Source organism: Ochotona curzoniae, unplaced genomic scaffold (assembly GCF_017591425.1).
Source record: "Ochotona curzoniae isolate NIBS_2020 unplaced genomic scaffold, NIBS_Ocur_1.0 contig_2321, whole genome shotgun sequence".
Classification (NCBI taxonomy): Eukaryota; Metazoa; Chordata; class Mammalia; order Lagomorpha; family Ochotonidae; genus Ochotona; species Ochotona curzoniae.
Window position 1 is genome coordinate 5,282,833 of NW_024465421.1, and position 69,903 is coordinate 5,352,735.

At 56.8% G+C, this 69,903-nt stretch overlaps 1 protein-coding gene across 1 annotated transcript; it reads right to left on the reverse strand.

The window, feature by feature from the left end:
• Positions 1-333: 333 nt before the first annotated feature.
• Positions 334-56,285, reverse strand: CLIP2 (CAP-Gly domain containing linker protein 2). Its single transcript, XM_040972796.1, has 17 exons — positions 56,152-56,285; positions 41,746-41,936; positions 30,215-30,804; positions 24,594-24,718; positions 22,853-23,066; positions 22,102-22,299; positions 21,537-21,640; positions 20,064-20,124; positions 14,819-14,923; positions 12,267-13,205; positions 10,752-10,809; positions 9,231-9,314; positions 8,424-8,580; positions 6,411-6,570; positions 5,919-6,104; positions 5,716-5,778; positions 334-1,737 (listed from the first exon to the last, which is right to left on the reverse strand). Exons 2-17 carry the CDS (start codon positions 41,867-41,869, stop codon positions 1,726-1,728), a joined length of 3,180 nt encoding a protein of 1,059 aa, XP_040828730.1. The 5' UTR covers positions 41,870-41,936; positions 56,152-56,285; the 3' UTR covers positions 334-1,725.
• Positions 56,286-69,903: the final 13,618 nt, after the last annotated feature.

Consider the following 69,903-nt stretch of genomic DNA (forward strand, 5'->3'; position numbering starts at 1 on the left):
GGGCCCACAGCCCCCTGGTCCCATCTCTCCGCAGAGCTTCCATCTGCCAGGTGTAGAAGTGGGTGCCCTGCACCTGCTCTGGAGAGAACTTGGGAGGAAAGAAATGAACTCACTCCCCAACGGGAAGCACTCTCCTCCAAGGAGGCATTTGTTTTTGCTGTGTGTCAGCAACCCTGGGCAGAGGAGGGCTCAGGGTGCAGGCCTGGCCTTGCTCCTTGGGGGGTCATCCGGTGACCCTCACCATCACCTGTGCTTTTAAAATGTGCAAACTCTGCATTACCCTTCTCCATGCCGAGGCTCTCATTTAGCCCGGATTCAAGGGCAAGGCCAGGCGGCTCTGGCCCATCCTGCCCTGGGAGACCCTCGCAGGACATTCACACCCATATAGGGGTGAGGGGACCCTGCGCTGGGTGGCAACTCCCCTGGGTGGTGGGAAGAGAAGCTGGGAATTCAGGGGTCCTGCCTCAGTCACAAGCTTTATTGTCCTGAAATGGACTCGCCACACTTCAACAATTCCACTGTGTAGGAGGGAGGGGTTGGGGGAGGGGGCTCAGAGGGTGCGAGGCCGAGCTGACCCGGGGGGAGCAGTGTACACCTGCCGTCCGCCCGCCCGGGAGGCTTTCGGCTGTGACAACTGCCTCCTGACTTTGCAGACAGGAGCCGTAGGGCTTGGCTGGATTAGGCCACTGAGCATCATCTCTAGGTTGCTGTTAGTAACACCGCAAGCGACAACTACCGCTAAGCCAATGGGCTGCGTGGGGCACGTGGCAGCGTGTGTCGCCTCGCCTGGGCGCACCTGATGGAGGGGACTGCGGAGGGCGCAGCCGGGGTCCCCCAGGCGCCCGCTCAGGCCTAAGGTGGAAGTAGCCGGGGCACCAGGGGTGCCCTCAGGATGCCGGGGGTGGGGGAGGCAGTTCGATTTCTCAGGCTGGGCCACGCTTCCAGGCCCTTTAGGTTGCCCCCTGGCTCGGGGGTAGTGAGGACCAGTGCTTGAAAAGAGTTGCAAGGGCCCTGGTGGACCGTCAGCACGGAGATGCTGGCATACGCAGGTGTCTCCCACGCGGTTCATGGTGGCTGCACATCCACCCCTGGTCCCTGTGAATGTGTCGCTGTAGTGTGTATGTTGGGGTCACAGTTTGGAGCCATCTGATCCACCCAGGGGCCTACCTCAGCTGGGCCTACCTTGGCCAGGGATCAATCAAGTTGGGGGTAGGGCTGAAGGGAGGGGGTTCCCAAAACTTGCCTAACACTGTGACTCTGGGCCTCGGTGGTCAACCTCTGGCCAGCAGTTTGGAGGTGCTGGTATTGGGGAACAAGAAGAAGGTCATTGTCCCCCAACACCCTGAGCCTGGGGACCTCACTGAAGAAAGCTCAGGATGGCGGTATGGAGTCTTGGGCGGGAAGCGGCTGGAGAACCAGGGGTCCCCGCTCAGGCCCCACAGGAGCTGGCCTTCCTCAGCGCCCCCGTCACACGCAAACTCCGCAAGCTTCTGGGGATGTTCAAGCTGCTGGCCCTGGGCCAGGCTGGGGCTGTGCTGCTGTCCTGGTCCAGCAGGCAGTCCATGGTGGACGGGCAGCGTTGTGTCCACAGGCGGCAAGGACGCTCATGGTACAGTCTGACGTCACCGGAGACAGTTCCTGGCCTCTGCCTGGAGGAGGCGCCACCGGGCAGCCTGGGTGAGGCGCTTGCTATGGACAGGGCCACTCGGCGATGTTCTCCCAGGGTCAGTGCTTGTCCTAGAAAGAGCAGGGGCTGAGTCACCAAGAGTCACCAAAGCTTGGAGGGACAAGGGGGCGCAGACAGCACATACCAAGGCCCTGGGGCAGGTGTGTGTGGGGGGAGCCTGCTGTGTCTGGGGTGGTTGGGTAGGGGAGATGCAAGTGGGAAGAGGTGGTGGAGTGGGGTTCTCCAAGAGCTTGGAGCACCCAGAAATGGAAACTGGAGGGCCCGAGCCTCAATGTTCCCACCTACAAAATGGGCTTGGCACATGCCATGGCACTGGCCCTCCTGGCCCCTCCCCTCCAGGCTTGGTGGTCCCACGCAGGGGAACTGTGTGTGTGTGTGTGTGTGTGTGTGTGTGTGTGTGTGTGTGAGTTGGGAGGAAGAGAAGGGAGCAGATTCACACCTCACTTTTTCCGCAAGCATTTCTGGGAACTCCCTGGAAGAAGTGGCTTTCTAGAACTTCCTGGGCCGGAGGGCTGCCCTCTCATCCTTGCCTGGGCCGGAGGGCTACCCTCTCATCCTTGCCATAAACCCCATGCCGGTTCCGTCCTTGCCAGACACTGTCCTTGTTATAGGGGTGCCGGCCTCAGCAGCAGTGGAGAACTCCCCCAGAATGGTTGTGAGCCAGGCTCTGGCTGCCTGGTGCTTCTCACCTCTGGGAGGTGATGCCTGGGCAGTGAGGGGCTTGGAATATTGTGAGGATTGTGGGGGAGAGGACAGGGCAGGGTACAGCCACCAGGTGCACCCCCCCCCACCCCCAGTAAATCACGCCACCAAGCCAGCGCACCTTCTGGAGTTCCCTAGCTCCGTGAAAGGCAACATCACCAGGGCAGCTGTGTGAAGTGGAGCCTCTATAAGGGCTGCTTAATAAAGCAAAGCCAGAAAATGCTCTGGTTTCAAATATTTTGTGGCTAAAAATACCCCAGAACACAGAGACGGCAAAGGGGACATGAGGGCGGGGCCTGCCAGGTGGATCTCTCATAGACCAACGGCCATCCCTGTGGCACACACATAGACACCGCAGTGGCAGTGTGGAGACCGCACGCGGCACCTGCTCCAGGGGACTGCTGAGGCCAGGCCGATGGACGTGGGGTACCCTTGGAGAGCCATGACCTTGCCGGCGGCGGTGGTGGTGGCAAGACTGACCCCAGACATGGGAGTCTCTTGTGTTTTGACCTGCATTGTGGCTGCACCTGCCGGGCACGTGCAGAACCATGCCCCTCCTGGGGAAGCTGGGCATAGAGTATTTCAGGCCCTGAGATGTGGTTGCACTCAGAAATTTAACACAAGCGCAGCACTATACAGCTTCCAACAAGTTCACGGAGCGATGGAACAAAAAACCCTTCTTTCCAAGGGTGAGCATTTGGCCTGGCCATGAAGACAGAGGTTAGGACATTCACACCCCATTGTCACAATGACTGGGTTTGAGACCCAGCTGTGGCTCCCGTCTCCAGCCTCCTGCTGTTATAGTCCCTGGGAAGCAGCTGTGAGGGCTGCGGGGGTGGAGCCCATGCCTCTCTCCCTGCCCCTGCATCCCTGGCATGGGGGAGATGCCCCGGAATCCCCTGGCTCCCAGCCCACCCTGGCCCAGCCCCGGCCGCTGCAGACATTTGCTGAGTACACCAGCAGGGGGAGCACTCTCTCGTATCAAGTTCATAAAAATCTTTTCAAAATGATGTTTTGGTGTGGAAAAAAAATAATTCTGAAATGCACTATGCATTTCCATTAGCTCTGCAAGGATTTCTCATGTAAACAATCTCTAAATGTTTTCAGACCAACATAAGCTGTGCTTTAATTCCTCTGCTATGAGCTGCCAGGTGCCCTCCTGGACACACACAGCCCTCCACATGGGGGACGAGAGACAAGGCAAATGGAACAGAGCCGTGGGCCAACAACGTACTGTGGGGCAGAAGGTGAAACACGACGTTCCAGATGCTGTTCTTAACACTTCTTCTTATAAGTCTGAAAGTTTTTCGAAGTTAAAGATGTAAACACATACCATACACAGTGTGTGGTTGTGCAATGATACTTGTCATTTGCACAGGGACATCAGCAAGTTCCAAATCCTGAGGGCCAGCCTACCGGATGCCCCTGAGTGGGGACACGCCACCAGGCACGTCCCTGTGTCCAGGTGCCTCATAGGTGCACCTGTGCCGGTACTTCCAGAAGTTAAGTTCATGGCCAACAGCGTGGTCTCTTTCAGGCACAGCCGGGGGCCACTCCCAGCAGCAGGGTTGCCCACAAAAGAGCAGGAAAACCCCAATGCTTGGCGAGCTGGAGACTGCAGGGGGAGGGGGACCCTTGTTCACAGTGTGAGCCATGGGATGAGAAGGCAGAGCACGGCCTGGCTCGGCCTCAGGTGGGAACCCAGGGTCACGAAGCTCCACACGCGTGCCTCCCTCTCTCTCGTCTACCCGGGGACAGCAAGCCAGGGCTCTCATTCTGGGAAGAGGCGTCCCAGCGGGTCTGCAGGTGTGGGATTCTCCGATGAAGAGGCCAACTGCAGGTGTCAACAGGGGAGGGGGTGCTTCCAAACAGGTCATGGGAAAATGGACCTGGGGCCACCTCCACTGAGGTGCAATAGGCTACGCCTCCATCTGTGGCACTGGCATACCATCTGGGCACAGGTTTGTGTCCCGGCTGCTCCACTTCCCATCCAAGTCCCTGCCTGTGGTCTGGGAAAGCAGTGGAAGATGCAGCAGGTGCTTAGGCCCTGTGTCCACGAGGGAAATCCGGATGAAGCTCCTGGCTCCTGGCTTCAGGCTGACCCAGCTCAGGCTGGTGCGGCCCTTTGGGGAGTGAGCCAGAGAATGCAATTTCTGTGTCTCCTTCTCTCTGGAGCTCTGCCTTTCAAGTGAAAATAAATACATCTTTTTAAAGGGGGGGATAAAATACAAATTTTCAAGCAAAAATGTAAAAATCTGTGCATACAAAGTATTCTAAAAGGTCATAGAAATCTATGATGAAGAAACTGGATTTCAACTTTTTGTTTTGCACTAAATCACATTTTTTATTTACAAAAAAAAAAAGTATCTTATTTATTTGAAAAGCAGAGTTATGGAGAGGGAAGGGGGAAGTAGAGAGGACCTTCCATCCGCTGGTTCACTCCCCAAGTGGCTGCAACAGCCAGAGCTGGGCCACTTCACAGCCAGGAGTCAGGTGTGTCATCTGGTCTCCCTTGTGAGTGGCAGGGGCCCAAGCACCTGGGCCATCTTCTGCTGCTTTCCCAGGTGTATCAGCAGGGAGCTGGATCAGAAGTGGAGCAGCCGGGACTCGAACCAGCGCCCACATATGGTACTGGTGTCTTAGGAGGAGGCTTAACTTGCTACACCGCAGCAACAGCCCCTAAACTTTTTTTTTTTTAATGAGTTTATCCATTTAGTTGAAGACGAAGGGGAGAAAGAGCGCCCCCTCATCTGCTGGTTCACTCTTGAAATAGCTCCAAGAGCCAGAGTTGGCACAAGGCTGAGACTGGGAGTCAGGGATTCCATCCGGGTCTCAGGAACCCAGGGAGCTGAGCCATCACGGTGGCTGCCCAGGGCCTGCCTGCACCGGGGATGTGTGTGTGTGGAGGGGATGCAGTGAACACTCAGGAGTCCCTGCCTGGGCTGCCCGGGTCTTAACCCTGGGGCTGAGCACCTGCCCTCCAACTCAGCTCCACAGTTCCCTGGTACTCTATGAAGTCTCCAATCACACACACACACACGCTTAGGAAAGTTCTGGAAACATGTCATTTTAAAGCATTCATCTTGGTTGTCACCCCTGTCTGGGCAGAAAGAGGCTACTGGTGTTCTCATCGTGTGCGCGCGCGCGCGTGTGTGTGTGTGTGTGTGTGTGTGTGTGTGTGTGTGTTTCCTAGAAGCTTCCTCACAGGTACACTTTCTTCTGCAAGCAGGGATGGGCACCGATTCCTAGTGGACCCTGCCTTGTACTGCCCCTCACTTGGTTTCTGTTCTGGGGGTGGGGATCTCCGTGGTTTGGGGCGCCCTCACCTCCTGCTTGTGGGCCTTGTCCTGCTGGTGGATGCCGTTGGCCGAGCTGCCAGTGCCCAGGGTCTGCAAGAGGCACAGAGTGGCTGAGCAGCGGTTCCCAGCTCGCCCACCAGATGGGGATGTCTACCCGCCAAAGCCTCCACCCCATCGCGGCCACTGCGCGGGGCGCGGGGCCAGATGCACCTGCTCCACCCCGAGCTCACCTGGGCCTTGTCCACGCCGCCCCGCGTGGCCTCCACAAGCTTCTCCACCTGTTGCACTTGGTCGAGCGCCTCCCGCAGTGCGTCCTCCGTGCTCATGAGCTGGCGCTGCAGCCGCAGGAGCTCGGGCGCCGAGGATGGGTCGATGAGCGAGTAGCGCCTCTGGTCCGCCAGCGACCGCTCCTTGTCCTGGGAGCAGAGGGAGAGCGGGACGGTGTGTGCGTGTGCACGGACGCCCACGTGCTGAGGGTAGGGGTGGCAGCTCCACGCAGGCAGGAGACACGTAGGGCCTGGTTACCACCTCCTGTCCCCAAAGCCTCCTCCGGGCGAGGGTAGGGGTGATGCAGTCCGTTCTCACCTCCCCAAATCCTTGGGCACCACCCTCATTTCCTGTTAAGCAGTCAGAACCTGTCTCTGAGACTCTTGCTGCCCCAGGGACGCAGGCCCCGGGAGCTCACAGGTCTGGGCGGCCTGTCCGTCCCTGTCCCTACATACCAGGCCGGTGAGCTTCTCGCGCAAGCATCGGATGTCCTCTTTGAGCTTCTGCTCCTTGACTCGCCATTCGGCCTTATGAACCTCCCGGCTCAGGTCCCGCTCCGGCCCTGGTGAGTGGCGGTTGGCTTCCAGCAGCAGCACCCGCAGCTCGTTTAGGCTCCTGCAGCCGGCCAGGGAGGGGCTGCGGTCAGGCCGGCTCCCCAGCATCATGGGCCAGGTGCCATGGGGGTAGGTAGGTATTGGATACCATGCAAGGTGGAAGGCACTGCCCCACAGCCCAGGAGCGGAAGGGATCCGGGCTCAGGCAGTTGGCATTTCCTGGCATGTTTGCAAAGAGAATATATTTATAGAAAGATGGGGCCGGAGTAGTGGCATAGCAGGTAAAGCTACTGGCCTGCAAGGCATGATGCCAGCATCCCATAGGGGCACCAGTTTGAGTCTTGGCTGCTCCACTTCCCAACCATCTCCCTGCCGATGCACTTTAAGTGCCTAGGTGCTTGGGCCCCTGCAGCCATGTAGGAGACCTGGAAGAAGTTCCTGGTTCCTGGCCACCTGGGAGAGTGAACCAGCAGATGCAAGATCTTTCTATCTCTGTTGGCCGACTCTATGAAATCTCCCCTTGGGATAGGAGAGGGCGTGGTGGAGAAGACAGCTTGGAGGAGGCTCGTGGGGCTGTAGCAGGTGCACCTGCCGAGGGCGGGGCCGCCTTCCTGTGTCTGTCTGGCTCCCTCCTGGGCAGGGCCCTGTTCGGCAGGGAAGTGCTGAAGTTAGAGCGACTCTAACACAGAAACATCCGATTGTACGGCACACCCACCGTGGGGGAGGAGTGCACAGGGTGCCGGTGGATCACCGGGACTAGGTGGGGAGACCCAGATGGCCGGTTCCCCCTGGCAGGGACGGTGCTTCCCAGCTGTGGCAGAGGGTTGGGAAGGTGGGGTCAGGGGGAGTGAAGCTTGAGGGCAGCCTGGAACCACAGGGATACAACAGTTTCTCTGACAGCCTCGACTGCTAGCCTGGTCTTTTCACTCTCTTTTTAAAAGATGCATTTACTTTTATTTGAAAGGCAAATTTACAGAGAGAGAGAGAAAGGTTATCTTCCATCTGCTAGTTTACCCCCCAAATAGCTGCAACGGCCAGAATTGGGCTGGTCCAAAGCTGGGAGCCTGGAGCTTCTTCTGGGTCTCCCATGTGGGTGCAGGGGCCCAAGCACTTTAGTCATCCTCCATTGCTTTCCCAGGTGTGTTAGCAGGGAGCTGGATCAGAAGTGGGGGCAACTGGGGCTCCATTTGAATGCTAGAACTGCAGAGGGAGGCACTGGCCCCTAGCCTGGTATTATAAAGTTTCCCAGAGGTCCTAAATAAAATGTTTGCAGGAGGTGGGCTCTTGGCACAGCACATGAGTTTCCGCTTGGGAGACCCACAGCCTGTGCCTGGTTCGATCCCAGCTCTTCTGCTTCCAGTCCAGCTTTCTGCCAACGCACACTTGAGAAGCAGCAGGTGAGGGCTCTGGCACTAGCCTCCTGCCACCCACACTAGAGGCCTGGATGGAGCTGCAGGCTTCCGGCTTCAGCCTGGCTCCACCCTGGCTGCTGCAAGCATGTGGGGGAGTGTGCCAGCAGGTGCAAGATCTCTCTGTGCCTCTCTGACTTTCAAACAAAAATAACAAAAAGTTTTAAAAAGCCTCATCCGCACTTGGGCTGGCTTTAGGATACAGATGAGCCTGCCACCCGTGATGCCAGCATACCATATTGGAGCTCCAGTTCGAGTTCCTGGCTGCTCTACTTCCTATCCAATTCCCTGCTAATGCACTTTAGGAAAGCAGTGGACGATGACCCAACTGCTTGGGACCCTGCACCTACATGGAAGGCCCAGAAGAAGCTCCTGACTTCAGACCAGCCATGTGGGGAGTGAAGCAGCTGATGGAAGATGGATCTGTCTCTTAAGTCTGCCCTTCGTATCCATCATCACGGTGTTAAGGGCTTTGGGAGAACGCCGCGCAGCCCGGCCCACTCACCGCTCTTTCTTGAGCAGCTCCTGGCTGATGAGGACCAGCTGGCCTGAGGCGTCATGCGTCTTCCGGGACACGGCCTCCAGCTCGGCCTCCAGCCGCCGCCTCTCCTTGAGCAGCGCCTCCATCTTCTTCTCTCCCGACTTGCACTTGCTCTCGAGCGCTGAGGAGAGAGAAGGCAGGGATGGCGCTGAGGACACCCCACATCAGAGGTCTTGGGGTACGGGGACTATGTACCACTGGGGAGCTGGGATGATATCTCAGGCAACCAGGGACTCCGGAGGGTGGCACCACAAGGATGCTAGAGCCCCCATGTCCAGCAGGCTGGGGGCGGGCATGTCCCGTCGCTGGAGGATGTGGTGTGTCTGTTGGCTTCTGGACATGTTAGACCACAGCCTTCACCTTGACTGCGCTAGGGCCTGAGGTCACCTGAGTGCCACGGAGGGCCCGTTAGGTTACATGACAGATGGAGACAGAAGAGGAGTTAAGAGCCACTCCCCTACTCTCAAAGCTGGGAAGGAACCAACTCTAGCCCCCACCTGCCTCTCCCCAGGTGCTGTGCTCTGTGGATCTCACTCTGAGATATAGCCTGGGTGAGGGACCAGGCCCTGGGCTTGCCTGGCTGGGGCTGGGGGCAGGGGGGCATGTCAGGCTGTGCAGGTGCAAGGGCGGCACAGAAAAACTGGCTTTCCTCCCCTAGGCGCACTGGGGGAAGGGACAGGGTACCAGGGGCTGGCCCTGTCCCTCCTGGTGGACCCCGCCCACCCTCCTGCCAGGCCCTGCCCACATCTGCCCAGTGGGCAGGAGACTTACCACTTACTTGGGCCTTGAGCGTCTCGGTCTGGGATGTCAAGGCGGTCACCTCTTTGTCCCTCTTGTTTAATTTGTCCTGCAGGTCTGGGGAGGGGAGAGGGACCAATGAGTGAGGGACAGCCCCCCTGCCCCAGGCACCTGCAGGATCCCACACATGGAAGGGGCCAAGTTTGGCCTCCTGGGTTTGGGTGGTTCTGCCCGCCAGCCCCCTCTCCCAGGCACCCGTTTTGAGGAAGCAGAAGGAAGTGGATGGCCCAGGCGGTCTTGGGCCACCTGGCTCCTGACCTGGATAAGTGAACAGGGGAGGGGTCGCTGGAATAAGGGGCTGGGAGTGAGCCAGTGGACACAATGGAAGATTTCTCTGTCAGTCTGCCTCTCAAGTGAATGAAGACACACATACTTTTTTTTTTTAAGTTCATCAAAAAACAGGATGAAAAGACAAGTAGCACAAAAAATTATTTTGAAAAAATAGCCAAAAGACAAATCACCCATGAAGGAAAAAAAAATTTTGTAGTGTCATATATAAAGAGCTTCTAGAAACCAACAACAAGACCGATAACCCAGTCAGGAAACACAGGCAAAGGACACGACTAGACAGGGAAATGGAGAATTACATCCTTGCTTCCGTCACAGCGAGAGCACGTGGAGCTGAAGCCAGCTCAGCCGACAGCTCTACAGAGAGCAATCAGACGCCTCATCAATTACCCTGTCTGGAGGTCAGGAGCTCTCAGCCGGGAGTTCAAAGTGACCAGGGGCCCAGCGTGGTGGTGTAACACGCTAACCCTCCTGTAAGCACCAGTCATTCACAATCTGCTTTGGTCAGCAGGAAACTGACTTTACGTGCAATGGCATTTTCACCCCAAAGAGCATTCTAGATGCAGGAGGGTTTTCAAGGCACATGTTTTCTTTAAAGATTTTTTTTTTTAATTGAAAAACTCAGATTTACAGAGAGGAGAGAGAGATCTTCCACCTGCTTGCTCACTCCACATGTAGCTGCAATGGGCCTCCCACACAGGTGCGGGGTCCCAAGGCTTTGGGCCATCTTTCTCCTGCTTTCCCAGGTCACAAACAGGGAGCTGGATGGGAAGTGGAGCAGCCAGCAGAGACACAAACCAGCGGATTTAGCAACTAGGCTATCACGCTGGGCGCTCGAGGCATACTTTTAAAGAGGTATCACTGAAGGGGTGGGCAGTGCGAGCCCATTTCTAGTATTTCCTGGCTTGTCTGCGTTATAAGACATTTCTGGGAAGGGTACAAAGCGGTCGACGCTGTGCCATCAGCAGGGGGAGCCTGGGGACCAGGCAATGCCTTGTTCTTGCATCGAGCTTAGGAAATGAAGTTCAAGCCAGAGGACACGCGCTCTCAGCGCTCCAGGAAGCCAGCGGTGCCTTCCTCACCTGCAGGAGGAGGAGGAGGGGTTCCCGGTCCTGTGTACACAGCCCAGTCTCAGGCAGGGGTGGGCACAAGATGCACACTACACCCAGAGGGGCACCTGCTAGAAGCAGCCCAGCAGCTACTCACCCTGCACCGTCTCCTTTACCCGTATCTGCTCCTCCGTGAGGTCATTCGACTCGATCATCTGCAAGAAGAGTCCCTGTCAGGGAGTGGCCTGCCCCGCCACACTCTCTCACCCTGGCCGCGGCCCTGCCCAGCCACCCGCGGCTCGCATGCCTCACCCCTACTCAAAGGTGTGTGTGTGTGTGTGTGTGTGTGTGTGGAAGGAGGGGCGACTCAGAGTCCCAACACAGGGTCCCATCTGGAATCTTCTAGAACCAGGGACCCGTTCTCAGCACCTCCTGGAGACGAGGACTTCCAGCCTCAGTTTGCCCTTTGTAAACAAATATGTCTCCCGCACCCCCTGAGGGTCGCGTGTGCAATGCAGACCATGGCCGACTGTAGCGGGGATGTCAGTATTGTCTCACTTCATCTCAGCGAAAAACCCAGAAACCAGGGGGAGAATAAATAAATGAAGTCAGCACGGCCAAGACCACCACACACAGTCAGCCGGGGTCTTGGACCTCACACTCGCCTCTCACACCCCTGGCCCTGATGAGGCTCGGTCAGTTAGGATGACTAAGTAAGCCCTTGAGTCTCACCACCCCTAGCCGCACACTGTAGGAAGATGGGGTACACAGGGAAGGTGGGTTTTAAAGCCTACGGGAGCCCCCCCAAATCTGATTGTTCCTGGACCCCTAACCTCAAAATCTAGGGAAGACACACAGGTCCCACTGGAGATCCCAGTGTGCATGGAAAACCATGAGAAGGGCCTCCCTGAGTCAGCTCCTTCTCCTGCTGGGATGAGGGCTGGGGGCTGGGGGGCGCTTCTCCAGGCTGTCTTCAGGGACCCTGGGAGCCCCACTCCTCTTGCTCCCCGGAGGCACTGGGGGTGGTAGACACCTCCCCCACAGGACAGCAGGGAGCCTCAACTTGCCCATCTGGGAAATAGGAGGTCACAGTCCAGTCCCACACTGCTATCCCTGGAGGGGCTAGGGATGTGGTCAGCTGAGACCACAGGAGGACAGATGCTGGCGAGGTTTGTGGAAGTGCAGCCAGCCATTGGCATCTGACATGGAGGGGATGGAGTAGGGGGAGGTGAGAAAGCAGCCTCTTAACCCCTCCTCCCATATTCTGGGCCATTCCATTGTGACTAAGCCTCAGTGAAGTGGGAAGCGAGTCATCCCATCTCCCCTACTCAGCGCTCTGGCTCCCTGGGCCAGCCCGGAGGCCCTGGGTGCTGGGTGGGGGTTAGAGAGAAGTAAGGGATCAATATCCAAGGAGGCTCAGAAGTTGAGCCTTGGTGAGCTAGCGGGCTGGGCTGCAGTAGTCCACCCACCCCCACCAGGTCGGCACAGACCACCCCCACCCTGGGGTCAGTCATCCACTCATGGTCCCTTCTTACAGGGACAAGGGGCTTCTCTTGCGACCCCAGGTGCCTCTGGCCTGCCATGGGCATGCTCCTGGGGGAGGGGAGAGAAGAGGGGGTGGTCACTGAGTACTCCAGCCACCCCCACCCCCGCAGCAGGACAAGCTGCCTACGTGCGCGTGCTGCTCGGAGCACAGGGCCTCGGCAGCCTGCAGTCTGTTCTCAGCCACCAGCAGCTTCTCGCGCAGCCGCTCGGCCTCTTGCCGGCTCTGCGCCTCCGCCCGCTGCAGCCGCTCGTGGTCCAGCATCTTCTTTTCGGCCAGCGAGATCTGCTCCTTGAGGAATTCGATGGCCTGCGCCTGGCCCCGGTACTCGGCGTCCAGGCGCTCCAGCTCCTGCACGCGCAGCTCGGCGCGCCGCCGCTGCTCCTGCGCCTCCTGCAGCTCCAGCCGCTGCTGTCCGGCCTGCGCCTCCAGCTGTGCCCGCCAGTGCTGCCGCAGCCCCGCCAACTCGGCCTGCGCTTCCCGCAGCTGCTGCCGCAGGCCCTCCTTCTCTTTCACGTGCACGGCCGTCTCCAGGTCGTGCTTGGCCTGCAGGTTGCCCAGCTCCAGCTGGTGCTCCATTTTGATGCCTTCCATCACTGCTTTCAGCTCGCCGATCTCCTTCTGCTGGGCGCCGGGGCCTGAGTGTAAGGTGGCCTTGAGGTCCTCCAGGGACTTCTGGTGGTCGGACGCCAGCGAGTCCAGCTTGGACTTCCAGTTGTCCATGAGGCCCATGTTCTCGCTGGTGGCCTGCTGCACCTTGGCCTTGAGGTCGGCCACCTCCTGCGCGTACTTGTCGTTGGCGGCCCGCAGCTTCTCCACCTCCGCCTGGTAGGCCTTCAGGGCTTTCTCGTACTTGTCCCGCAGCGCCCCGCTCTCCCGCTGCTGCTCCTGGCTGGCCGACAGCAGCCGCTCCCGCAGTAGCCTCTGTGTCTCGGCGGCCTCGGGCTGGTCGGCCGGTGGAGGGCCCGATTGCAGCAGGCACTGCTGGAGCTCCTGGATCTCGCCTCGCCGCAGGTTCAGCTCCTCTTCCAGCTGCAGCACCCGCGACTTCTCGGCCACCGTGGTCAGCTGGAGGAGGAGGGCGGGGGAGGAAGGGGGGAGGGCCAGAGGTCAGTGGGCAGGTAGGGGTGGGAGCGAGGAAGTGTTGGCGGTGGGGAGGGGGGCCACGGGAGGGAAGGGGGCACTTTGGCCACCTGTCCTCAGAGACCCTCACCCCTTCCTGGCTGACTGGTTCCCCCTGTGACTGACCAATGTCCCTCGTACCCCAGGCGGGTTGGGACAAAATGGGCGTTAGTAGACAACATCTCTTTGAGGTTCTTGCGTTCGTTAAGCGAGTATTACAGCAGATCTGAATCCTACAACAAACATTGCACGCATTTAGGGGACTCTGGGTACTACACACTGACGTGTGAGCCGCCACTCGGGGCAGGGTAGTTCTCAGCTAGCATTTCTTTCTGGTGAAAAGAAGCAAATGCTGAGTTTGTGTGTGTGTTTTCTTTTTTAAGCAGCAGAGGCATGGAATGAATTTTTGCATAATTCTGCTATAAAAAAAAAATCCGCAGCAGAACGCACTGGCTCGTGGTGGGGCTGACTGAAGGGGGTGGCTCACAGAGGGTCCGGTCTCCTGTCCGGGACCCATCTGCCAGGTGAAGGCACCAGGGCCGCGGCTCCGTCCTTCCATCCACCTGCTTCTGGTGTTGGTGAACCTGGGTAAACTCAGGTTGAGATGTCTGCGTGCTGGGAGGGCCTACCCCCCTTGGAGGGGATGGGTCAGTTTCAGCACAGGGCCAGCACGCACACACATACTGCGCGCTGTCCCAGTACACGCAGGCATTGGGCCAAGGGCGGGGTGTGCCAACAGATCTTGACCGCAGGGTCACCAAGCAGTAACTGACCCTGCGTAGTACATGTTGTTTCCACCAGTTATGCCATTGTCTGGTCAGTTTCCCCACCAGGAGAGTGGCACCACCCAACTATGTGGCTGTGGGCAATGCACGGTGTATGTGTGTGCAGTTCCAGCCATGTGGCTGTGTGCTGTGCAGTGTGTGTGTGTGTGTGTGTGTGTGTGTGTGTGTGTGTGTGTGTGTGTGTGTGTATGCAGGCCCAGCCGTGGGGCTGTGGGCATTGCCAAGTGCCTGCTGTGTGAACATGCACATTGCATGGTGTGCTGTTTAGAACATGGACGCTGTGTGTACAGAGTCCCATAGGGCCTGGATGCTCAGACCATGCCTTCAAACTCAACTCTATCCTTCCTGGTAGCTCTGCAATGCATTTGTATTCCAACAGCCTGCTGCAGGGTGTGGGCCCACCATGCATCTCATCCCCGGGGGCCACTCCTACTCCCCCCAAATCTGACCACTCCCTCAGCCTCTGTTGCCACACAGAGGTGAACACAGAGCATTCTCAACAACTGGGGCCATGAGCTTGAGGACAAAGCCCCAGAGGACACTGACCTCACTCCCCTCCGCCCCGCCCACCTCTTCCAGAAGTCTCACTTGACCTTGGCCCCTAGTGCCTTCCTAAGTCTGAGCTTCTCTCCCAGAAGGGGTGCAAAAGAACAAAGACAGGAGGCCAGTGGCCGCAGACGGAGAGAGCTGGAGGGGTGTGTTGAGGGGACAGAGAAGCTGGAGGGGGCGTTGAGGGGCCCCGGGCAGTGGTGGGCGGGCAGGTGGGTTCGTTACCCTGTTGTCCGCTAACTCCCTGAGCAGCCGCTCGGCCTGAGCCTTCTCCAGCAGCAGGCTCCGCTCCAGCTCCCCAATGCGCGCATGTTCCAACTGTGTCTGGGTCTGCTCCGCCCATGACAGGACAAAGGGCAGGGGTCAGGGGACAGGGCACAGGGCACAGGGGACAAAGTGGAAGCCGGAGGAAGAAAGAGGAGAGTGGGAGAGAGAGAGGGAAAGAGAAAGAGAGAAAGGAGGCGTCATTGTCTGGAATAAGGCAAGGAGAGCAGGTGGACGGGCCGGAAGTGTTCAGGGCAAGACATGAGGTCTGGGGATGGGCTGCAGGGCCTGGTGCCCACTCCTGGCTGGTCCCTGCTGGGCTGGCAGTGGGCACCCATTCCCTGTCAACCCCCTCTTTCTAGGCAGCTCCTGTCCTTGCCAGCCTGCGAGCTGTGTGAACTCATCCTGGGTGCAGCCAGGCTCTGTGTGGTAGACCCCGGGGCTCAAGCTGCAGAGGAAAGAACAGGCTGCCCCGCTTCAGGCCACCCTGCCCCAATGCCCTCGGACTAGCCTCCTCGGTGGAGGGCTGGGCTGTGCCTCCCGTTGCCCTGCCCCGAGTTTGCCCCCCACCCCCACACCCCACGCAGGGATGCCTGGTGCCCAGAGAGCACAGAGCGCCTCTGTCTGAGCCAGACGACGCCCACTGCTCGGGCTAACAAAGCTGGCATTCTCAGGGTGTCCGGTCTGGCATCTGAATGGCAGCCAACTGGGGAAGGGGCCCAGTACCCTCACCCTGGGCACCCGGAGGAGCCTGGAAATCGAATCCATCCTAGGGAGAAGCAAGAGGCTCCTCGTGACCCTGTAGGAGAGAAGGTTCCAGCAAATCTTTGGGGGTGGCACAGCGAGATGACACCCATGGCTGTCCCTTGTTTTTCCTGGGGGCTGCCTCGGAAAGCAAAGACTGTGGAAACTCAAGTCCCTTAGAAAAAGTCAGAGTGGCATCTGTGAATGGCACACAGCCTTCTGTACACTGTAGGGTTTTTTTTTTCCCCCAACAAATTTGAGAGGTACAGATGTATTTCCATTTGCTGGCGTACTCCCCAGTTGCCTGCAAGGTCAAGTTCTGGGCCAGGGTTGCCCCACAGGAAAGCATTCCAGGTCTCCCAGGAAGCAGCAGGAATCCAAGCACTTGAGCCTCCCAGGGTCTGTGTTAGCAAGAACTGGGGATGGGGGAGCTGCCACTGGAAGGTTAAGCAACAGGAGCATCTCAAGGGTGCCGTTTGAGTCCCCGCTTCTCATCCAGCTCCCTGGTAATGCGTCAATACGTCAGGGAAAGCAGAGCCGGAAAAGGCTCCTGGGCGAGGAAACGCCTCTCCTTGCACAAGGTCAAAGTCACGACCCCCCAGTCCCTCTCCATCACTTCTGGCACTCAGGACTTGCTTAACATACAAATCCAACCGCAGGTGCCTCTGCGAGGGGGTGGTTTGATATTGGGAGGTGGTGGTGGTGATATTGCTTGCACTCTGCCCAGGGTACGCAGAATGGGGAGCCCCACATTCCTACCACGTGACTAGAGGTGACATTCCTAAAACTAGGGTGGAGCAGCCCTTGGGGGTGGGCGGTGTGAGGGTGATCTCAAAACTGAGCCTTGTGTGGGGGGGCAGCATGGGGCATATGACATGCACACAGGAACCAGGTGTCCAAGGAAGAGAGAGAGGGAGGCAGACAGACAGACACGGGGCTCAGACACGCCAGGCAGCGCTGAGGACGGCAAGGCCCGGAATGCAAACCTCCACAGTGAGATCCAGAATTTCAAGTGCCGGACCTTCTACTCTGGGATCAAAATCTCAGGAGGCCACTGCTCCCGGACTGAGCCCCCAGCCCACGCCCAGACACGCAAGATGGGGAAACGGAAAAGAGAGAGTGTTGGGCACACCGAAGTTCTCCCCAGTAAAAACAAAACTGCTCACACGAGCTCCTGGGAACCAGGAGCCAGGATTGGTAATGGCCTGGCCTCCCACGTGGGCTGGGGTCAGTGGGCAGCATGGGCCTGGGCACCTCTCCTGAGTTCTGCCCCGGGTGTTCATCAAGCAGGCATTCCACCGTGCCGGCTCCCCCTTCCAAGGAGGAAAGGTACGTGGCCAGTCTCCACGCCGCCCTTTGTGTTTTCCAATCTTATGGGGACTCACACACATGTCCCGCATCAGAAGAGCTGGGTCCAAGTTCAGTGCACACCCTGGGGGGCAGCAGGGAATGGCTCAAATCCTGGGGTCCCTGTGAGATCTGGATGGAGTTCCTGGCTCCTGGCTCTGGCTCAGCCCAGCCCTCTAATTACAAGCGTTAGCGGAATGAACGAGCAAACAGGAAATCTGTCTCTTTGCCTTTCAGACGAAATCAAACCAACCCATGTTCCCCGGTCCATGACTCAGCGTGCCGCTGATGATGAACTGACAAGTGTCTATAAAAGCTGTGGTCAAAGATTGTATTATGGAATGCCCGGCACGATAGCGTAATGGTTAAGGTCCTTGCCTTGAACGCGCCAGGATCCCATATGGACACCGGTTCTAATCCTGACAGCTCCACTTTCCATCCAGCTCCCTACTTGTGGCCTGGGAAAAGCAGTCGAGGATGGCCCAAAGCCTTGGGACCCTGCACCCGTGTGGGAGACCCAGAAAAAGTTCCTGGCTCCTGGCTTTGGGTAAGTGCACAGCACTGGCCATTGTGGCCACTTGGCATGAATCATTGGATGGAAGATCTTCCTCTCTGTCTCTCCTCTTGTCTGTACATCTGCCTTTCCAATAAAATAAATAAATCTTAAAAAAAAATACAAAAAAAAAAGAAGATTGTATTGTACAGCTTGCTAAGCTGCCACTTGTGACACCAGCACCCCATATCAGAGCGCCAGTTCAAATCCCGGCTGCTCCGTTCCCAATTGAGCTTCCTGTTGATGCTCCAAGGGAAGCAGTGGAGGATGGCCTGAACGTGTGGGGCCCTGCCACCACACAGGAGGCCAGGATGGAGTTGCAGGTCCTTCCTCTGGCCTTCAGCCTGGTCCAAGCTTGGCTGGTGCAGCCGTTTAGGGTTGGACGACATCTCTCTGTGTGTCACTTGTTCCAATTAAAAAAAAAAAAAAAAAAAAGCTTTGGTTCCAAGATGCTTGGAGCCTGAGGGGGCAGGGAATGGGAGTAGAGCCAACACAGATGGGCTGTGAGCTAGTAGCAACTGGATGGTGGCAGCAGCCAGTTCAGCATCCCACTTTCCCTACTTCTGCACAGCTAAAAAAATTTCCAATATTAAAAATTTAAAAAGACATTTTTGAAAAAAGACTATTTTGGCTTCAATGCAGAGAACATGCTAGAATAAAAATGGCAGGGCCTGGCCAGTTATAGCAAAGGGGACAGCTGAAGGGGCTGGGGACAGGGCTGGGCAGGGAGGAGAGGGTGTGGCTTGGCCGTGTGCATGGGCTGCACCCACCCGGAACCCCAGGACAGAGTCGTTTGTGGAACAGGGTCCCGGGGCAGAGGAAGTTGCACCGGGTAAGGGTGGGCCCAGTGTGCAAGGCCACATAGGCAAGTGGCCAGGGGAAAGCCATTGCCCGCTGAGGACCACCAAGGGGTGCCCGTAGGCCTGCCAGAAGCAAGAGAGAGAACGGGATGGGGGGCTCTGGTGCTCATTCCTTGACTTTCAGGATGGGCAAGGATGAATGTGACCACTGGGTTTGTACAATACCCAGTCCCATTCTGACAAGTACGAGCTGCCTGTCACCGTCTGTCCCACCCCTCTCTTCTCCCTCTCAAGGCTGATTGGACCTGAGGTGGACATGGGATCCAAAGCCTGCCATGCCATTGGGTTGCTCGGAACTAATCAGGCTCTCTAAAGAGGATACCAAGCAGGTGTGGGCCCTGGTGACCAGGCAGGGTCGGAGAAGGGAGTTTTTGGGCCAAGAGGCCAGGAGGGAGAGACAGACCAAACCATGGGCCACTCTGCAGCTGGAGCTGGGGAGGGGACTGGCCTCTAGGCAACCACAGCTGCAGTTCCCAAGAGCCCACCTGGGGCGCTGCCCAAGAGAAAACCCAGCCTCACGCAGCCACCTGACCACCCTGGCCTAGTCAGTCAGGGGGCATGCATCAGAACACACTGATGCTGGCCAGGTTGTGTCCCAGTAGGCAGTGAGCCTGGCTCCACAGCGCAGCTCACGCCCTCTGCCGCCCAAGCCAGGGGCTGTCCAGGGACATCTACCATCCACTTTTGCTGGGTGACCCTCTTACAGTGTTAGAACCCAGAAATTCATGCCCAGCTGTGAGTTCCCCATCCCGGTCTGGTTTCACAGGGGAAGGAGCTGGAAATGCAGATTCACAGGTTCCTTTGGAATCAGACACCCTGGCATTGTGGGTTGGAGCCAGCCCTCCAGGGGAGGACCGCTCAAGTTCAAGAGTGTGCAACCTTTTCATTTTACAGAGGCCCAGGGCTGCCCTGCTCCAGGCAGGGCTGGCACTGGGGCTGGGCACGTGGCCCTGAACTGTTCTGACAGCCCCCAGACCTCCTGAAGCTGGCCGCCTCCCTAGCGGGGCAGCAGGTAGGGACCTCAGAAGCCCTCAGTCTCCATGTGGGCTGGGGAGGAGTACTGGGGGAGGTGCAGGTGGGTGTCCCTTAAGCGCTTTGCTAATGATCTGGGCATCCCCAATCCCTCAGGTAAAAACGAAAGGATTGGCCAATGCCCTGCCCCCAGCTCCAGGTCAGTGTGTCCAGGAGTTCTAACAGGGGTGGGGGAGCCCATGGCACTCCCCAGCTGGGTTGGCGGCCAGGAGCGCTGGGCTCAACGGCTGTTGCCTTGCTCCAAACCCGGGTATGTCCCTTTACTGCTTGCAGACTCAGTTTCCCCATCTGTAAACCCTGTGGTTCAACCAGCCAATATCGCACTTGCCATCCCCAAAGAACCAAACGCTCAAACTGCTCCACTTCCAGCAGGGTCGTGAGGCCAGCCACTCTCGGGCCCACTGTGGCATCCTCACAGACTTGGGTCCATCCTGCCCTGCACCTGCCTGCCCATACACCCACCCGGAGTCCCTGGAGTGGAGCCAATCCCAGCTCTGACACCCCAACTGAACTGCTCAAGGCTTGCCCCTCCTCTCTTGCACTCCAGGATGTGACCTTTGACCTTGCCCCATTTCTCTCTCTGGTCATCCTCCCAGCTCCCTCCCAAGGAGTCCCTTTGAATCCCACAGCCATGTGCTAGGGCAGGGGCGGGGCCTTGACCTAAAGTTACCTCCAGGTCTCCCTTGGTGATGGACTCCTCTTCCACGCGGAACTGCAGGTCCTCCACCTTCCTGCGGGGGGGGGGGAGAGGGGAGGAGAGGGGGGCTGACGGGGCGGGGCCCATTGCCAAGTCCATGGTGGCAGAGACAGGCAGGGCCACTGGGCTGCCCAGGTCCCGCCCAGACCACGCAGCAGGGACAGCAGCCCCAAGCTGGACCACAGAAACATCTAGCATGGGACTATTTCACACCACGGGCAGAAAGTGAACATACGATGGTAGACATGGCCCGCCCATTCTCTCTTCCCTGCTATAGGGGCACCAGGGCTGCAGCGGCTACCTACCCTGGGAAGACCAGGGTTGGGGGATTGCAGGGGCATGGGGGGGGGGCAGGTATCTCCTGCTCCTGACACAATGACCCCAAAGGCTCAAGATCCCCCAGACATGGAGGTCCCCAGGGTCCTGTGGTGGGCTTTGGGTGCTGTTCCAGTGCAGAACCCCACTCACAACACACTTTATGAGGCTACTCCAAGGGAGGCCCAGAGAGGGCAAGAGATCTGCCTGGGGTCACACAGCCAGCGTGGGGTGGGGCTGGGACTCACACACAGGCAGCAACTATGTCAGCGTCGGGGCTGTTGCCATGGGAAGCAGATGCGTGGGCCCTGTTGGCTGGCTCCGGCAGATATAAATATACCAGACGTCACGGCAGCCTGGTGGGGAGGGTGGGTGTGCTGGGCTCCAGTGGGTTTGCCATAGGCTTGAGAGGGTGGGGAGGGTGAGGCAGAAGCCTGGGTGGGCCCTGGAGGTGATCAGGATCCTGGGCCAAGACAAACCTCCATCTGCTATTACCAGGTAACCCTGGAATCCGGCAAGCCTGAGTAGCCACCTGCTGTCTGACTGGGCGGAGGTTGGTGGGCAGATGAGTGGTGCCCATGTCCTCAAGGAGGCTCCTCAGGACCCGTTAGGGCCCTCCCATCCCTGCCCCTGGCTGGAGGCTCCCTTGGGAGTGGGGCTCCAGGATCCCCCTTCCAGCCTCGGGCCTTAATGTTCTCCTCTATGACCTGGGCTGGCGGCCTGGCTGAGGGCAGCCAGCACCTGCGTGTGGGGCTGACACTTGGGCACAGGTGTTTCTTGGGGTGTCTGGCTACTGCTTCTCTAGTCCTCAGGGTCCTGACATGTGGAATGGGAGAGCAATTAGCTTCAGGCTGGGAGCCCTGAGTGGCACATTCAGGGGACCAGCCCGGGGCAGGCTCTCTGATTCATGATGGGTGGGTAGGGGTGTGACTGCACACACCCCTGGGTGCTGTCCCCACGTGCTGTCCTGTGAGATGGGGCCCATCACCCCACCTGGCAGATGAAAAGAATCGAGACCCACAGAACTCAAATTTCCAGTCCCAGGGCGAGGCAGGACTAGAACCTGGGGCCTCAGTCCCTCATCACTCCCACGGAGGGGACCCTGGGGGTGGGCATGGGGGGAGGGCATACCTCCTTTCCTCCTCCAGCTGATTGGACAGGTCCACCTTCTCCTTCCGCACACTGTCCACCAGCAGCCGGGCCCGCTGCAGCTTCTCCTCTGCTTCTGCAACATACTGGGCCCCAAGCAAGGGCAGGGCATAGTCAGGGTCAGGGTCAACCTCTTCCTGGGGGCAAGGGTTCCCCTCCCCACAGCCTAGCCTGGGATGTGCAGAAAGCATGATCCAAGATGTGGATGGCTGCACAACACCAGGAGTTTCCATGGCATTGTCATAGCCACACCAGCTAGGACACAGCCCTGGGTGGATGTCAGTGCAGCCAGTAAGACTTAGAAAAAGCTTGCCCCAGAGTGAGCAGGGCAGAGTGCACACATTAGTAGCCCGATTCTGGAAGCCCATGTTCCCTTCCATGCACAGAGAGAGAAAAGTCTGGAAGGAAATGGACAGAGTCCCTTGGGTTCTCTCTTCATTGGAGGTGGACAGGTGCAGCTCACCAACATCATAGCGGTCCTCCCCCACCCTCCATGCCCCAGCCACACTAGGAGACTAGCAGGAGAAGGCGCTCCAGTGGCCCCCACCTGTTCGTGCTGTGCCTTCAGCAGGGCAATCTCCTTCTCCACCTCGCAGATGTGGCTCGTGGCCTTGGCCACCTCAGCCCGCTCCAGATCCCGTTCGGCCAGCAACTGCTCGATATGCTGCTGCTTCTCCTTCAGGGCCTCCTGCAGGGCTGTGGTACCCGAGATCTTGCGGGCATAGCGTGAGGATGTCTCTGTGAGCTGCACAGAATGGGCGAGGACAGGGCAGGGCTCAGAGACCTGGGTGCTGGATAAGGGCAAGCCAGCTCCAGCCAGCCCAGCCTGCACCACAATGACCCTCAACTCCCCAGAGTTCCTGCTTCTCCTCTTGCCTGTGTCATGGACACTCTGGCCATTCACCCAGAGAGAAACATGGTTGAGCTCCAGAGATGACTCCAGATAGAACCCCTGGGGTTCTGCTCAGGCTGGGCTGTTACCTTGGGCCCACCCCCAGGCCAAGTAGAGCTTCGTCTCCTACAATGAGCCTGGACACGGGCCTTCTGCCCACACCCACTGACCAGTCTCCTTTCTTCCTTCACGAAGATTCCCTGAACATCTGCCTGTATTGGCACAGCCCCCCAAAACGGCAATAAATGTAAATGGATCAATTTTCCCTAACAGATGATACATGCTTTTATCTTTAGTTTTTGTTGGAAAGCCCCAAGCTGAGGGACATCTGGAGCCCAGAGCACAGTGAGAGTCAGACTGGAACACTCGGCTCCCACCCACATACCCTGCCCAGCTCTACCCTCACCAGGCCGCTGCGGCTGGGCCGGCCCCCGACAGAAGAGGCCACAGAGCTGACGGAACTGATGGAGGAACTGCTGGGGCTGTGGGTGAGCGCTGAAACGCCCATGGCCATCCGCTTGGTCTTCTTGGCCTTGGCCGGGCTTGTGGATGGGAAGCCGATACGGATGACCTTATGGATGGGTGCAAAGAGACCGAACTTGGGTGGGCACTGGAAGTACCTAGGGGAACAGGAGAGACACCGGCTGCTGCGTGGTAGCCCCACAGTCTGGAGTTGTCCTTTCCCCCTGACCTCTGTGGGGCTCAGCAGAAAGGTACCTCCTTGGGGTCCCCTCATCCTACCCACCCCTCCCAGTGTGTGTGAGGTCCTCCGGACACATAGGTGGGACTCCCCAAAAGGAAAGAGAGGTGAGTGAAGCCCAAAGAGTTTCAAATCCTCAGCAGGTGAATTGCCAATTCCCAGGACTCACACTATGCCAGTCCCTTGCGTGTGGATGTTTATTTCAATGGCCGCCCCCGCTTCGAGCTAGGCACCCTGAAATCCAGGCTCAGAGAGGTTAAGCAACTTGTTCACGGGCACACAGCTACTTTGGTGGCAAAGCTGAGACTGGGGTACCCCAGTCTTCTGGGCTCCAATGCCCTCAATGCTTGGGTCCTACAGATCCTCTGGAGGGCCCCCGCTGGAGCTGCAGCTCTTGAACACACGGTGTGCCCCAGGCCAGCTCTTTGCATGAAGAAGTAAAGGCCAGCAGGCTGGGGCCACTGCTGCCTCTACATCTTAAAATCATGAGTGAGTGCGGAGAACCAGCAATGGGAAACACAGGACAAAATGTCACAGAAACAGGATTGTCTTTGAAAAATCTCTCTGATCAAGCCTGGATTGAGTTCCTGGCTCTTCCTGGCTTGAGCCTGGCTCAGACCTGACCATTGTGGGCGCTTGGGGAGTGAGCCACAGGATGGGGGCTCTGTCCCTCTGCCGCAAATAAAAGTAACTTCAGAATCATGTCTCATTGTGCATACCACACGGAGCATGAGAATCTTTTCTGTTTAGATTTATTTTTATTTTATTTGGAAGGCAGAGTTGACAGAGAGAGGGAGAGAGAGAAAAAGATTTTCAATCCACTGACTCACTCCCTCAAATGAACCACAATGGCAGGAGACAGCTCAGGCTTAAGCCAGGAATGTAGAACTCCGTTAGGTCTCCCATGTGCGTAGCAGGGGCCCAAGCACTTGAGCCAACATTTGCTGCCCTCCCAGATACGTTAGCAAGGAGCTAGATTGGAAACACAGCTTCGGCCCTCCCTCACCCAGCGATTCCAGCCATCACGAGGTAGTGTGAAGCTTGCCACCTGTGTGTGATGCCTGCCTCAGGCTGAGTGCCCTGGGCGGCCCCCCAGGAGGCAGGGACCTCAACTTGTCTTCCCCGACTCAGCCATGAATGTCAGGGAGATGCCAACACAGGGTGCCTGCATGACCTTGAGCGGTGACCTCTCCAGCACCTGGCCCTGCAACTGTCAAATGAGGCTCCCACCACTGCAGTTGGCGGGCTCCCTGGCTCGTGGGGTAGAAGGGGAGACAGCTGCGGGATGGTGGTGCCTGGCCCAACACGCTCAGCCCTGGTTAACTCGAATGCTCTGTCCCCTGCCCCTACCGTGTCCCACGCTCCCCCAGCCCCGAATGGCCAATCCCTCTCCCGCGCACCCCTCTCCTCAGCCCTGGGAGAGTGGAAGAAGTCCACTGCACCGTACCTGGTGCCTGCCACCGCGCCATCATTCTTCCCCAACGGCTCATCCAGCTCCACGCCGCACCACTCGCCCTTGGCAAAGTCTGTTTCCCCGACATAGCGCACCACGCCGGTCTTCGTCCCGCCGACCTGTGGGCACACGGGGAGGTATGTAGGGCGAGAAGACTCAGACCCAGGGGATGCGGTGGACAGTCAAGGGCCCCGGCTTAGCCCTCCCTCCCTTCTGGATAAGGAAGGAAGAAGAGGTGCGCACAGATGGCAATGAGGGGACAGATGAACCGGTGCCTCCTGGGCTGTCCCAGGACGTCACCCCGTGGGACTGTGTGAGTAGGGGTAAGTTGCCCACCCTCTCTGGGCCTCAGCATGTTCCAGCAGCTTCTGCGGGGACCAGCATTGCCTGCAGTGTGTTGGGCACAGCCTAGGGCCTCAGTGAATGAGATCCAGAAACAGCGATGGTTACAGGGGACTGGGAGGGAAATGGGGAGCTACTGCTTAAGGGGAAGACAAACTCGAGGGTGTTTCAATCCTTTCCTTAAAAAGATTAAAAAAAATTTTTTTTTTTGATCCCAGTCTGATGGCTCAATTGGCTAATCCTCCACCTCTAAGTGCGAGCATTCCACGTGGACACCAATTCATGCCCCAGCTGCTCCACTTCCCATCCAGCTTCCTGCCTGTGTGTGGCCTGGGAAAGCAGTCGAGGATGGTCCAAAGCCTTGGGACCCTGCACCTGTGTGGGAGACCCGGAAGAAGCTCCTGACACTTGGCTTTGGATCGTCTCAGCTTTGGCTGTTGTGGCCACTTGGGGAATGAACCAGAAGATGGAAGGTTTTTTTTTTTTTTTTTTTTTTTTCTGTAAATCTGACCCGCCTTTCCAATAAAAATAAATAAAACTTTTAAAAGATTTATTTATTTATTAGAAAGTTGGATATACACAGAGAGAGAAGGAAACACAGAAACAACTATTTTTTTTTTTTTTGAAAGGCAAAGAAATGGTGTGAGGGCGGGATTCCTGCCTACGAGAAGAGTGCAGGCCTGAATCCTTGCTGCTCTGTTTCCAACTCAGCTCCCTGCTAACGCACCTGGGAAAACAACAGAAGATGGCCCACGTGCTAGTTCCCTGCCAACAACAAGGGAGACCCGGATGGAGCTTTAGGCTCCTCATTGTGGCTGGCCCAGTCTTACTCATTATGGCTATTTGCAGGATGAACCAATAGATGAAATATGTCTCTCTCTGTTACCCTTTCAAATAAACGAAAATAATTTATTTTTCCTTTTTAATTCAGATGTACAGAGAGAAGGAGAGAAAGATCCACCATTCCCCAAAGAGCTGTAGCGGCTGGAACGGAGCTGATCTGAAGCCAGGAGCCTCTTCCCGGTCTCCCATATGGGTGCAGGGTCCCAAGGCTTTGGGCCGTCCTCCACTGCTTTCCCAGACCACAAACAGGGAGCTGGATGGGAAGTAGAGCACCTGAGCCATTATTGCTGCCTCCCACCGGTGCTAGAGTCAGAGTTGGAGCCGGGACCGTCGTCCCAAGTGGTGACATAGCCGGCAGCACACAACCCCCACCCCCTACCCCGTGTGCTGCGCTCTCGGAGACTTCCTTAACTTTCTCGCCTAACACTTCTGTAGAGTTTATTTCTGTGATCTCTGCATTTCCCAGAGCTTTTTGGTGTGCTGAATATTTATGGATGTATGCATATTCATATTTCTATGAATATTCATAGCTACCTCTCCAACAGAGTTTTGTTCAAATTTAACGCTTATTTCTTTTATTTCCCAGAGGACTGGCCATTTCCCCCAAAGAAGTCTCTAGAAATGTCTATTGTGTGTGTTGAGGAATTGAGGGGGAGCAGAGGCCTGGCAACCAAGGGTCAGGAGGCTGAGGGAGGAAGGAGCCGGTGGAGAACAGGGTTCAGACCTCAGGACTGAAACCCAGGGGCCTTGGCTCCCCCTTCTGTGTCCAGCCCACCTGTAGCCTTGACCCAGCGGTTCCATCTGCTCGTCTCAGCAGGGTCACAGTCAACCTGCGATGCCAGCATTGGGACCATCACCCGGCAGAGGGGAGCAGCCGCCAGGATAGAGGTGAGGGTAGGGAGGCAACAAATTCCTTTTTAAAATAGAAAAAAAAAATGCATTTAGCAGGAGAAGAGAGAAATCTTCCATCTGCTCGTTGCTTCCTTAAATGCTCACAACACTTAGGGCTGGATTAAGTCAAAGTCAAGGGTCCAGAATTTCATCTGTGCCTCCCACGTGGGCGCAGGGGCCCAAGGCCTTGGGTCATCTTCTATCTTCCTAGGTACATCGGCAGGGAGCTGGATTGGAAGTGGAGCAGCCGGGACTTGAACCAGCACCCCTGTAGGAGGCTGACACTGCAGACGGAGGCTTAACTCACTGCACCACAGCACTGGCTCCCATCCCTAACATCCCTTTAAGGATTCTGTGCCAGACACATCAAAGACAAAGATGCCAGACCTCCATGGGCACCACCGTCCCACTCGGGGGTAGTGACCGAGGGTCAGAGTGGATGGCAAGTAGAAGAACCCACAGGGCCTCACTCCCGCACCCCACCCCACGCAGCCCACTGCCTCCTCAGTTCCAACCAGGCCTCCTCCTCCACTGGGGTCTCCTCTCCTTGGGCAGGAGGGTTCAGGGAAGTTCTGGCCCTCTTTCTCCAGCAGCTGAGAAGTCAGGGGGACTGCTCCTTCTGGGAGTGGAGCTCAAGGAGGAAATAACAGGAAAAATCCCAGAGGCCTAGGGGCTGGGCTGACCTCCGCCTCAGGAGCCACACCTGCCAGAGTGATGAAAATGGTCCCTTTTAAAGTGTTTAGCATCACTGCTTTTTTTTTTTTTTTAAACTCTTTAAATATTGCTTTCAGAGCAGTTTCAAATTCAACAGGCCAAGCGGGCTGGTAGCATTTCCAGCCTCACCCTGCCATCCCGCCCTCCCATGGGAGTCAGCCTGCATCTGCCAGAGGGAAGCATTAGGAAGAGTCTGATCCCAGTGGCCGTAGGGCAGGAGCCCACTGTGAGAGCATCACCTATGACACTGGTTAGCGCTAAAGATGCTCTTGTTTGGAGCCCAGTGCTGTGGGGCAGATGAGTTAAATTGCTGCTTGTGACACATGCAAGTCCACAGGAGAACATGGTCAAGTCTTGGCAGGCTCTGCTTTCAATCCAGTCTCCTTGCTCATGCGCCTGGGCGAGCAGTGGGTAGTGGCTCTGTCTCCCTTCCCCATGGGAGACCAGAACCTAGTGCTTGGCTTTTTGGTCTGGCGCAGCTCTGACTGTGGTGGCCATTTGGGGGAACAAACCAGCAGCTGGAAGAGCTCTTCCTCTCTCTCTGTCAATAGGCCTTATTAATCAAATTAATACCGTTTCCTGCATAGTCCGTCCTCCATCCCTTTTCACTGTCCCTTAATTGTGTCTTTCTAGAAGGCCAGTGTTAACACTGCACAGCAGACAGCCTCGCTGGTGAAGCTGTGGGGGCAGAGGGAACGAACTTCCTTCGGTGATGAAGTCAGGCGCCACTGTTGGCATCCCTCCACCTGCTAGGGACACCTTGGCTGCATCCCGGCTCTGACCGCTAACACCCAGAGTTGTCCTAAACGTCCTCGCGCAGAGGATGTAGCTTCCAACTGCCGTGAATCAACACCAAGGAACACAAGCGCTGGATTGCGTGGGAGGAGGCTGTGCAGTTTTGCCAAAAAAGAAACACACACACACACACATACACACACAGAGACTCAAACCTGCCCAGCAGGGCTGGCTGTCTAGCCTGGCTGTTTAGACACCCAGGCACCCACACAGGAGTACCCGGAATTGATTTTCCTGCTCCAGCCCCAACTCCTGGCCCCAGCTCCCTTCTGATGCTAGAGCAGCATCGGAGGGTCCAAGGGCTTGAGCCCCTGCCACCCTCATGGGAGACCCGGCTGCCGGCTTCCGCCTGGCCCAGCCCTGGTCACTGCAGGCATTTGAGGAGTCAACCCATGGTTGGAAGTTTTCTTTTTGTCTCTCTGCCTCTCAGGATACATTTGGATAAAAGAACCTGCCACATCATCTCTCCACGTGGCTGTCCCATTTTGTATTCTGTTACTCTACACACACTCCAGCACCTGCTGCTCCAAGCACTGTTGGGGACCTCAGCCCCAGATGTTCCCAAGTGCAAGCCAGTCCCCTGCCTGCACCTTGGCCACCATCATGGCGGGGGACGGAGTTGGAGTGCCTCCTGACCTGGGCCAACCCCTCCCCTCCCCATCCCAGGCCTCACAAAGCAACATCCACAGGCAGGTAGAGTTCACTTGTTTCTTGGGGACTCTGGTCTTTGGAGCTAAAACCAGGTCTGTCCTCACCTCAGACAGCCAGGGTCCGTTGGTGGCCACGCCCAGCAAGAGGTTCCCACGTGCACCAGGCCAAGTGTGGGAGGGGGAGAGAGCTAACAGGGATGGTGGTTTGGCTGCTGGATGGATGCCAAGCTTAGGCCAGTAAGGTCCCGGGTGAGAAGCAGGGTTGGGGGTCACAGAGGGCAAAGGCCAGACAGCTGGTTTAGGCATTCCTCCTTCCCCCAGGTTGGGTACTCCTCCATAGGTCGAGGAGTCACCGTTTGCACCTGCTGTGCGGGCAGGGCGGGAAGCGAGACTCCATATCTGACAGGCCCTTCAGGTCTCAGGTGGTGGGGAGCAGGGAACAGGTGACACCTCAACGAGCAGGTGCAGGCATCATAGCGCTAAGAAGTGGAAGCGCAGCCTGGTGGGAGGAACACAGCCTCAGCTCCCTGGACAGGAGGGTGCAGGGGGCTACAGGTCTGGCCTCTCCTGGATGGTGATGCAGCCCTTTGCTGCCTCCTAACTCCACTTTGCCCCTCTGCCTCCGGGACCCCACCAGACAGCGGCTGTGAGCTGCTTAGGGACACATGGAGTTAGCCACGCTGCAGGCCTGTCGCAGTCTCAGCTCTTACAAGCAAAGCCTTAGGGCTACCCACCACCCCTGGTCCTGGCCCTCCCACGCCAGCCTCTTGAATATAGTCCTGCCCTGGCTATTTTAAAATCTTTTTTTGAAAAGAGACTTATTTACTTGTTTGAAAGGCAGAGTGAGCGAGAGAGCAAGAGAGAGAGTGAGAGAGCAAGCTCTCAGACACTGGTTTACTCTCCAAATACAACAGCAGGGACTGCATCAAGCCAAAGCCAGAAGCCAGGAACCCCATCAGGGTCTTCCCCACAGCTGGCAGGGGCCCGAGCACTTGGACCATCTTTTGGTGCTTTCCCATGTTCATCAACAGGGAGCTACATGGGAAGGGGAGTAACCAGGACTCAAATGAGCATCCTTATGGGATGCAAGCATTACAAGCTCAACCTCCAGCCCCGATGCTCCATGCGGGACCTGAGCACCTGATGAGCTGAGTGTCCGTGGGGATTCTGGAACCAGTCCCTGTGGTCACAGAGGGCCCTAGGTCCTGACACTGCCGTCCTGTGTGCTGGAGGAGGAGGAGGGGTATAGGGACCCAGCATGGCCATGCCCACCACTACAGCACCCTGGAGGAGTGGCACCCCTGACGTTTTGGCGCTGGGAAGAAGCACATGTACCCCCTACCCCCCAGCCCCAGGTCCAGCCCGCCTGCCCGTACTCACCAGGACACGGTCTCCTAGGCGCAGGTCCTTGTCACCTCGCTTCACCGAGCCGCTGTCCGATAGGTTGGAGCCAGACTCGTTGCCGGTCTTGACGGCGCTGTTGAGGACACTCTCCCGCAACGGGATGACGCGGCTGCTGAGCGGAGGCGTGGCGGTGCCCGCGTGCAGGGACAGGTTCTGGGCCGTGAGCGACTCCACCGAGTGCGCATCGCTGCCGGAGCCATCGGCCGCCGGCTGCCGCGTAAGTTTGGACGGCCGCGTGAAGATGCCCTGCAGCGCCGGGCACTCGAAGTAGCGCACGCCGCCCACCGCGCCGTCGTTCTTGCCCACCGGCTCGTCCAGCACCACCCCGGCCCACTGGCCGGGCGCGAACTGTGTCTCGCCCAGGTACTGCACCACGCCCGGCTTCACGCCATTTACCCACACGCGCTCACCCACCACGAAGTCACCCAGGAAGTCATCGCCCACTTCGGCCGCCTTCGGGCCAGGCTTCTCGGCAGCGGGGCCACCGGGGGCGGTGGTGGTGGAGGGGATGGGGGTAGCAGTGGCCACGGAGGAGGGACCCGACGCCTGCTTGTGCAGGGGGGAGCCTGTGGATAAAGGAGGGGACATGGTCAGCGCCGGCGAGGAAACCGACCAGGCATGATTGACAGGGAGGGCAAGAGCCACAGCCCAGGCATCCAAGGGCACAGAAAGTATCACAATGACCCTTTGCCCTCCTGACCCTCCCTGAGCTCCAGGCCTCAAGGCCACACAGGGCTCTGAAGGAAGGGGGCAGGGGATCCCTGTTCCACCCTCAATCTCCTTTTTTTTTTTTTTTTTGTTTCAAGGATTTATTTATTTTCATTGGAAAGTCAGATCCACAGAGAGAAAAAGATCCTCCAACTGCTTGTTCACTCCCCAAGTGGCCGCAATGGCTGAAGCTGAGCTGATCTGAAACCAGGAACCTGCTCTGGGTCACCCATGTGAGTGCAGGATCTCAAGGTTTTGGGCCGTCCTCCACTGCTTTCCCAGGTCACAAACAGGGAGCTGGATGGGAAGTGGAACAGCTGGGACTTGAACCTGCGCCTACATGGGATCCTAGCACATGCAGTGGCAGAGGTTCAGAGAGGCAGAGGCCTTGACCAGATAGCACAGCATAATGGGTGGAGGGGCAATTGCAGGGCCGGGGACTGGACCTGCTCACTGCAGACCCTGTGTGTCTTCAAGCCCTGTGTGTCTGGCTTCAAGGAACAGGGTTACCTGGGACCTGGGCTCCACACAAGGGGCCACTGTGCCCAGGCACTTCCCTGTCCTGGGCGGCTCTGCTCTGTGCCTCACTTCCCACTAGACCAAACATTCGCTCCGAACTTGAGGAATAGGAGGAAGTCCCTTGCTACTGCCACGCCCCACTCAGAAATTCCTGCTTCCGGCACTTCCTGCCAGGCCCCACCCCCACCCTCACACCCACAGCTCCTGGAGTACTCCAGCCTCCTGGGGGTAGTTCACAGGACAGAAAAGGGGTGATCCCTTTAGGAGGGGGCAGTGGTGGGGGAATGCATCCGGCAGGGAGGTTGGCAGGGGGGCGGAGACATGCTGGGCAGGGTGTCCCAAACTGCAGCCAGAGAACCCTCAGCAAGCCTCCAGGCTGGCCCTGACCCTAGCATTGTGGTCCTGGGCTCAGAGCTCCACATGCAGGATATGGGACTGTCCCAGCTGACCCATTCCACAGATGAGCTTGAGGCTCCTGGACGCTGGGCAGCAGAGCCGAAGGCCCTTTCCTGGCTCTCTGGGTGCTGGCTATATCCATTCACCCAATAGAGGCCTGCTAAGCTTGGGCCTCAGATCCCAAGGTGTAGACTTGGGTCAGACAGGATCCCTGTGCCCCACACAAGCTCCTTAAAAATCCTGATTCTGAATGAGCACAAACAGCTTCACACCAGTAATGGCTCTGAGACCCCCGACACACTCATGTGTTGTGTTGCTCCACTTCCCATCCAGCTCCCTGCTTGAGACCTGGGAGAGCAGTGGAGGACGGCCCAAAGCCGGCCCTGCACTCATATGGGAGATCTGGAAGAAGCTCCGAGCTTCGAATAGACTCAGCTCTGGCCATCGTGATCATTTGGAGAGTTAATCAGTGATGGAAGATATTTGTCTCTCCTCCTCTCCATAAATTTAATCTGCCCTTCCAATACAAATAAATAAATTTTTTTTTTAAAAAAGGAAGAAACTACAAGTGGGCTTCAAAAATCTTCCATGCCAAAATAGTTTTGTTTTTTGTTTTGTTTTGTTTTCAGAACTGCTTGATTAATAGTTGTGTGAGGATTTGAAAAGTAGGGAAGCAACTAGAACTCTTCCGCCTGCTGGTTCACGTCCCAGATGCCCATAAGAACTGGGGCTTGGCCAGGTGGAAGCCAGAAGCCAGGATCTCCCTCTAGGCCTCCCACGTGGATGGCAGGAACCCAAGAACTTGAGCAGTCACCTGCCGCCTCCCGGGGCATGCACGGGCTGGAAGCTGGAATCGGACCCTCGCAGCCACAGCAGCTTACACGGTCCCTTCTCTGCTGTAGCTGTACACGGGGCACTGTGTGCTGCTTTCCCATGTGGAAGCAATGGCCAGTGCTCAAACAGAATAGTTGGCATTCCCAGCCCTTCACACTTTTTAATTTTTGATTGACACATAAACACCGGCATATGCCCCTGGGCTCCACGTGTGAACAGGCACATAACATGCATGACCTCAACAGCTGCAAGAACACCTCCCCGCAGACAAGAACATTCTGGAAGCCCAGGTAAGCACCTGTCCTGTTCACTCAGGACAAGAGACCTCCCTGGCCCCAGCAGAGTGGAGAGTGGGGTAGGGGGTTGCAAGGCTATTCTTAGCGAGGCTCTGCCTGTTCAGCTGTCCCTGCCCAGCTGTCCTGACCCTGAAGGACCTTCAGGTAATCTTCCCTACCAACCCTCAGCTCTCCTTGGGGGATGAGAGGCAGTCCACAGACCCAGGGACCAGCTGTTCCAACAGCTGCTAAAATCCAGGTCCCCAAGTCTGGGGCCCCACAGGGGGTTGCTTGATCTCTTTTTTTCCTCCTTGAAGCAGTTCCCCCAGCTGCCCCTTCTGACTCCCACTTCATGGGAACAGCATCAGGTTCCCCACCTACCCTAGAAGGCCAGTGTGCAGCTGGCCCATCTGAAAAAAAAACACCACCACCACCACTGAATCTCAAGTTTTCCACTGCAAAAGCCTGGGTAAACCCTTCCTGGATCCATGCCTCAGTTTCTCCAGGCGACCAGGACAGAGACAGCCGGGACTTCATCCAGTACTGACATTCTGGTGTCCCACCTCTTCTCTAGGGGGGACGCAGGGGGTGGCAGTCAGAGCTGGGGGTGGTGACATGGCCCGGGGTCTCACCGCACCCCCTGCACATGCCCAGCCGGACCAGCGACACAGACTTCAAAGAGCAGCTCAGTTGTTCCCCAGCCAGACTTCCGGTCCAGACATAAAGTCACAAAGGGATTGAGGGCTGGTCTCAAGTTCAAAGTAGAACTTCGATGAGAAAGACTAAGGGACGCCGGGAGGAAGGGGGGTGGGAGTGGCAGTGGCGGCTGCTGGGGGTCAGGGTCCACGCGGGTGTGGGAGCCCCCTCCAAAGTGGGGGGATCCAGACCAAAAGACATTCTTCCCTCCACTCTGAGGGACTTGGGCCCTGCCCTGCCTGGGGAAGTAGGAACAAACAACAGGTCTTTTCCATGTCTGCTGATGGCAGCCAATGGCAGTGACCCAAGTCACTACTGGCCCCATGCTGGACGCTGGCAGGGGCAACCAGGGATCTCATCATCAACTTACTCCATGCCCAGCTAAGAAGGGACCAGGAGCCATGGGGCACGAGGCAGGGAGGAGAGGGAGGGCTCAAACCTCAAATGTACTGGACAGCTTGACGCACTCACCTCTTCCAGGAAACCTCCTGACTGCCTCCTCCAGCACCCCAGTTCATCACCCTCCACCTGCCTGCTCTCTCTCTCTCTCTCTCTCATATATATATATCCTAGTCCTCCTCCGCCTTGGCATCTCCCTGATGCCCCTTGCTCTTCCTTAAATGCCCTTCTCTGGGGCAATGCCTCCTCCCATCCCAGGTCCTGAAAACAGGAGCCTCAACCCCAAGGCTTGAAGTTGCCAGTCATGACTGACACACTGACTGTCACGTGGGTTGCCAGTGTTTTCAGGCCTCGTCCTGGCACACACTGGAGTTTCCCAGGTCTTATGCTATGTACACCTGCTCAAGCCAGGTCCAAAGCAGTTCATTTATGGGAACTTTCATCCCCTCAGGCAGCAGGGGCAAGGGGGGGCCTCGAGGGCCAGTGACCGCAGTGTTGTCACAGGAGTAAAACGGTCATTGTGAGAACAGGTTTATTCTTAAACTACATTCAGACTGGTTTGTTATTATTATTATTATTATTTAAAGTGGGTGTTTATTTGAAAAGCAGACAGAGAGAAGAGAGGGATTTTCCACCCACTGTTTCATTCTCTCAAATGTCTGGAGCAGCTGGGGTTGGACCAGGCTGAAGCCAGGAGCCCAGAACTTCATCCAGGTCTCCCACGTGGGGTGGCAGGGACCCAAGGGTGTCAGTAGTCACCCCTCGCAGGCTGTCTCCCCTCAGTGGCAGCACTGTTGGGGGGCAGGTGTCTCTCAGCACCCCCATCCTTGCTCATCTGGTCCCCACCCCCACCTTGCCAAGGGCACAGTGGCTATCCACTGTCGTCTCTCCCCGTGTGTTTTCGGTAGGGTGTGGCTGGCCAAGACTCACTCACCCGCCAGCTCTGCGGGAGAAAAACAGAACCAAACCCTGCCTCGTGGGTTTGCCGGTTTCCATGGGATAAAGTTCTCCCAGCACAGCCAAGTTCAAGGGGCCCATGTTTAGTCACTGAGCACAGAGCTGGGAGGAAATTCTACAGTATTTGTGCTGTAGCGGAAACCACCTCCCCAGATCTTATTGGACCTAACTGGTAGCAGACAGTGGTGTTTTCATAGGATTTTGACCAGCAGTGGTACTGGCAGAAGCCACCATCACAGCTGTGGAACGTGGCAGATGGCAGAAAGCGGCGATGACACACGCGTCGCTTGAGGAGCCTCTAGAGACTGCAGAGGTCAAAAGCACGCCCCTGGCCTTGGTGCCACAGAGAACGTGGGCATTGTGGCACGGTGGGTTAAAAAGCTGCCCCCCACAATGCCAACATTCCATTGGGCTTTACATCCTGAACCAGCTCCCTGCTGATATGCCTGGGGAAGGAAAGGAAGATGGGCCAAATGCTTGGGCCCCGGTCACCCGCGTGGGCCTGGATGGGAGCTGCTGGCTCCTGGTTTCAGCTTGGCCCAGCCCTGGCTGTTGCAAGCCATTTGGAGAGTGATCCAGTCAATGAAAGATTCTCCCCCGTACCCCGTAACTCTGCCTTGCAAATGAATAAACTCTTAAAAAAAAAAGCCTGGAACAACAACAACAACAAAAGAAAGTGGATTTCAAGCATCCCCATATCCAGCATAAAAGACAACTGGGGCTCAGAAAGACTCCCACAGATGCCTGGCCATGAACTAAAGAATGAGATGTACTCTGCTCTTAGCCCCTACTCCCTGGTCTTCAAAAACAGTGTGCCCTGCTAGAACCTGGTCCTCCAAAGAGGCAGTGACCTTCCCAGATGTCACCAGGCAAATAAACAAACAACCTCTGGGTTCTAGAAACCTAAACAAGAACAGCTCCAATCAATTCAAGTGTGTTTCCCTGCGGGACTTGTCAGAGCCGTTGCTGTGCCCACCAAGGAGGGGCCATACTCAAACTGGGCCCAATTCAATTCAAACTGAGCATCCAATTCAGACCTCCCTTGGAGGGACAGGAATACTCGATGCCATCGCGACCTCGGCTGGAGACCAGGGTCAGCCCAGCCAAGCAGGAACAATTCCTGCCAGGTGTCCAGACCCGTTCTGACACCCTCACCATGCAGTCCTCCCATCCTGTGGGGATCCCTTCTGCGGTGCTTTGCTCTGCTGCATCCGGGCCCCACCAGGAGTACCAGGGAGGGGGTGGGGAGCAGGGCCTGCATGAACCCGCTTTTCCATCCCCCGACCCTGGGACTGAGCGCAGAGATGCAGCCTGGCCACAGTCCACCTTCCTCTCCACGCGGCTATTCTGATAAGCCCCACTCCCACAGCCTTCTGCTGGAACCCCCCTCATTTTCCCAGCACTTGCTGGGAGCCACAGAAGCAGGGAGGGGTCTCCTGAGTAAGCCTTAGGGGTGCCAGGCTGCCCCCCAACCCTGTTCAATGCATCTGCCGATAGGGCTCCACCCATCCCTGAAGAAGGACCTAGACAGGGTTCCTAAGCAGCTCATTGTCCCCCAAGAACCCCCGCAATGAAGCTGCCTCTGCACCACCCATCCCTGAAGCTGGAACTCTGCATCACCCCAAGCCCCAGGGACTGCTCAGCTCAGCACCCTCCTGTCCCAGACCTGGCAGGTCCAGCCTGCCTGGGGACCACGGGAGTGGGAGCGGGGGAGGAAAGGGACACAGCAGGGGTGCTTACCCTGGAAAGAGCAGAGCCAGCTCCCCATGGAGGAGCGCTGTGGAATGGAAGAGGCCACCAGGCAGGTGCTGGCCTCTGGGTCCCCACCCCCCTACACCGGGGTCGGGTCGATAGCAGCTGACAACGTCAGGACCATTAGGGAAGCCGCTCCGCCCCTTGCCGCCTGGCAGCGCAAACTCGGCTTGGCTTCCCAGTTCTGAAGCCATTACAAAGTTTAGGATGTGGTTAGGGGAGGAGGGCCGGAGATGTTGACCTTGAAGGGATGAAGTTGCCCTTGGCTGCCTGCATGGGAACGGTGGCTGCGGGGGTCCAGGTCCTGGGTCTACACAGGTGCACAGCATCCCTAACCAGTCCCTTATAATGAGGGCACATTCCCCTGGCTTACCAGGGGGCAAGGGGGGCTCTGCAAGTAGGGGATCTTGGATTCCTCTGGTGGAGAGGGACTGGCGTCCAGGACTGGAGGCTAGTTCTGTGGACCTCTGGCCATCCTTGCCAGTGAGCAGGGAACGAAACCTCCTGGGATCTGTCCCACTGTGCTCCAGGAACAGAGAAGCATGGCCACTGCCCTGGAGGTCCCAGCTTCCTGCCTGGGGTGGGGACCTCCCAGGCACTTTCACCCTCAACCACTTCAGTCCCCAGCATGACACAAAGTCACAGAGACCATTGGGGTAGTTGTGACCAACATAAGGGTAGGGGGAGGCACGGAGAGCCCTCCCCCCCACCCTGATCCACCTGCTGGGGAAGGGATGCTAGCTGCAAGTATGACGCTGGGACTGCACTAGGCTCTCCAGGAGGGCAGCAGCAGATGCTCTGAGCTTGCTTTGGACCTTACTGGTGCAAGACCTCGACCCTGCCTCTCCCTGGTCCCCTGACTCTGGATGGTCCAGCTGAGAGCACTCCTCCTCCAAGTGGGACAGGGGGGGTCCCAATCGCTGGATGGTTAACAGGAGGGAAAGACAACCGGACACAGGCTGAGCCACAGTAGATGTCAAACCCTAGGCCTCCCACATGGGACCCCTTCCTATCAGGACACACCTGCCCACTGAAGGAGTGTGACAGTGGTCTCACAAGTCCTTACTTGGGTCACTGTGGCCCAGCCCTTTTTTTTTTTATATTTATTTATTTTTTTATTTGAAAGGCAGAGTTAGAAAGAGAAGAAGAGATGTGGAGAGATGGAGAGAGAGAGAGGTCTTTCCAATATGCTTGTTCATTCCCCCAAGTAGACAGAACTAGGTCTATCTAAAGCCAGGAGCGTCTTCCAGGTCTCCAACACAGGTGCGAGGGCCCAAGGACTTGGGTCATCCTCTACTGCTTTCCCAGGCATAAACAGAGATAGATGGGAAGTAGAGCCACCAGGACTTGAACTGGTGCCCATAAGGGATACTGGTGCTGTCAGCCCCAGCACCAGCCCAGCCCTTCTTACATCGGAGCCAACAGGGACAACTTAACCACAGCCTGCCCACCCTAGCCACACATACGATTCAGAACTGGACCCCAAGGGCCCCAACTCCTGCCCACCGAGCCGCTTTCTGGGCCTCTGACACGGCCCCTGCACCAGGCTCTCCCTTCACCATAGCCTGATCTGTCCCTGCTGGTTTCCTGAATCTGCCCTGTGGTCCCCACCTATGTAAGACGCTCCTCCCAGCAGCCAAAATAGAGAACCTCTGACCTCTGTCCTTTGATCTCTACCCACCACCACCAGGGCCCAGAGTCCCCACAACCTCCTCCCGTTCTCCCACCAAGGCCACCCTGTTCCTGTCATGCAAGTTCCGCTCCCAACTCCGACTCTGGAATTGCTGCCAGGCCCTGATGTTCCTTGTATGTCATGGCTCTGGGGACAACACAGGCTCGCCCAGCAACACGGGGTGGGCATGGGTCCAAGCCTCCCCCTTGCCAGACCCCCTACTGGGACCCTGAGCTCACACTTTGGGTGGCAGCCAGGGTGCCAATTCCCACAGTGCCTGCCAGCTCCCCTCATTGCACACTCCAGCCGGGCTCACCCCTCTGTTCTCCCATGCCCTCACACCAGGCTGCTGCCAGTTCTCTGGGCTGGGGAAGGCAGACAGATGAACGTGGGAGGGAAGGATGGGCGGGGCACTACTCTTCCTTGGAGTTTCTGCCTGCCCCTTTTCCCTAAGTTTCCTATTTCTCAAGACCACAGCAGGGGAGAACAGAGGCAGCCCTGGGCATCGGGGCCTGAAACGTCCCTTGCCTCTGCCAACCGCTGCAGCTACCATCTCCTCCCTTTCCCCACCCCCAGCCTGGGGGGGGGGTATGGCCAAGACCCCAAAAGCAGCAGCAGGAACCAGATCGGGTGGGAGGGCAACAGCAAGCCAGACCGCCCTTGTCCCCAATGTCAGGTGCAGGGTTAGGCTCCCCAGTCAATCAGGCATTCGCGGGGGTGGGGACAGGGAGGGGGTGGCCCCTCCTCCTTCTGGCAAGCCATTCTGTACCCAGGTTTCCTGGGTGGGGAGGAGATGTCAGGTGCAGGGTGGACAGGGAGGCACTGACCGCGGCCGAGAGGTAGGCGTGAGGGGTGTCTCCTCTCCCATCACCTCTCTGCAGCCCAGGTGGGCGGACCAGGTCTTGGAGGAGTTCTTGCACCTGCAGGTGCTTCCTATTCCCGAGCTCACGGCACCATCAGGAGCTGGGAGTTGAGCCATTGAGGCCCAGGAAGCTTGGTAACTCTCCAGAGGGTCACACAGCATCCATGAGGGGCAGGATCTGAGCCAGAACCCAGGCCTCTCTCTCTCTCTCTCTCTCTCTCCATCAGGCAATGGGCAAAGAGGAAAGAACCTAACAGACACCACGAGGTTTTCTCTTCCCGAAGGTCATCCTGCACTGTGGCCCTAACCCCAAGGTTGGGCCTGGCTGGTGTGTGGGCAATACCAGTGGACCAAGCACCGCCCACCTGCTGCCTTGGCCCCAGCTGCTCCCTAACCCCCATGACCTATAGGCCCCTCCTCTTCTTCTTCACATTTGCAATCTGCCCCATCCTCATGCAAGCTTCTTCCAGGGTGTCTTCCCTGCTTGTCCCCAGCCTGGGCACAGAGCCAAGACGATGCCGAATCCATTCCTGCCTTGGGGAGCTGCACGTCCCCCCTCCTGGGCCTCGAACTGGAATGTCCTCCTGCCTGGCTCCCATGCTTCCCAGACACTGAGGGGGGATGGGCCTCCCAGGAAGGGAAGCTTGGCACCTGCGCAAGAGGCTGACCATGGGCAGTATCCACAGCTGCCTCGTCCCTTCAATGTCCGGTAGGTTTTGCCAGAGACATGATTTTGCCAATGACCCAGGAATCTCTAGCAGGGGCCCAGACTGGCTAGTCTGGCCTCTGACCATCTCTCCTTCTAACTTCAGGGAACATGTCCTACTGGGCTAACTGGAATTGTATCAAAGCCCAAAGATGTTCCTTACCGCAGCATCCAGCGACAGGGAAAGACACGAAAGTATCGCAGTGTTCACCTGTGCACAGATACTCCTCGTGGCTAAAACCTTGCAGCACAAGCCCCAGCTGCCCCCTGTTCAGTCAGTTCACCTCTCCAAATCCGATGTTCCTCTCTTTTCCAGCTGCACTGCCCCCTTCTGCCACTGAGCCCTGACACAGGCCATCCCCTCTGTCTGGGGCACTGTCTGCTCCCATCCCTCCAGTGCCACCCTCCAGTTTACACACCTGCACCCTCTCTCCTCAGTGCAGACCCTGCAGACCCCCCCACACCTGGTCAGATCCCTGCGACCAGGACCCATGGCACTGGGAATCCCACAAGGGATGGCACCCCAGCCACTGGAGGTGCCAGGGATGAGGGCTCCATGGCTAAGGGTGGGCCCAGGATCTGCATTCATGGAATGAATGGTACAATGTGCAGCCGGTGAAAATGATAGGCGAGTGTGCTTTCAACACCAATACATGTGGCTACAGTCACTGACCAGCAAATACCTGGAGGGCCAGCATAGTGGCATAGCACATTAAGCCACCACCTGAGATACCAGTATCCCATATGGTCACCAGTTCAAGTCCTGGCTGCTCAACTTCCCATGCAGCTCCTGCTAATATGTCTGAGCAAGCAGCAGAAGATGGCCCAAGTACTTAAGCGCCGGCCACCCATATGGGAGACCTGGATGAAGCTCCTGCTTCAGGCTTTGGCTGGTCCATGCCTCCTCTTCTTTACGCTTACAATCTGCCCCTCACCCTGAAGGCGAGCTGATGCAGGCCTCTCCCAGGGTGTCTTCCATGACTGCCCCCAGCCTGGGCATGGAGTCAGATCAGTGTCTTCTCTTTCTTAATAAAGCTTTGCCTGCTATTTAAGGGGAGTGAACCAGCGAACCTTTGTCTCCCTTTGAATCGCTCTGGCTTCTAGGTAAGTGAAACTTTGTTTACAATGATATTCAAGCATTGGGGAGGCTGGGCACAGGATCTATGCTAAAACTGTACTGTGTTACCCATCTTGGCACTGTGGGCCCCTCGGGGGTCCCTGCAACCACTCCTCGTGGACATGCAGGGACAAGCAAAGGGAGTGGGATGGGAGTGGTCACTGTATCCCGGGACCAGCTTTCTCAGGACAAGCCATTGTCAGCCACGCTATGCCCAACGGCCCTCAGTCCTCTGCCCCCCAGCAGAAAGGCCAAAGGTCAGCTGAGGAAGGGTCCAGGGACAGAGGTGATGGAAGGCAGGTGGGAAGATGGCATGGGGCACTCTAGGGACCCTGCAGGGGAATGCATGGGGCAACAGGTAGGCACATATCTCTCAGCAGCATCCCACCAGCTCAGGGTCCATAGGGGACCTCTGCCCAGACTCCACTTCCTCACCTCTAAGTGGGGCCACCAGTGACTGGGAGGCCCACCTCCCTGAGCCCAATGACAAGGGGTGATTGCACAGAGCCTGCATCAGAGCCTGCTCCATGGTGACTTTCTCAAGAGCTCACAACGAAACATCAAGAGGGACTTCTGGGGAACCCCCCCCCCACCCTCCTCACAGCCCCACGCACCTTCCTTGGAGCCGGCAGCTGCAGCTGCCGCCGAGGATGAAGCTGACCCAGTGGACGCACGGCCCACAGGGCTGGAGTGCTTCCCCCCACGGCCGGGGGGCTTCAGGCCACTGGGCTTCTGCATGGCGCTACCCCTTGGAGGGTGGACGAGAGCTGGTACAGGTCACCTCCTCTCTGCCATCCTTGCACACCTGCAGACAGAACACAAAGGAGAAGCCGTATGTCACCTAGTACAGGGCCAGGAAGGTGATGGTGGCAGCCAGCACAACCTGCCCAGGGATTCTGGTGCCCCTCCCCTTTCAAGGCTGTGGGTCATCCTGGACAGGAAACTGAGACATAAAGCATGTAGACCCAGGGCAGCAGGCACTCCAGTCTGCTGGGTTCCAAAATTGTTCCAGGAACAGAAGCAAACAGCCTAGCTGTTGCTTCCACCCCAGGCATACATATTTCCCTTGCTCCCTCAACAGGTGCACCACCTGCCCCAGCCCACAGCAGGATACACCTGCTATGCCCACTGCCTGCCTCGCTGCACCACACCAGAAGGGGTCATGGGCAAGGCCTGTAGGTGCACAGGAACATTCAGCCCAGGGGACTGCCAGCACCTCGGAGGATGGCAGGTGCAGGCAGGGTGGGAGCACGCAGGGGTGGGGACTCAGGTACCAGCCCCTGTAGCTTCACAATATCCTTCTCCCAGTTGGCCTTGACTGGTCAGGGAGTGGCCAGTCCCGGAGACAGAGTCCCAGCAGCCACTGTCGTGGGCCCTGCAGCCTCTCCCTGTGCTGGCCCGCCCTGCCTCAGAGCCGCAGGCAGGAGTGGGCGTGTCCTGGGGAGGGTACAGACCAAGCCTGGGGCCCCAGGGGATTCTGGGCAGAGAACTCCGGGAAGAGGTACCGCCAGCCAGTCCTTGGCCCGTCAACCACATCCGGGTCCCGCCCCCACTGAGTTCAGAGCATCACTTCCCCTCTAAACAACCCCATGTCCACCATGGAGCCTCGTGGTCTCGGTTGGGTACAACATCAAGGAACAGCGTCCTCCTTGCTCTGAGCTATCTGAGCAGGGGCAGAAGCTGCAGGAGCCGCGCTGGTTCCCATGAGGTGGGGGGAGGGCAGCCACAGAGGAGACAGGAAGCTTCCGTGGCTGGAAGCCTGGGTCCAGCTGAGCCTGAAGCCGGACACTCAAGCAGCTTTTATGTCATTCATTGAATCTCTCTTCTTTTTTAAGTTTGCTGGCTAATGCAGAAGCCACCGGCCCTGCTTATGGCAAGAAAGCTTCTCAGGACAGCAAGCAAGCATGGAACCCCAAAAGGTGCCGCCCACCAGACTGGCTGCTGCTGAGCCCAAACACACAGTCCAAGCTGCAGCCTTTTCTGCCACCTTTTTTGCTTCACCTGTGGAACCTCAGACTGCCTCCTCCAGGAAGCCTGGCAGGACTTTTGGCCCACAGACACTTCTGGGTCATGGGCAGTGCTGACGAGGGGCAGGCATGCTGACCCTGTCTCCATCTTGACCCTGTGGATCATCAACAGGGACTGCATGCAAGCTCTCCTCTTGGAGAACCCAGCCCACTGCTCCCCCTACTAACACATGCACACAGGTGCACACGGCAGGGGTGCATGGGATGAAAGCCACAGATCCCTGGAGACACCCCTCCCGGACGCCCTTGACCCTGGCAGTGGCCTTGTTTATTCTCAGGAATTCCTGATGAGGTCAAGGCTATCCTAACAGGCAGGGTTCCCAAGTTCAAAGTCAGACATCCGGCTTGGTGACCCTTCATTACCGACTCTGTCCTGCCCAGCTCCGCCAACTGGGAAAAAAAAAAAAAAACATTTCCAAGACCCCTGGCCTCAAGAGACAGTGTCTGCTTGTCCCAGCTGACAAAAGGGACCAGCAGCTGGCAATGGCGATGAGAAGCTATTGCACTCTCTGCCCCTGTTGCACTAAGGGGGAGGGGAAGGAAAGGGGAGTCCCGGAAGGGGGGAGGGGAAGAGGGTGAGGCCCAGCTCTGTGGCTCACCCAGCCACCCTAGGAGGCTCAGCTGTGTCAGCAGCAAAGTAAGGGGTCCTGGGATGTGGAGCCCATGCAGTCTGATTGCATCATACCTCCAAGAGACTCTCCCAGAGCTCCTCTGTGAAGTCACCCAGGGGCCCAATCTCGGGGTTTGCATTTCAATTGCCCGGGGCTGAGGGGAGGAAGGTGGGCTAAGGATTCGCTTCTGTCAGCTGGTGGTTCTAGTGGAAGCAGGCTCAGCGCCAGGTAGGGCTGTGGGCAGCTTGGCTCAGGGTGGACAGGGGGGTCAGGAAAAGGGCACCCCAGATGGCCTCGCCTGCTTGCACCCCTGGCTGCGCTCCACAAGGCAGTCTCTGTTACAGCCCCTCCAGGGGATCTGGCAGAGCAAGTGGACTCAATAGCATAGCCCCTTTTCACTGACCACAAGCGCCAGAGGCCAGGAAGGGGCCGGGTGTGCATCCGGGAGTCAGGGGCAGGAGAGGAGTGGGGCTTGGGGAGTGACAGGGGTAGCTGAGGCTCAATGTGGCTGTAATGGTGGGTGGGAAGGGGCATCCGGGGACCAAGGTGGGACAGAGGAGGGAGTCTTCCCAGGATGGAAGCTGATAAGGACAGACAGGGAGGGGAGGGGTCAGGAAGGGGACAGGTGGCAAGGGTCTGCTGAGAAAGCAAGGACAAGGAGGGGACAAGAGGGTATGGGGAACAGGTGAGGACAGGGCTCAGGCTGCTGGAGGGAGATGGGACACATGGGTGGGGAGGGGAAGGGAGCAGGAGGCAGAGGGGTGGGTGTGGCCCTTGGTTGGGGAGAGGCAAGAACCTCCCTCCCCAAGGATGGCCTGTCCACAGGTGGGGGGAGGGTGGGACCGAGAGCTGTCGGTCCTCCCCAGGAATCAGGAAACAAGAGCCTGGGATGCCCGATCAGATGGGCACACGGCCGGCTGGCCTGGCAGTGCCAGCTATGGGAAGGGCCCCACAGCAATAGGTTGTGTGGGGGGGAGAGGGAAGGTGGGCACAGACAGCAGGGTCCTTCAGGAGGACTGGGTTCCAGGATGTGGACTGCATGCTCCATGTGAGCATGGGCGTGGGTGGGGGGTCTGGGGTGGGATAACACAGGCGGGAGGGGAAGGGAGAGGAGGGAAGGGCTGGGTCTGGCTCTCTGTGGGTGCTGCCAGCTCTTGGGCGGAAGCCAGAGCGCAGGGCCTCATGCCAGCTGCCCCTTGGGCCTGAGGGAAGGCGCCCGTCTGCCCCGTGCCCCCCTCTGTTCTCACCCCAATCAGCAGGGCCCTTGGGAGCCCGAGGCAGCCCTAGCTCTCCAAGCTCCACGTTCCTGTGGCTGCAGTCGGCAGTGGGGATATGAGGGGAACCCAAAGAATGGAGTGGGGACGTGCGCAGGTCAGAGTCCTGTCCTGAAGCCGCTGGCCCATACAAGGGGGCAGGGCTTCTCCCACTCCTGGCCTGGGGGAGCAGCTGTGGCTCAGTCACCCTTTTGTTCCCATTTCCCAGAATGATAAACTGAGGCCAGAGCTGGGATTGGCTTGAGGGCATAAGATGAATGAACAAGACATGGAGATTGTGGGCAACCGGTGAGGGGCAATGAGGGGTCTCCCCGAAAACAGTCAGGGGGCTGGAGTGGCGGTGGGGCACCCAGGCCAGGCTCCTGACCGGGACTCTTCCACCACCGCCTCCTTCATGTCTCACTTCTGGGGTGGCTGCAGGATGGGGAGCCCTCCTCCCTGGGGTCAGAATGATATCAACAACCATGGCCAAGGACAGGGTTCCCGATCAGCAATGCTGGGTCAACTGGGGAACAAGTCCACCCTGCCCTCTTCAGCCTTAGTGTCCCCTGCCACATTCATTCCCAGGACCCACAGGCGGCCTGCAGCACCAGCTACCAGTCGGGCATTCCCTGGTCCAGCTCCGCTCCCACACCGACACACACACCAGTGTTGGGCCTGCAGGCTCCGCCCCCATGCCATGCCTGCTGTTTCAGATGCCAATCGCCAGCACAGGGAGGGAGGATCTTCCCTGTGCTCCTGACCCACCAGCTAGAAATGGGGTTCCTGTGACCTCCGCCGCAGATCAAGATACCTGCCAGATCCCAAAACACATTCAACCTGCCCACCCCTGACCATCACAGCTCACAACACAGCACGCCAGAGGGCAGAGAGCCTCATGGGAGCAGGCCTTGTGCTTTGCAACTGCCCAGTACTGCACATGTGCCAGGCAGGAAAAAAAAAAAACAAAACCCAGGCCCAGCACAATGGATCAACCGGTTAATCCTTCACCTGCAAGAGCCAGCATCCCATATGCACACTGGTTCATGCCGCAGCTGCCCCACTTCCCTTCCAGCTCCTTGCTTGTGGCCTGGGAAAGCAATCAAGAATGGTCCAAAGCTTTGGGACTCTGCACGCACAGGGGAGACCTGGCTCCTGGCTTCAGGTCACCTCAGCTCCAGCTGTTGCAGTCACTTGGGGAGTGAACCAGCTGATGGAAGATCTTTCTGCTTCTCCTTCTCTCTGGAAATCTGCCTTTCCAATAAAAATAAATAATTCCTTTTTTAAATAAGAAACGACCAAAATTCAAAATGTGGGGGCTTAGTGCTGTGGCATGGCAGTAAACACCACTGCCTCGCATACACTGGGATCCCATATGGGTGCTGCCTTGTGTCCTGGCTGCTCCACTTCCGATTCTGCTCCCTGTTTGTGGCCTGGGAAAGCAGCAGAGGTCAGCCCAAGGCATCAGGACCCTGCTACTCAGAGGGCAGACTTGAATGAAACTCTTGGTTCCTGGTTTTGGCTACGTACTATAGTTATCTGGAGCACGAACCAACAGATGGAAAATGGCTCTTGCTTTGTCTCTCCTCATTGCTATAGCTCTAACTTTTAAAAATAAATACATCTTTAAAAAAAATGTAAAATGTGCAGTCTGGGTTCCGCTTAGCGCATGGCACAGTCCATGCCCCGTTTGCAAACAGTGAAGCCACGGCAAGCCAGCTGCGCTGGTCCGCTCCCAGCCATCCTGCCTGCCTGCCGCAGCCAGGCAGAACATCCAGCACATCTCACGCCACTTGTGCCAATGATGCAGAGTCATCCAGGGACTCAGGCTTGGGGTGTGGGGGGTGATGCTAGTGACGTGAGTGAGCCTGGTGCAGTCATGGGGCTCCACAAATGCACAAGAGGGGGCAGGAGAGAAGGACCCACAGGAACAGCTGCCAGGAAAGGACTGGATCTAATCCTGCTGGCTGTGAGGGTGCAAGAAGACACCTTGAGTCAAGACATGCAGGGCAGCAGGGAGGCGGGAGACCAGCAAAGCAGAGGGGGCAGACTTCACTCCCCACCAATCCCACCACAGCGTCCAGGACAGACACAGCCCTGCAGCTGGCCTCTGGAAGTTAGCTTAGTGGGATCTGTCCCAGACTTCTGACTTCCGGAACCCTAAGTTCCCACGTCGGTGTGGCTATGAGCCAAAGAGCTTGCAATACCCTGCTATGAACGGTGACAGGACGTTAATGTTTCCTCGCTCCATACCATGCACCCAGAAACCAAATCTAGACCAGGAACGGGTCTCGATGCGTAAGACTCAGTCCGTTTTGCGAAGGGGATGGAGATGATCTTCACAACATCCAGGAAAAAAGACTCCATGGAAAGGACAGGGGACCAGCTCACACCCGGGGAGGAGGGGCTAAGTTGGTCAATGTTAGGAAGTTATAAAGGGCCGGCACCATGGCATAGCAAAGTAAGCCTTTGCCTACAGTGCTGGCATCCCATTATGGATGCCAGTTCAAGACCCGGCAGCTACACTTCCGATCCAGCTCCCTGCTAATGGTCTGGGAAAGCAGCAAAGGATGGCTCAAGGCCTCGGGCCCCTCTGCCCACCTGGCAGACCCAGAAGAAGCTCCTGGTTCCTGACTATGGATTGGCTCAGCTCCAGCTCCTGCCACTAGGGGAGTGAACCAGCAGACAGAAGCTCTCTCTCCCACTATCTCTCCTCTCTTTGGCCCGTCATCAATTGTTTTCCCAGACCACAAGCAGGGAACTAGATGGGACATGAACCAGCAACTGTATGGGATCCCAGCAGATGCACTGGGCCCCAAAATAAAATAAATCTGAAAAAGAAAAATGAGAGCCTGGTGTGGTGGCCTAGCAGCTAAAGTCCTCGCCTTGAACACTCTGGGATCCCACTGGTTCTAATCCCAGCTGCTCCATTTCCCATCCAGCTCCCTGCTTGTGGCCTGGGAAAGCAGTCGAGGACAGCCCAAAGCTTTAGGACCCTGCACCTGCGTGGGAGAACCTGGAGGAAGTTCCTGGCACCTGGCTTCGGATCGGCATAGCACTGGCCGTTGCGCTCACTTGGGGAGTGAACCATTGGATGGAAGATCTTCCTCTCTGTCTCTCCTCCTCTCTGTATATCTGACTTTGTAATAAAAATAAAAGAAACCTTTTTTAAAAAAAAAAGAAGAAAAAAATAAGAGGTGCTAGTGGGGGCAGGGCAATGGGCACAGCGGTTAAACTGCCATCCAGAACAAGCACATTCCGTATTGGAGTCCCTGAGTTGCAGTCCTGGCCCCAGTTCCAGTTCTGCTTCCTGTTCCTACACACCCCCAGGAGGCAGCAGGTGAAGGTTCAAATATTTGGGTTCCTGCCACCCCAGGGGCAGGAAAATCTGGATTGGATTTTCAGCACCTGCCTGTGGTCTGGCTCAGCCCAGCTGCTGTAGGCACTGGGAAAAGAACCAGTGGACGGAAAACTGTGTGTCTGTTTTAAGTTATGGAGGGGGAAGCAGCCGCCTGTCTCACATTTTACTGAGGATGTGTATCTGGCATGGCAGCAATAGAGAACAAAGCCAATGAGAGACCCTAACAAGCACTCCCCGATCCGAGGACATTTCCAAGACCCCTAACCACACACTGAGCACAGTTTCATCATGACACCTCCCCCAGAACAAACATCATGAACAAGATGGGAGGGCTCTACAGAGCATCGACAAGGACGCACATTGCCAGATCGCTCCCATGCAGTTAGTGAGAGCTCAAGCTGGCTCCAATGGACTGAAATGACGCCTGGCGCCCTGTACCAAGGCTGTGCAAAGCCCATGACCGGTACCTGTTCGCCCAGCAGATACAAGGGCACTTTGCAAAGCTTGTGAGAAACGCAATTAAAGACTTATTTGGGTGTAAAACAATCATGTAATCCCTGCATAGCAGGTCTCCAAAATGGTTAGGGAAAATGTTTCTTCTTTAAAAAAAAAAAGTCATGGGCCCGGCGCGGTGGCGCAGTGGTTAAGGTCCTCACCTTGCACGCCCGGGATCCCATGTGGGCGCCGGTTCTATCCCAGCAGCCCCGCTTCCCTTCCAGCTCCCTGCCTGTGGCCCGGGAAAGCAGTCGAGGACGGCCCAAAGCTTTGGGACCCTGCACCCGCGTGGGAGACCTGGAAGAGGCTCCTGGCTTCGGGTCGGCATAGCATCGGCTGTTGCGCTCACTTGGGGAGTGAATCATCGGACGGGAGATCTTCCTCTCTGTCTCTCCTCTCTGTATATCCGCCTTTCCAATAAAAATAATAAAATATTTTAAAAAAAGTCATTTGTTTTTATTGGAAAGTTAGACATACAGAGAGGAGGAGAGATAGAGAAAAGATCTTTTGTCCATTGATTCACTCTCCACGTGACTGCAATGGCCAGAGCTACACTAATCTGAAGCAAGAAGCCAGGAGTTCTTTCAGGCCTCCTACTTTGGTGCAGGGTCCCAAGGTTTGGCGGCATTTTTGACTGCTTTCCCAGGCCACAAGCAGGGGACTGGATGGGAAGCAGGGCTGCTGGGATTAGAACCGGTACCCATATGGGATCCCAGTGCGTGCAAGGCGAGGACATCAGCTGCTAGGCTACTGTGCCCAGTCCCCAAAATATTTCCTCTGATCCAACGATGCATAGATTTCAAAAGAGTTTTGCATCAACAAGACCATCTTCTGATTATGTGTTTTTCTTTAAAGACATTTTAAAAATTTTTACTTTTTTTTTTTTTTTTTTAGATTTATTTTTATTATTTTTTCATTGGAAAGGCGGATATACAGAGAGGAGAGACAGAGAGGAAGATCTTCCGTCCGATGATTCACTCCCCAAGTGAGCGCAACGGGCCAATACTATGCCGATCCGAAGCCAGGAGCCTCTTCCGGGTCTCCCACACGGGTGCAGGTTCCCAAAGCTTTGGGCTGTCCTCGACTGCCTTCCCAGGCCACAGGCAGGGAGCTGGAAGGGAAGCGGGGCTGCCGGGATTAGAACCGGCGCCCATAATTTTTACTTGTTTTTATTTCATTTGAAATGCTAAGTGGCAGAGAGAGAAAGCAAGAGAAAAACAGAATGCCCGGCACTGCATCCAGGAGCCAGGAACTCCATCTGGGTCACCCATGTGGGTGCAGGGGCCCAAGTACTGGGTTCATCTTCTGCTGCTTTCCTGGGTGCATTAGCAGGGAGCTAGATCAGAAGTGGGGAGCAGGCAGGTTTCAAGGTGGTGTTCATAAGGGATGCAGGTGTTGCAGGCAGTGGCTTAGCCCATTACACCATGACACCAGCCCTTCCCAATGTCATCTTCATCACTCCAACATTTTTCATGACCTTGCAGACTCACCCTCCAAAGTATAGCAAGCAGGTGCCCTCACAGGGCACCAACCTGCTTCCCCTACACGAGTCCCAGCACTCCATAATTCTCCTGCACCTGCCAAGTGTGGAGGCTGTGCCCTCCGAGGTGAGGAGGGACAGCAGCAGAGGCCCAGCCAAAACAGGGCTGCAAGGGCAGACCAGGACGTGGCAGCCAGCAGAGCAGGGTGATCTCCATCCCTCCCAGGGATGGCCCCAGCACTGGAATGTTGGTGGAGGGGGTACAAGCCTTGGGAGGTGGAATAAGCTTAGCCAACTAAGTGTCAGCTGTTTCTGGTGCTGCTTCCAGAAATGCAACCTGCCCCCCTCACACACACACACACACACACCCTCCCCCTCTGCCCTAGGCATTGTATTCTGGCCCAGTGCCAGCAACTCCCCGCCCCCTCCCCTCACTCTGCCGCATCCCCTGCCCCAGGGCTTGGCACAGCTGTGCCCTCTACCCAAAAACACCATTCCTCCCTCTCACTGGCTGGCAAACGCCCTTCGTCTCTCACCAAGGGCAGTCTAACCAGGGCAGGCTCCCTGCCTGCACAGCCTGTTCACGCTGGGCACTCAGGACCTAGGACAGCGCCTGGTCCAACCGCAGCATGGATGACCCTGGTGTACTGACAACTCCTCGTCTCCAGCCAGCATCATCGCATCATCGCCGTGCACCCAGGCTTGCCTGAGGTGATGAGCTCAGGGAAGAGAACTCCCAAGTTCCAACTGACTCAGATCCTGCTGGAAACCGTGGTTAGGAGCCCACACACAGTGCTCCTCGTCAGGGGTGGGTCCCACACACAGAGCACCCCCGTAGCCTCCTCTCATGGGGGATCCTGCTCCAGCTGGCACAGCTGTTCTGAGAGGCTCCCCCAAGATGCCCTAAGATTCTGGGGCAGCGTAGATGGTGCATACACACACACACACACACCCCTCTCCCAAACTTACATTGTCACCAACTCTAAGGTAAAGAAGTGGTGCCCAGAGCTCTGGGTCTGAGAGGCTGTCCTCAGCTTGCCTGTAATGAACCAGACACGGTGAAGCCTCCAAGGGGACAAACAGGGACCACGTGGATGTCAGTTTGCAAGGGTCAGTGTGGCACACCAAGAAGAGCAGGTGCACTGGGGCTGTGTCTTCCCCACGTCCATTCTTCGGAGGCATCTGTGTCCAAACACCCTCTCCTTACAAAGATGCCTGCTGCAACTAGCCTGGAGCGCACCTTATGACCTCATCTGAACTTGACCTCTGTACAGACCCCAACCTTTACAGAAGGTCATATTTCGTGGCCCGGGGGCTAGGGATGGAACATGCTCAGTCTTACGGAGACAGGTGCCAAAATGATCTCAAGCAGGACAGATGAGCCGTCTACACTCGCCTGTGGGTGGGAGGAGACCAGGGCTCCATAGTCATGTGGGTGCCTCTGGTGTCTTGAGTCAGAGGCGTGACCTCATCCTCAGGTGGGCTGCCCCAGGTGCCATCAGGAAATGTCAGCTCATCTGCTCTTCCATGCAGACACGCTCGCATGAGCTATACTTTGTAACCAAGGGGGAAACTGAGGCACAGAGCCTTTGCCCAGGATTACACACAGAGAATGAATGGCAGACTGGGGTTGAAACTTGGGACCTCTGGCCTGAGGGGTGTGCCAACTATGAGCCACTTCTGTTTATGTCCTAAGTGTCCGTTGCTTTCCTGCAGGCCCCCATGGTAGAGGACAAGGACAACAACTTAATGCAGTGGCCACCCACCCCCTGCCCTATGGCAGGGGGCAGGTTCACTGCACACAGACCCTTGCCAGCTCTTCCCTGGTTTTCCAGGCACTTGCCTTCCAGTCCATCCTCTGGAACTTGGAGCCACTTCTGAAGGCATCACACCGCCTCCCTCTCCCCCTGCCACCGTCAGCCCCCTGCATTGCCTAACATGCTGTCCCCCTTCTCCTGGCCCTTAGCCAAGTGCCTGGCAAAGCTCTACAGAGGGCACACAAAGGTGCCATCCACTGCCCTTGAGTGCAGCCAGAGCCAAGCTTACCCCCACAACATCGCAGCCTTCTATCAGGGCAAGCACTTGACCCACCGGCCCCCCGCCCCTGACAGACAACCTTCCCCCGGACCCCCAGTGCCAGAACTGTCAGACCTCAAGGGAGGGGCTGCCTGGGGAGCAAAGATCCTCCAGGAACAGGAGAAGGCTCTGCAGGTTGCCCTGTTTCTCCCTGCATCATTGCTGCCATCCCAGAAGCACACAGCCAAACCTGCCCTGGAGCACAGCTATTCACAGCCTGGGACTGCATGGCAACCTGTGACCACACACACACACACACACACACACACACACACACACAGAGCCCACCAGTGCCTGTGTCGCCGCTGCCAAGCCGGCTGCTAGAAAGTTCCGAGTCAAATTACCTCCACTGCAGGGCCATGCAAGGCCCTTCCGGTGTCATCTGACTCCCGCCGACCGGGCTGTCCCCTTGCCCCAGTTTGCCCACTTGATTTTTTTTCATCTTGCTGAAAACCACATGGCTCTCGGCCAACGGGCCTCCTGTCCTTTTGGGAGACCAACACCCAAGATCCTTTCTGCTCTGGCCTTCCTCTCCCCGGCCTCCTCCCTGCAGCCCTTGGTCTGAAAGAAGCCGGATAGAATCCGGCAAGTGAGTGAGTGAATGAATGAATGAACAAACTATGCAGTGAGCAACTAGTAACTCTAGAGTAGAGGGAACACGTTGCTGTATGAGAAACACGCTATGCTATGCAGGGACTATCCGATGTTATAAAGGGACTAGGCTATGCAGTAGAGGGAACAGCCCATGTTCTAAATGGGGCCGCCCATCCCCTTTTGTCCACGGGGACCTCTCCAATGAGCCTCCCAGATGCTCCACTTCCGGCTATGTAAGCGTCCTCACTTTCCCCGACACCCCACACGCATCCATCCTTCATGCCACAGGCTCCCCTTCCCTCCCCCACCACCCAGGCACCCCTGTCCAGGATGTACATTAAGAAAGTGGCCTCCCGGGATGGGGGAAGGAGGAGCCTGGAAACCACCCCTCCACCAGCCTGTCCTTCCCTGCCCCCATCCGTCCCAAAAAAGGCAAAAAAGGGAAGTGGATCCGGGGTGGGCGCTTGAGGCCCCAGTCTTGGAGCCGGACGGAAGCCGCTGAGCTGAAGGCCCCCTAGATGTCCCCCTCACTAATGAGCACCACCTGGCTGACCCCGCCCCCACCCCATCCCAGTCTGTCCGCAGGCAGGCAGCTTATTAACATGCGGAAGGGTCTCCCCCAAGCTCACGCGTTTTGTGCCCCTATGCCTGTTGCCATGGTCCTGGCCAGGCAGTTCAGAGACGGAGAAGAGGCAGGGACAGTGCTGGTGCAGCCACTGGAGCCCCCAGGATCCAGGACCCCAAAAGGGAACTGGCCTCTCCCCACACCTGCAACACCGACCAGGTGGTGTCCCCATTCTCCCGGCTGCAGAGGATGGAGTCCCATGTGGTGGCTGGGGCTGGGAACTGATTGACCAGCACTGCTTCCCACAGCGTGTCCTGAAGACCACGGGGCCTGTCCACTCCCTACCTCATCCCCCACAGCCAGGCTTTCTCTGGCACCCCAAGAGGGAGGGGGCAAGACCACACACTTGCCAACTCCAGGAGCGCCAGCCAGAAGGGAGGGATGAGGCTGAGGACATGAAACCCCCAACCAGGCAGAGGGGAAAACCGGTGGTGGGGAGACCTAGAACTGCCTGCCTGCCAGCCTCCAGGGTCTCAGCAGGTGCCCCAGGTGCCCTGCCCAGCCTGGGCCCCCACCCCCACTCTGACACTCTCCTTTCCTTCAGCTAACTGCAGGAAGCTCCTGGATAATGCAACAAAATAATCCCCAAGCCAGGAGATCTGGAGGCAGCTCCCACCTGGCCGGCTCTAAGCGCCGACCATGTGCCCAGCACTCCTGTTCTACCAAGGATACCAGGACAGCCAGTTTGGCTCTAGTTGGTGTGTGGGTCCTAAAAGCCACAGGGCATGTGTGGATTTTGTACCTGTGCCAGCCAGCCAGGCAGCTGGCTAGCCAGTGGAGTAGGATGCCTGAGCACTAGCAAGAACACAGCTATGCATGAAAGAAATTAACTTGGGATGCAGGCAGAATGGGGGCAGGGAGAGACCCAGGACAAACAGAGCTATATCCATGCATCACCATCTGTAAGACACAGACCATTAACATGCACACCCCACCCAGTGGGTGTTGGCACTCCCTACCTTCGTATGTGGGACAGAGGTGGCAGCCCAGAGATGGACAGATGTCCAGGACAGCCACTCTGCCCCAGGGCTCCCCGTTCTGGCAATCATCCTAAAGCACTTGCCACGCAGATTGCAACTTTACGGACAGGGAAACAGAAGTAGCCAGAGGCATCAGGATTGTCCGAGGCCACACAGAGCCCCACCCCGTGTCCAGCTGTTGGGTACCAGGGACCCCAGGCTCCACAGCCAAAGGCCAAAGCTCTCAGTGGGTGCTGGGGAAGGGTAGACTGCCTGCCCTGCCTGTTATCTCCAGCCCCCCTCCCCTCTCCTGACACCTGCAGACCCCAAGGCTTCCTGGGCTCAGGAGCACCTGTTAGGACGCACCAGGTTGGTCTCCATCCTTTCCTTCCAGGGGATTGCCCCTGCCTGACACCTGGAATCTTCTGGACTCCGGGGGGATGACTGGATACAGTACCAAACTTTTGCTCCTTGCTGCTGCTGGGGCGGGGGTGGGGTGGGGAGCCTCCCCAGGCACCTGGCCGTCCCCCAGGTGACAGCGCATGACAGCGCAGCAGGAGGAACCAGGGGCTGGCTGTTTTTGCTCACATACAGAAGAGGAGATTTCCACGTGCTGATCCCTGCTCCCTTCTCAGTCCCCTGGTCCGGCCCCACCCATGACTCCCGCTGCTCACCCAGAAGGCTGGGGAGGAGAGAGTGTGTTGTCCACTATGCTGAATGTGCCTGTACCCCTCCCAAGGTGCCCCTCATGTCCGTCCTTCCCAGACAAGGGCTGGGGGCTGGGGAATGCGTGGCAGTGCCCAGCGGGGCACTGGTCCAAGCCCAGGCCCCGCCCGAAAGGGCCCCCAGCATCTTCAGCCACCACCATTTGCCCCTCCCTGGGGGTGGGGGGCGGGGAGGGAGGGCAGAAAATCTGCTGCCTCACCAGCCTCTGGCGCCAACCCCGGGCTGGGGAGTGAAGAGGAAGCGTCTCCAGTTTGGGGCCACCCACCCCAGCTCTCACCCCATCACCCCCTACTCCCACTAAGTTTCGCAAAAGGGCAGCGTCCAGGCGACTGCAGGCAGACAGGCAGGCAGGCAGGCAGTGGGGCGGGGGGCTCAGCCGCGCCCACCAGGCCGCACCCCCTCCATCCATCCACCCACCCACACCCCGAGACCCCAGCACTGTGCCATGCGCGCGCCCCGGGAAGAGGGGACGACAGCGGACCTTGCCTCCAGCCACCCCAACCCCACCCACCCCACCCCAAGCAGAGGGGTCAGTCCGCATCCCGGGGCAGGTGGGCACGGTCGGTGCCTTCCGCACAGGGACCCCTTCCAACCAAGGCCATACCGGCAGCCCCCCAGGCGCGCGCCCCCATGCCTTGGCAAGCGACCACGGGGAAGTTGGGGACGCCCCGGGACGCTGCCGCCCACGCCCACCGACTGTCCGGGGCTCGGCACCCCGGCCACCGCCACTCTTTGTTGCCCTGGCGACCCCCATCCCCATCCGACCTCCCGCCCACATTCCACCCCACCTCAACGCCGGCCGCTCCTACCTACCTTGCAGCCAGCCCTGCAAACCCGGAGCCTCCCGGGCCTCAGCTCCCCGGCCGGCCGGAGCCGGGAGGAGGCGGCGACGATGCTGATGCTGCGGCCGGTTGCTGCTCACCACGGCTCCGGATGCACCGGTCCCCCGCCCAGCACGGCCCTCTCGGGCCTCCAGAGGCAGGCGGCAGCGCGGAGCGAGGGCCCCGAGCCGAGCGAGCCGAGCTGGGCGAGCCGAGCAGCGGCCGAGCGAGCGGCCCGACGCCGGGAGGGAACAAAAGGGGCCGGCGCTGGGGCGGGCGCGGCGCGGGGCGGGCGGGCACGCACACTCACACACACACACACACACACACACACACACACACACACACACACACACAGGAGCGCGCAGGCCGTCCCCGAGGTTCTCTGTCGCCGGCGCCGAGCGGGCGGGCGGGGAAGCTGTCTGCGGAGCCAAGAGTTTGGGGTTGACTCCCCCACTCCACGTCCCCTCTCCCCCTCCCCCGCCGCCTCGCCTTTGGGGTCAGCCTAACTCTGTAAGGATAGAGAGAGAGAAGCAAGATCATAGAGGTTTTCCTCCAAAGGCTTACCGTTTGGGCTGGACAAAGTAAGAATGAGAAAGGGGACGGGGACCTGAGCTGTGGTCAGCTGCCCAATGGGAGGAACTGAGAAGAAACCCCCCCAATGTTTAGGCTAGGGTGGGGGCAGGGTCTGTAAGAGAGGACGGTGGGCTAAGGCCAGTGCCCAGCGTCCAATGTGTGGCAGTGGTCTCGGCTTGAATGAGTGACACTCCCCACCGTCTTGCCTTGCCTTGAGGAATGAAGGATGAGTTTCTCCATCTGTAAAAGTGGGGAGTGGAGACATTTCTGTCCACTTCCACAAATGTGGAAGGTTTGGGAGGTGGAGGCTGCACCCCCCCCCCCAAAGCCCACACACACACCCCTGTCCACCTCCCACCTGGTGGGCACAGCTCCACCTGCACACCAAGGAGGCAGGGGGGCTGGTGGAGCTTCTAGTGCAGGAAGGAAAGGGGGCTGGAGATGGAGAGGGGTGGGGTTTATTACAAGCCAGGACCCGAGTCTGAGGACAACTGCCAGACTCCAGTCCCTCACCATGAGTGGCCGAGCTGGTCGCCAGTCCTCAGTCTTCTTGTCTGCAGAATGGAGCTAATACTCACCATCTCCTCCCAGCAGCTTGCTGAAGAGTTGAACTTTTAACCTGCATCACTGAACAAATGTGTACCATGTTTCGTGCCCAGCTCTGGCTCCTGGTTCATGCAAACCCTTGAAGGCAGTGGTGATGGCTCAGGTGACTGTAAGGTGACCCTGAGATGGGAGGCCTGGATTGGGTGCCCTGCCTGCTCCTGGCTCAGGCCCCAGCCCAGCCCCAGTCATGATGAGGCATCTGGGCAGTGAACTTGCAGGTGGGAATTCTCTCTCTGTCTCTCAGTTCCTCTTAAATAATTACGCTTTGTAAAAATGTGAAATTTGACAACAAGAATAAAAAGCCTAAAAGGGGTAAGATAATATTCTAACTGCAGGATAACCACTTCTAGTAGATTTTAATAAGTCAAAACCGTGTGGGTTTTTTTTTTTATGAGTGGGACCACTTTCGATTTTTCTTTGACGTGATCGTAAAACTAACAAGTTGATAGGGGCACAATGGATTAATTTTAAAAGACCAATTAATTTAAATGAAACCAAATGAAGAGCCACAGAGCAATGTTTACTAATTAAGCCAAAGAGTGACAAGCAGGAAGCTGGTGGAAATGATGTCAGATTTGCCGTCGTTCCTCTCAAATAGTCAATTATTTTTAGGGAATATGTCACTTATTCTTTTTAAAAAATTTTTTTTAAATTTTTATTATTTTATTATTATTATTTTTTAAAGATTTATTTTTATTATTTTTTTATTGGAAAGGCAGATATACAGAGAGAAGAGACAGAGAGGAAGATCTTCCATCCAATGATTCACTCCCCAAGTGAGCGCAACGGGCCGATGCTATGCTGATCCAAAGCCAGGAGACTCTTCCGGGTCTCCCATGCGGGTGCAGGGTCCCAAAGCTTTGGGCCATCCTCGACTGCTCTCCCGGGCCACAGGCAGGGAGCTGGAAGGGAAGCAGGGCTGCTGGGATTAGAACCGGCGCCCATATGGGATCCCAGGGCGTGCAAGGCGAGGAGAGGACCTTAACCACTTGCGCCACTGCGCCGGGCCCGATGTCACTTATTCTTTACAGTGAACAGGTGAATGGTGAGTTCCTTGGATCTTCTCTGTTTTTTTGTATTGATTTTATTTATTTGTTTGAAAGAGAACGATCTTCCGTACACTGGCTATTGCAGCCTTAAATAGGAAGTCTCTCCCCTCTGCCCCCCCACCTTGAAAATGAAAAATGAATGACTGTTTCAGAAGAATAAAAGGCTTATTCAGAATTTGGGTTTTCTTCTGTGAGTATGTAGTTTCTTTATTAGCAATAGCATTTTCCAGGATTCATTTATGTATTTGAAAAAGTTCAGAGAGTTCTTCCATCCGCTGATTCACTCCCCTAAATAGTTTCAATGGCCAGGAGCCTCTTCAGGGTCTCCCACGTGGGTGCAGGGTTCCAAGGCTTTGGCCAATCCTCTGCTGCTTTCCCAGGCCATAAGCAGGGAGCTGGATGGGAAGTGGGGCAGCCAGAAGTGGAACTGGCGCCTACATGGGATACTGGTGCCCGCAGGCAGGGATGGTGTCAGGCCACAAGCAGCATTCACAGGGCTTTGTCAGATCCACTTTCTGCTGAGATTCAGCCTGGCTCCTGCCTGTGGTGGTGAGGTGAAGGGAGCTCCTGCTAGCCACTGGCAGGCGTGAGGTTGTGACCAGACAGGCAGAAGTAACCGCTAACAGCCAACTTACAAAGTCCTCCTGGCAGTTCAGTGAGGCCACCTGGAAGGTCCCAGGAAAGCAACCTGAAGGGCCTTAGGGCACCAGCTGGAACTGGGGGGTTGTGGACACCGCCCCTGAGCAGGGGGAGGAAGGGTCAGCCACGCCCTCCAAGAATCCAACACCCCTGGAGCCTCTCTCCAGGTGCCTGAATCCACACGTGCACACAAGGTCAAGTGCAGGGTAGAGTATTTAGAAGACCGTTAGGGGTGCAGGCAACATTTGGGATGGCCCTGGGCACCTGTCCTGTCCCTTGAGCAGAAAAACGGCCAAGTCTTTGGGCTCTGTCCTTCTACTCCTGCCCTGTGGGGATGGGGGACAGGCAGGACCCCCTTCCCTCACTGTCAGCTCCAGTGACATTGGCGAAGGTGGCCACAGCACTGACCTCCCTGCCTCCTGAACCTTACCAAGCGGGGGTGGGGGGGTGGAGCATCTCAGGTCGCCCCCTGGGAAGACTATCTACCTGATGGGGCTGTCTGTTGGGTGAGGCTGGGCTCTGCTACCTGCATTGGGGGCACTGGGCCCAGCGATGGGGGGGGGGGTAGGGGAACTGGAGGGGTGCCCTCCAGAGGCTGAACTCTGGCCAATCCTTTCATCTCTACAACAAGTGCCATCTCTCTGCTGGCACTGGCTGTGACTGCAGCCCCACGATGGGGGGAGGGGGAGACATATTGGGAATAATTAGGAATCAGCACTGATATTCTCTGTGCAAGTTCCTACACCTGCCTGGGTGCCCTTGCTACTAATTCTTTGATTTTTTTTTGTGTGTGTGTGTGGTCTTAGGGCCAGCAGTACACACTCTCCTGATGCCCCCCCTCCCCCCCCCCCGCACCTTACTCCCTGCTCTGGGCATGGCTGCCAAGAAATGAGAGAAAAGTCTTCCATCCCGGTGTCCCACATGTCCAGGGCATCTGGCACAGTAGCGCTAAGAGGCAGCCCCAGACCCCAGCACCCCTAGCCCAGGGACTGACCACCCAACTGATTTTTTTTGCCACTTTCTGCTAACATGCACCCCCCGAGAGGTGGCAGGGCTCAGTCTGGGTCCCTCCCAACCCACGGGGGAGAACCTGTTGGAGTTGCTGGCTCCTGACTTTGGTTTGGCCCGGCCTGGGCTATTGTGGACATTTGGGGAGTGGACCAGTGGGTGGGAGCTCCTGGGCTCCAGGTGGGGCCACTCCTGGGGTTTCTCTCTCTCTCTCTCCCCTCTGCTGCTGTTCTCTGCAGCAGATTCGTGCTTTGTAACACCTATAAAAGAAACAAAGCCAGACTCAAGTCCTACAGAAAACATGGTTTGGATTTCCCTGCCAGGGCCACCACCGCCACATGGCCTTTCTGCTGGGCAGGCAGAGCGGGCTGGCCACCGCCACCGCTGCTGGGTGAGGACAGGGAGGGAGGCTGAGGGCAGCTCCGGGCTGGGCGTGGTGTTTCCATGGAGACATCAGCTGAGGCCAGCGCGAGCTCCGACACATGGACACGTGGACTTGGCTGGATTTGCCTCCGCCCACGTGGAGGACGGGCGTTTGGCAGCCCACGTGGAGCCTCCTATAAGGTGAAGGGTGGGATGGGGTGGGGATTGGGACTTCCAAGACCCTGGAGGTTTTTTCCTTTGCTGCCTTGCTGGGTTTTCTAAGGGCAAAGGAAGAGCAGGTACGAGCCCAGAAGAACTGGGAGCTGATTTTGCTGGGTCCCTAGGTACACACTGGGATTCCAGCTTAGGACTTGGAAGGTTGTGGTGATGAAGGAAGACAACCTGAAGGAGAGAACAAGCCCAGACAAAGGGGCTAAGCCAGCTTCACTTCTAAATGTCAAGGCAGGCTGGGGAGCAGAGCGGGGGGCTACCCTGATGGAAGGCTCCTGGCTCAGGCGTACTTGCATGTGTGACACTCAGAGATGGAACATCTCATGAGCTGTCTTCAAAAAGTTGATGGAGTGTGGGGCGTTGTGATCTGTAGAAGGACAGCGAACATAGGATGACAATTGATAGGATATCATTTGCATCAGGACAACTGATTGGATATCATTTGCATGAGGATACTTGATTGAATATACAAAACAAAAAGATAGTTTATCATAGGCTCCATGTACCAAGTCCATCGCTGCAGGACAGCGAGCAATGGAGGGTCCAGCTCAATGACTCAATTGGCTAATCCCCCACCTACAAGTGCCAGGATCCCATATGGGTGACGCTTCATGTCTTGGCTGCTCCACTTCCCTTCCAGCTCCCTGTTTACGGCCTGGGAAAACAGCAGAAGATGGCCCAAGTCCATGAGACCCTGAACCTGCTTGGGAGGCCTGGAGGAGGCTCCTGGCTATGGATTGGCTCAGCTCTAGTCACAGTGGTCATCTGGCAAGTGAACCAATGGCTGGAAGCTCTTTCTGTTTCTCCTTTCTCTGTAAATCTGCCTTTCTAATAAAAATAAATAAATCTATAAATATAAAAAAAAAGTTCATAGAGGTGGGGCTGGCATGATGGCTCAACAAGCTAATCCTCTACCTGCAAACGCTGGCATCCCATATGGGAGCACCGGTTCAAGTCCTGGCGGCTCCACTTCCTATCCAGCTAGTGTCTATGGCCTGGGAAAGCAGTAGAGGATGGTCCAAAGCCTGGGGTTTAAGGATTCACATGGGAGACCCAAAAGAAGTTCCAGATGGGATGTCGGCCTCACTGTCACAGACATGTCTGAACCTGCTGTCCCACTACACAGGCCCCCAGGCAGCATTTCTCAGTCAGTCATCGTCCCGGCATGTACACACCTGGCTAGCTTCCAGCTGCCCTGTCAGACGGCTCTGAGTTAGTCACAGTTATAACACTAGTCAGCACAGTGGAACTGAACGGAGTCTGTATGCCTCCTTCCCGGTGAGTGATCCCTGGGGACACACCAGGGGCAGAGGCCTAGGAGCTGCGGGCAGTTTCCTCCGTAGAATACCTGTGGGCCAGGGGCCTGGTGGGTACAGCAAGAGGAGGTCCCAGGACCCTTACATACTGCTGCTGCGGTGCCTACCAGATGGGACAAGGCCTTCCGATCTTCAAGGCTTGAGCCAGCGTGGTGGCATAGTGCATTAAGTTGCCACCTGCAATGCCGACATCCTCTGTGGGATTGCACGCTGCAGTCCTGACTGCTGCTCCACTTCTGATCTAGCTCCCCGCTAATGCGCCTAGGAAAGCAGTGGAGGATGGCCTTGGTGCTTGAGCCCCTGGGTAGGAGACCGCAGGTGAAACTCCAGGCTCTTGGCTTTGGCCTGGCTCGGCTGCAGCCATTGGGGCCCTTTGCAGGGAGGGACTCGTAGATAGAAGATTTCTCTCGGGCCCGGCTCCATGGCTTAGCAGCTGAAGTCCTCGCCTTGAATGCGCCAGGATCCCATATGGGCGCTGGTTCTAATCCTAGCAGCCCCACTTCCCATCCAGCTCCCTGCTTGTGGCCTGGGAAAACAGTTGAGGACAACCCAAGGCTTTGGGACCCTGCACCCGCGTGGGAGACCGGGGAGAGGATTCTGGCTTCTGGCTTTGGATCGGTGCAGCACCGGCCGTTGCGCTCACTTGGGGAGTGAATCATCGGACAGAAGATATTGCTCTTGGTCTCTCCTCCTCTCTGTATATATCTGACTTCGCAATAAAAATAAATAAATCTTTAAAAAGAAGATTTTTCTCTTTCTTTCCATCACTGTGTCTTTCAAATAACTTCCCCCAAAAAACTCCAAAAAAAACCAGAAAAATCCCCAAGGCTGCCCCTGTGCCCTGGGCTTAGCTTGTGCTGAGGTCGTGGGGTCTTCTTGGCAGGCCTCCGTGTCGGCCATCCCTCCCTGTCGCAGCGGAGGAGGGCTCCTGGCCCAGCCCTTCTCTCTCTGAATCCTGCCTTCACACATCTGGAATGCCTGTGGCTGGGCCAGGGCGATGGCGCCTCTTGCCAGCATGCCTGCTGCGTGCTACCGAAAGTCCTCAGCCACGGGAACAGGAACAAGGCTGCTCCTCCTGATGCTGTCGCTGCATCCAGTTATCCGTCCCTTCCCCTCCTACATGTACACCCCCCGTCACTTCACCTCCTGGCCCTCTGCCTTTTCCTCCCAAGGAGACCACGCTAAGGAAGCCTCCCTATACCCGCCTTTGGGTCTGTTTGATAAACCACACTCGGTGTCTCCCAGACACACAAAAACTAGAGGGACTGGTGTGGTGGCTCTACAGGCTAATCCTCTGCTCTGTCGTGTCAGTATTCCATATGGATGCTGGTTCGATTCCCAGCTGCTCCACTTCCCATCTCGCTCCCTGCTTGTGGCCTGGGAAAGCAGTGGAGGATGGTCCAAAGCCTTGGGACCCTGCACCCACATGGGAGACCTGGAAGAAGCTTCTGGCTCCTGGCTTTGATCGACTCAGCTTTGGCCATTGTGGCCACTTGGGGAGCGAACCAGTAGGTGAAGATCTCTCTCTAAAATCTGCCTTTCCAATAAAAGTGCATAACTCTCATTTTAGAAAAATTTATTTATTTTTATTGGAAAGGTAGATATACAGAAAGAAGGAGATACAGAAAGATCTTCCGTCAGCTGCTTCATTCCTTAGACAGCTGCAATGGCCAGAGCTGAGCTGATTTGAAGCCAAGAGCCAGAAGCTTCTTCTTTCCAGGTCTCCCACAAAGGTGCAGGACCCCAAGGCCTTGGGCCATCCTCAACTGCTTTCCCACATCATAAGCAGGGAAGTGGAACAGCCAGGATACTAACTGGCACCTATGTGGGATCCTGGTAGGCAGAAGGAGAGGACTTTAGCCACTAGGCTACTGCACCAGTTCCCAAAGCACATAACTCCTAAAAAACAAACAAAAGAGCAACGGGCTGGCATCATCGTTTGCTCAAACAGAAAGCCAGTTCTGCAGCACATGAAAGTTAAGGGCGTCTCTTTGCAAGGAAGTCAGCGGGGTTTTCCAGCCAGCTCAGTTTTATTCGTTTAGCTGCTCATGGGAGGAGCGTCTGGGCCGGGTTGGCAGCTGCCTCTGGAACTTTGGGAAGCCCAGGTCCCAGAAGGTTCCCTGACTCCAGCCTTGACCTGCAGGCCACAGCGTGGAGATGTCCTGGAGACCACGTTTTCTGGTGCTCTCTGCCCAGACCTCCTCCCTCACTGCTGTGGGTCAATGTCATAATTGTACTTTCCAGTCCAGCTTCCTGGGAGCTAACCCCATCCCCACTTCCTGCCTTCTGGGACCCCCTGGGACTTGGGTGTCATTTACACCCCCAGGGACCTGGGATGGATGTTTGGGAAGAAGCTAGGAGTGTCATTTGCCCATTTTTTTAAAAGGTATATTTATTTTTATTTAAAAGGTAATTATACAGAACCATTGCTCTACTCTCACAATGGCTGTAATTGCTGAAGCTAAACCGATCTGAAACCAGGAGCCAGGAGCATCTTCTGGGTCTCGCATGTGGGTGCAAGATCCCAAGACTTTGGACCATCATCCTTGATTGCTTTCCCAGGCCACAAGCAGGGAGCGAGATGGGAAGTGGAGCAGCTGGGACTCGAACTAGCACCCATATGGGATGCCGGCACATCTCAGGCAGAGGATTAGGCTATTGAGGCATTGCAGCAGCCCCATCATTCGTCTAATTTAAACTGCTGTTCAGCAGGAATGATTCAGCACCAACAGGCAAAGCTCTCTCTCTTTCCTAATCTATTTTGAAAGCCCCAAGACACATCAAGATCTTCCATCTACTGATTCATACTCCGAATGTCTGCAACCCCAGGGTGGGTCAGGCCGAAGCTGAGAACCTGGAATGCCATCCGGGTCTCCCACGTGGATGGCAGGAAGTCGAGGACCTGGACCATCCAGGTCCATCCTGCCTCCCACAGTGCCAGCTGTGGCAGCAGGGCTGGGACTTGTGTGAGTCACTGGTTGTGCAATGCAGATGTTCCAAGCAGGAAGCAGCTTAGCTGCTGTGCCCATTGCCCAGCCCAGCAACCTCCTTTCTTTTCAGTCTACATCTGTGGCTTCATCATTTATAACCTGTTCCTTTATCCCACAGGTGACATCTGTATGTGTAACATATGCCAAAGTTAGAACTCCTCTTCAAACCACTGTTGTCCCAACGCAAAAGCCCTTTTGTCATTTAAAAAATATATATTTATGTCTTAACGTTTGGAAGGCAGATTTTACAGAGAGAGGAGACATGAAGAGAGGTTTTCTATCCGCTTGTCCATTTACCAAATGACCACAATGGTTTGAGCTGAGCTGATCTGAAGATGGGTGCCAGGAACTTCCTCCATGTCTCTAACATGCACGCAGGGACCCTAGGACTTGCGCCATCCTCAGCTGCCTTCTCAGTCTATAAGCAGGGAGCTGGATCAGAAGTGGAGCAGTTGGAACATGAAGCGGTGCCCATACGGGATGCTCGTACCACAGCGCAGAGGCTTAGTCTGCTGCACCACGTTGCTGGCCCCTGTGGCAGGAGGCTTTGCGCCACATCTGATTCTTCATCAGGGGTGCTTCAGGGTGACTGCCTGGAGGAGGTGAGAGCCCAGGTATGCCTCTGTGGGCACGCAGAGGGTATCAGCAGGAAGAATTCCAGCAGAGCACCAGGGAGCTGGCAGCCTTGGTCAGCCAGGAACACCCAAGGGTGGGCTCTGCACTTGGACTTTTCCCTGAAGAGCAGTGGGGAGCCCTGCAGGGTTCTAGACAGGAGGAAGGGCAGGCGTTGGTAGACCTGACACCTGAAGTCTGGCTTCCCAGTCCATGTGGATGGTGACAGACACAAGAGGTGGGACAGTCACGAGGGGTGGGCCAGTGTGTGTTGGAGCAATAGCCCCAGTGCCTTGCAGGCAGTGGGCTGCAAGCAAGATCTCCATACTTGGGGGTCCCCAGGACTTTCTGAGGGGCAGAGGGATCCCCAGCCCTCAGCTCTGGTTGGTATTGAAACGTGGCCAGTGTTTTGCTGCCTGCTGCAGAGGGAGAGCTCAATTGTCAGCCCAAGATGACTGCCAATGCGGCAGGGACTTGGTGCAGTCATTAAGGTGCAACTTGGCAACGAAAAGCCCCAAGTCCTTGGGCCCCTGCACCCACATGGGAGACCCAGGCTTCTGGCTTTGAACTGGCACAGCCCTGGATCTTATGGGCTTTGGGGAAGTGAACTAGCAAAGCGAAAGATCTCTCTCCTTCTCTGTCACTGTAATTCTCCCTTTCAAATAAAAATAAATCTTTTTTTAAAATGCCCCATTTAGGATACCTACTTCCCGTATCCAGGTGTCTGAGATCAAGTTCCAGCTCCATTTTAAAATCAAGCTTCCTGCTGATGTGTACCCTGTTACACAGCAGGGGATGGCCTGGGTCCTTGGGTCTCTACCATCCACACGGGGACCTGGTGGCTGGAGTTCTGGGGCTCCCGGCTTTGGTCCTGGTGGCTGTTGTGAGCATTCACAAAGTGCACCCATCAGTAGCCATGTGCATTCTGGCCCTCTGCCTGTCAAACAAGAGGAAACTAAATGAAAAAAGCGTCAAGAAACAAACCCACAAGTGAGTTCCTTGCAGCCTGGGTGGTGATGGCTCCTGGCTGCACCAGACCAGGGACAAAGCCACGCTTGTTGGGCTGCGTGGCCAGCAGCTTGCTATGAATTACCCACATTCTCTGAGAGTTTCTGGGGTCAGAGGTTCTTGCAGTGTGTGAGGATCCTGGACCCAGAGAGGAGAGGTACCCCAGATAGGGACCGATCCCAAGGGGTCCTGATTAGGAAGGGGGAAAAGAGAGGGGGCGGAGTTAGAGATGCCCACCCCACCTTGCACCTTGGAGGAGTCGTGCCAGGGAGAGGGCAATGGCAGGAGGGGATCAGCTCCCCCTCAACCCCAGATGCAAAACTCACAATCCAGCCTCAGTTTCTCTGTCTGCAAAATGGAAACAGCACATGCCAGTCCTCAGCAGGGAGCACTGTGACGGAGGCTGGATCGCCGGGAGATATGGGGCTCACACACAGGGTGGAGGCTGAGGCAGGGGTAGTGGTGGAGAAGGACATTGGGCCGCAGCATTTCAGCCTGGCCTGTATGTGGGAAGCAGAACTGGTAATCTTGGGCCCCAGAGCTTAGCTCCGTCCAAAGATGGAGCCAGGGAGCCAAAAAGCGGGACAGCAGAGGGAGACAGGGAGAGTGGCAGGTGGCACAGTAGCGAGCTGGCGGCTGTTGTCCCTCCGGTACCCGTTGAGCACACCTCAGCACTGGGCTCGCTCAGTTTTAAGCGTGACCCCCAGGGGTACAGTGCTAGGAGCTGGGTACCCACTGTGGCAGGCTAATATTATAGCAGTGGGTTAAAGCTTCCACTCACCACCCTGGCATCCAACAACGAGACCACCGGATTGAATCCTAGCTGATCCACTTCTCCTCTGGCTCCCTGTGGAAGCAGCCCAAGATGGCCCCAGGGAGACCCAGACGAAGCTATTGACTCCTCACTTTTGCTGACCTTTCAACTTGTTCTAGACACAAACCCAGGCCATCAGTGGACTGTATTTAGACAGCACCCAGCCCCGTAGGCAGCTCCTGGTGCCTGAGACATGTCCCAGGCAATGCTCCTGACTGATCCGTGCCTCAATTTCCCCCCTCTGGCTGTGCTGCTGTTTCTCCTCTTGGGTCACCACTGAACCCCCACTGGGCAGGGCCCGGAGGCAGTTGAGGGGAGGGAGGGCTCTGGTTACATCCAGGGAAGAGTAGCTGCTGGCTCCCACAGCACAGCCCTCCCAGGACTCACTTCCGTTCTGTTGACCACGACCTCACAGCCGGAAGTTCCTGCAGCCCTTCTAACCCTTCCAGTCACCCCCAGCTTATGAACAAGCCTGAGATAGGGGCCCAGCTGCTATGTGCACCACGAGCCTTGGTTCATGCCTAAGGCACAGACACTCCCCCTGGCAGCCTCACCTGGGACTTGACTACTTTTCAAAAAGATGTTCATTTATTAATTTAATTATTTTAAAGATTTATTTATTTTTATTGCAAAGTCAGATACACAGAGAGGAGGAGGGACAGAGAGGAAGATCTTCCATCCGATGACTCACTCCCCAAGTGACTGCAACAGCCAGTGCTGAGCCAATCAGAAGCCAGGAGCCAGGAGCCTCTTCTGGTCTTCCACACAGATGCAGGGTCCAAGGTTTTGGGTTGTCCTCAACTGCTTTACCAGGCCACAAGCAGAGAGCAGAATGGGAAGCAGGGAGCTGGATGGGAAGCAGGGCTGCTGGGGTTAGAACCAGTGCCCATATGGGATTCTGGCACGTTCAAGGTGAGGACTTTAGCCACTAGGCCATGGCACCAGACCCTTAAAAAAAGATTTATTTATTCTTATTGGAAAGGCAGATATACAGACAAAAGGAGATACAGAGAGGAAGAGCTTTCATCTGACGATTCACTCCCCAAGTGGTTGAAACAGCTGGAGCTGAGCTGATGTGAAGCCAGGAGCCTGCAGTCTCTTCTGGGTCTCCCACATGGGTGCAGGATCCCAAGGCTTCGGGCCATCCTCGACTGCTATCCCATGCCACAAGCAGAGAGCTGGATGTGAAGTGGAGCAGCTGGGACTCAAACCTGGTGCCCCTATGGGATCTAGGCATATGCAAGGTAAGGATTTAAGTCATTGAGCACCAGGCCCAAATCTTAAAATGTTTTTAAGCAAAATACAAGAAAAAAAACCACAACCTTTGGAAGAAGGGTGCTCTTGCACGGAAGCTAGATGGCCGGTTGGGGTTTCATGGATATCCGAGACTGGGCTTGTGGTTGGGGAACTACAGGGACAAGGCTCCCTAGGGGGGAGTGGGGGTGATTCCAGCACATTCCAGGAGCCTCCCTCAGGCCGACCCAGGCAGCGTGGCCTTCCTCTGGGTGCACAGCTGCCCACGCAAGCTGATTCATCTTCCAGCCTCGTCAGCACTCTCTCCAGCCCGGAGCCGCAGGCTCCCCGCACACCAACCTGCTCCTCCCCTCCCAGTACCCGGATGTGGCCCCCTCCAGCAACCCCCGGGGAGGCAGATCCTCCCCAGCTTCCCCGCCCCCTCCAGGGTGTGTGTCCTCCTGCTGGGCCGCAGGGGGGCTGATTCTAGCACATTCCCAGATGGGCTGTTTAAGGAAGGAATGTTTGACTTCCTGTTTTGTTTTCCCTGCAGCAGGTCCTGAACCAGAACTTTCTTTCCCATAAACTTTGTGGCTTCAGGTTACCCAGGGTATGTGACTTTGAAAAGGCAGGGTGGGGGTGGGATTTGGCTCAAAGTGAAAATGGGAAGATCTGTCTGGGAGGAGGGAGTATTGGGGGGGGGTCTGCTACCCCCTCACCTGGTCCCTGGGAACTTCATTTTAAGCCCTCCCCACATCTCCCCAAACACCCCTGGCAAGTCTCCCTGGACCTTACTCTTGTCTTCTCACAGTAGACACTGATACTAAGGGTTGTGCCACCGGAGTGAGGGGGTACAGACTGAATTAAAGGTTTGAAAAGATGGCTTCTGACACGGGGCCTGGCAGAAACTGTCTCCCAAATCCACTCGCAAGGAGGCTTAGATCAAGAGGGCAAGGGGCCAGCACTGTGGCGCATCAGGTAAAGCTGCTGCCTGAAATCCTGGCATCCCATGTTTGAGTCCCAGCCACCCCACTTCTGATCTAGCCTCTTGCTAACACACCTGGGAAAGCTGCCACGGAGAATGACCAAGTACTTGGGCCATTGCCACTTCTGTGGGAGACCCAGAAGAAACTTGGCTCTTGCTCATATCAGGCTCTGCCCCAGACAATGGAGCAATCTGGGGAGTGAGGCAGTGGATAGGATTCTGTCTGTAACTATGCCTTTCAAATACAGTTTAAAAATTTTTAAAAACACACACACATACACAGAGAGAGAGAGAGAGAGAGAGAGAGAGAGAGA

Excerpts from the sequence above, each read along its gene's own strand:
- CLIP2 (XM_040972796.1), bottom strand. The coding sequence starts at position 41,869 with ATGCAGAAGCCCAGTGGCCTGAAGCCCCCCGGCCGTGGGGGGAAGCAC. Across the intron at positions 20,125-21,536 it reads CAGCTGGAGGAGGAAAGGAG|GAAGGTGGAGGACCTGCAGT; the intron begins GTATGCCCTCCC and ends CCCCCCCCGCAG. Across the intron at positions 5,779-5,918 it reads GCGGCGTGGACAAGGCCCAG|ACCCTGGGCACTGGCAGCTC; the intron begins GTGAGCTCGGGG and ends TGCCTCTTGCAG.